At 49.9% G+C, this 63,303-nt stretch overlaps 4 protein-coding genes across 8 annotated transcripts in view; 2 read left to right on the forward strand and 2 right to left on the reverse strand.

Moving 5' to 3' along the window:
• The window catches only part of IL12RB2 (interleukin 12 receptor subunit beta 2), a 16,097-nt gene extending 963 nt beyond the window's left edge, over positions 1–15,134 (forward strand). Inside the window, exons 2-16 of one of the 2 annotated variants that reach the window (XM_042819562.1) lie at positions 754–850; positions 1,323–1,649; positions 2,014–2,128; positions 2,730–2,908; positions 3,165–3,301; positions 3,842–3,986; positions 6,661–6,740; positions 9,108–9,327; positions 9,818–10,018; positions 10,822–10,923; positions 11,010–11,165; positions 11,974–12,111; positions 12,466–12,550; positions 13,364–13,463; positions 13,761–15,134. In XM_042819562.1, coding sequence (XP_042675496.1) covers positions 754–850; positions 1,323–1,649; positions 2,014–2,128; positions 2,730–2,908; positions 3,165–3,301; positions 3,842–3,986; positions 6,661–6,740; positions 9,108–9,327; positions 9,818–10,018; positions 10,822–10,923; positions 11,010–11,165; positions 11,974–12,111; positions 12,466–12,550; positions 13,364–13,463; positions 13,761–14,252 — 2,574 coding nt within the window. In that variant the 3' untranslated portion in view covers positions 14,253–15,134. Of the gene's footprint in view, positions 1–753; positions 851–1,322; positions 1,650–2,013; positions 2,129–2,729; positions 2,909–3,164; positions 3,302–3,841; positions 3,987–6,660; positions 6,741–9,107; positions 9,328–9,817; positions 10,019–10,821; positions 10,924–11,009; positions 11,166–11,973; positions 12,112–12,465; positions 12,551–13,363; positions 13,464–13,757 lie in introns of both variants that reach the window. The other variant, XM_042819561.1, reaches the window with a different exon arrangement.
• A 5,559-nt stretch (positions 15,135–20,693) lies between these two features.
• SERBP1 (SERPINE1 mRNA binding protein 1) lies at positions 20,694–36,678 on the reverse strand. Of its 2 annotated transcripts, XM_042819563.1 has the most exons (10): positions 36,205–36,678; positions 33,282–33,438; positions 32,125–32,262; positions 31,913–32,008; positions 31,271–31,345; positions 28,763–28,940; positions 25,776–25,823; positions 23,239–23,412; positions 22,267–22,305; positions 20,694–21,117 (listed from the first exon to the last, which is right to left on the reverse strand). In XM_042819563.1, exons 1-10 carry the CDS (start codon positions 36,584–36,586, stop codon positions 21,061–21,063), a joined length of 1,344 nt encoding a protein of 447 aa, XP_042675497.1. In that variant the 5' UTR covers positions 36,587–36,678; the 3' UTR covers positions 20,694–21,060. The 2 variants fall into 2 exon arrangements, with proteins under 2 accessions (XP_042675497.1, XP_042675498.1); XM_042819564.1 differs by lacking the exon at positions 25,776–25,823 and having other exon boundaries at positions 31,913–31,984; positions 36,205–36,676.
• A 5,187-nt stretch (positions 36,679–41,865) lies between these two features.
• Positions 41,866–43,379, forward strand: GADD45A (growth arrest and DNA damage inducible alpha). The gene is made up of 4 exons (XM_042819775.1): positions 41,866–41,952; positions 42,046–42,147; positions 42,240–42,453; positions 42,608–43,379. The coding sequence occupies exons 1-4, from the start codon at positions 41,909–41,911 to the stop codon at positions 42,719–42,721; spliced, it is 474 nt and encodes a 157-aa protein (XP_042675709.1). The 5' UTR covers positions 41,866–41,908; the 3' UTR covers positions 42,722–43,379.
• Positions 43,380–45,310: 1,931 nt separating this feature from the next.
• On the reverse strand, positions 45,311–58,023 carry GNG12 (G protein subunit gamma 12). Of its 3 annotated transcripts, none has more exons than XM_042819790.1 (5): positions 57,906–58,023; positions 57,347–57,405; positions 56,595–56,713; positions 47,893–48,009; positions 45,311–47,242 (listed from the first exon to the last, which is right to left on the reverse strand). In XM_042819790.1, the coding sequence occupies exons 4-5, from the start codon at positions 47,986–47,988 to the stop codon at positions 47,117–47,119; spliced, it is 222 nt and encodes a 73-aa protein (XP_042675724.1). In that variant the 5' UTR covers positions 47,989–48,009; positions 56,595–56,713; positions 57,347–57,405; positions 57,906–58,023; the 3' UTR covers positions 45,311–47,116. The 3 variants fall into 3 exon arrangements, with proteins under 3 accessions (XP_042675724.1, XP_042675722.1, XP_042675723.1); XM_042819788.1 differs by having other exon boundaries at positions 56,614–56,713; positions 57,906–58,018; XM_042819789.1 differs by lacking the exon at positions 57,906–58,023 and adding an exon at positions 57,822–57,842 and having other exon boundaries at positions 56,614–56,713.
• Positions 58,024–63,303: the final 5,280 nt, after the last annotated feature.

The raw sequence follows: 63,303 nt of genomic DNA on the forward strand, positions 1-63,303 counted from the left end.
CAGAAACCCCGGGTAGGCAGCAGCAGTGGGCAGACAGCAGGCTGGGCGTGCAGGCAGCCTGAGCTGTGTGCCCTGGGCTACACCAGCACCTCTGCAGGCTGCCTGGCTGGCAGGAGCACATTGGGGAGCTCAGGCTGCAAAAGAGGTGCAGGACTTCAGGGCTGTGACAGCTGCTGGAATGCAGCAAGTAAAAAAGGCATCTTGGGGAGAAATAGCATGTGTTCTTCTCCCTTGAGAAGAAAATGAAGAGGCTTGAGAATTGCTGCTTCTATATACTGATTGTTCAAACGTCCTTGGTACAGCGTGTCCTTTCTGCTTCAGCTTCTGCTAAATTTTAGCTGTCACAAGGAGTTGAAGAAGTTTACTTTAAAATTGCAAGTGTGCAGTGCAGGAGGTGCAAAAGCAGAAATGAATGAGAAAAACCTTTGTCCTTTGCATGGGGGGTATTGAGGGTCTGTTCTGGTTCTCTTTTGCAGCAAGGCTTTTGGTTCTGGGCTTGCAGAGCATCTTTGAGAGGGAAAGGAGGAAGTATGCCTCTCCTTGAAGCACCATGTCCAAGTGTCTGTGACTCTGAGCTGTGTGCCAGTCTGCAGGGAGAGCCAGTGTAACATCCAGCTGCTGCTTAGGATTGCATCTGGTGCCACAGCTCAGCAGCGTTAGCAAGGAGAGTTAATTAATCAATCAGAAAGGACTGATGAAGGAAGGATTTTGAATTTTCTGAAGTTCTGAAATGATTTCTTTCCCACTTTTTAGGAACTGGTAAATGGTGATCGTTTCTGTGTAGGGAGCAAAATGCAATTTGCATGGATTGTAGCTGCCACAATTTGTTTGTTGATGTCCATCACAGCAGGTAAGATTTCATTTTTATGTATATAGCAATTAGCACTTAAAAGAAGCACTGGGTAATAAGTGTTTTCATTCAGACACACCAGTAAACATCTTTCTTATTAGAGAGAGCAAAATCTGATGCTCAGTTAGGTTTACTTTCCTTAAGAGCCCATTGGTGCACTGCTACCATTGAGTGTCTTCCCATTCTTCACGGCAACATTCATTAAACAGCAGTGAAAAAAAGCAGTTTAGATGAGTAGATTTTGCCCTGGGGGCTTTTTGGTGTGATCACTGGGAGTTAGGCTTTGGTTTCTGATCTCCATTTAATCCAACCAGTGAAGACTGGACAGTAATACATTGTGAGTTACAACTCAGAGACAAGAATCCTTATCCTTACGTGATAAACTTGGCACGACTGTCTTCCCAGAGGTAGCAAGTTTTATGAGATAAGCAATATATCCATTTGAAAGGTTTGTTCTCCCGTTCTGTTGCAGAAGCATGCAGTAAAGGAAATGTGTCTGCCAGCAAACTTCCCCACGGTGTTGCAGAAATATGTGAAAAAGGAAACATGACTGCTAACACTGCTGCTCACGTCCAGCCTGGAACCAACATTACCCTCTCATGCCAGCTAAAGCAACTGAAATACAGCGAGCAGTGCAAGATTGCTCTTTTCTTTAACAGTTCTGAACTGACTAGCAATTATGGCACTTCAGTAAGCAACACATTTCCAGTCAATACGTATGGCAAACACATGTTTACCTGCAAAATAGATTGTGAATACAAGAAAAAACTCATTTGTGGAATTGATATAGAGTCTGGAAGTAAGGAGAGTTTCACTGTTCCTTGTTCTTTCGGGTGTTCTGGGGTGCCTCTGAAGCAGAGGTTAGGAGCTCAGAGGGGTGGCCTCTCCTAGAGAAGGTGCTGTGTTGTATTGCTTTGATATCTGAAATGCTGCTGGCTGGAACCATGCAACACAACAGAGCCTTTCTCACCCTGAGTCCCAGCCCCCCATGGGGATGTGGGCATCTGGAGGGCTCTGTGTGATGTCTGTCTTGCTGCACCTGCTGTCTCTCACCTCTGACAAACCTCCCCTGCTGCTTTATATGTAGTGGCAACATTTGCATGTCAGCAGCTTGCTGCTCTCAACGTTTTAAAGGAAGAGGCTGATCAGAATATCTGCTTAAGATCCTCCAGATCAGCCAAGAAATGTGTCATGTATCCAGGATGGGACGGATGGCAACCTTACCTGCACCTGGGACAAAGGAAGGTTTACACACATGAACACTACGTATGTGATACAGTAAGTGACACGGGAAGTGAGTTCTTTAAAGCCTGTAATCGCATCTTAGGGGGTCTTTACGTTAGTTTTAGGTTGTTTGTTACAGGTTTACCCTTTATCAACTCACACAAGAGCTGCTTTCTGAATACAAGGCTGCCATGATCACCAAAGACCTTTTCTGGTTACAGCTGTGTGCTGCACAGCAGTAGTTTAGTTACTTCTGGATTAAGCACACTAAGAGAATACGCCACTTCATGGCTCCTTCATTGTAAAAGGAAGTTTAATAGTAGAAGTAGCCTTAAATTGGCTGCTGTTTGCCCATCGTGGGTCTTCTCTACGTAGAGATGTTGTGATTAGCAATGCCAGCACCAGGAAACCTCAGTCCTGATCCTCTCACTGTGTCTCACGGTTCAGCGAAGGAGATGGAGAGAGAACTTTTCCAAACTGTGTTATTTTTGCTTCCTCTTAAGGAACCAACAGTGCTGTAGCTCTCTCTGGCTTTGCTGAGCTTTCCCTGAAATAGACTGCAGGCCTCTGCAGCAAGCCTTGAGCAAGGAACAGACGGATTTATCTGTCACAGTGTACAAAAGGGTATTAACCAAGGGCTTTCCTTCTGTTCTAGGCTATCAGATGGGACTGACACCTCGTGCTTTTCAGAAGAAAGTCTGAGTAACAAGTTTGGCTGGCTGGTCCTGAGTACAAAGTTGAATTTTGAAGCTACTTACAGACTTGTGGTTGTCGCCTCCAACAAGCTAGGAAGTGCTTTTTCTCAGCCACTTAAGTTCATGCTAATAGATGTAGGTAAGTGCCTTGCTTACCTTCTTTCAGTCAGCACTGGCTGTTTAGAGAAAGTGCAAACTGAGCACTCTGTCTTTGCTGTTCAAATCTGTCAGAGGAGGTATCCATCCACCCATCCATCCATCCATCCATCCATCCATCCATCCATCCATCCATCCATCCATCTCAATCACCCGTTCTATTTACCTAGCCCTCCTTTACTTGCTGTGATGCACATCTGAGTGCTGCTTCTTTGTTTTGTTTCTGTTTTTGCTGCCAGTGAAACCACATCCTCCAAACTTTTTAGTGGAATTTGAAAACTCTGCAACAAATTGCACCTTGTTCTGGCACAGTGAAGTCCGAGGGCAGCACTGCAGAGTGAGATACCGTCCAGTTAGCAGTTCCACCTGGAACATGGTAATCCTCTTCTGAAGAATAAATTAAACTATGATCCTTGGATGCTCCTTTATAATTGTTATTTCTCTCTCAGGTCTGCTCTGTAGCATCTTAATTAAGAAAAACTATTGCCCGCTCCTCTAAGCCTCTATTGCTGGTCTGATACTGCAGGTATCAGATAAGACACCTGATAAGATAACTGATAATGAAGGTGCAACACTTAGCATGAAAAAAAGAAACACAAAACAACCTGCCATATATCAAGTATAAAGCACAACAAATCAGAGCTTATTTTGGCACACCACTACTAAAATGTGGTCATTTCTGCTCATTGTAGCTCAAGGCTTTGGGTGCACATTTTCCAAATGCTTGTGTCTTCTTTAATGCTGGTTGGAATCCTTAGCTTGTATTTTAAGTGCTAAAATGAAGGAACTGCTTGAAGTTGAGTAAAATGCATGAACATAGAACTCCTTATTAACTCCTATAATAATATATAGGAGTTAATATAAACTCCTGTTTCCCTGTGAGCTTAATGTTACATGTCCTTTATCTTCACTGAAGGTTGAAAATTTAGAGAGTGAAAAATGCAGCCTTCACGGTCTGGAGCCTCATACAGAGTATGAATTTCAAGTGAGCTGTAAAATTCATCCTGAGAGGGGACTGTGGAGTAACTGGAGTGCATTCCGATCCCAGACTCCAGAAGCAGGTAATATGATTTGTTATACCAAGCCTATGTAGCTAATGAATCCTAGAATGGCCTGGGTTGCACAGGAGCACAACGCTCATCAGTTCCAACCCCCTGCAGTGTGCAGGTCGCCAACCAGCAGCCCAGGCTGCCCAGAGCCACATCCAGCCTGGCCTTGGATGCCTGCAGGGATGGGGCATCCACAGCCTCCTTGGGCAGCCTGTGCCAGTGCCTCACCACCCTCTGGGGGAACTCAGAACACTGTTTGCTTTTTGCTCCTGGTGAGAATCTGTAAATCCAGAAACAAAGCCAGCAGGGAAGTAAACTTCTATAACAGAACAGGTCTTTTTTGTGAACGGAAAACAATCAGTTCACGTTTCTGATGAAGCAGGAATTTCAGGAGGTCATTGAGAAGTTCTGAAGGATGTATTCTTTCCACATGATTGAAGGTTGGAGGAAATTTCTGTGCCTTGCGCAGGGGGTTTGCAGCCTGTCACACTGCTGCACATCTGGAAAAGCCAGAGAAATTTGTGCTGCTTAACTGGGAAAAGGAAAACGTTTCGTATTGGTTTCTATCAAAGCATTTGCAGAATTACTGCAGCAATCCCACACAAAAGGCAGCACGGCTGGCAGGGGACACTCAGTCACTGAGGAACATCACGTTTGGGACACGCTGGGTTCATGAGCCTGCTGGACACTTTGCTGAGGAGCTGGGCCCAGAAAACTGCTTCTTCTGGTTCAGTTCAGTTACAGGTTGTGACAAAATGGTTTAAATCTGCTGATTCATCTTTTCCTGAGTAAAGAAAATATTTTGTTTAGAGAATTGGCAGCTAGCTCTCTCCTCTAAACAGTGCAGTCACTGGAGATCTCTGCAGCCTTAATGGGTGAGGACTTGGCATTTCACAGCGCTACCCCATCACGAATGAGAACATGAGAGCACAGCATTTCTGCTTGGTGGGACTGCACAGCAGAGTCCAGGGGACGCAGCACAGACACGAGCTCAATTCTCCTCTTTTACACCAATTCTAACACCAGAAGCCTTCTGTCAGATGCAGGTCCTCATCTGCACACCCAACTCCTGCATGTTCTTATGGAAGAAGAAAGCTTCTCAAGAAGAATCTCAGTGCAGATGCGTTGCCTTCTTTGGCATCCCCCCCTTTCATCTCGTGGTTGGCTTTCATTGCTCTTTTCTTGTGAATTACTATAAGCTCTCCAGGCTCCTCCATCTATTACTCATGCTGTTTACCACTTCTGCCAGCAACAGTTTCTGTAAGAAGCATTGATTGATGCAAAAGGTGCGAACTTCTTCCCTCCCCCACCTTCCTCTCAACAGTTTTCTTAACCTTTTCAATGCACTCAGCGTTGCTATGGTGTCTGTGGTCATCACCCCTCTTTCCCCAGCCAGTGCTGCAGAGTAAGATTCTCCTCAACTGCTCAGGGAATGTTTCTGGTGAGGGAGGTGAGGCTGCAGACGATGAGCCAAACGTACATAATTCTTTCTCTTCTTCAAAATAGCTGAAGTTTTCACACTCCTTTGGCCTTCGGCGAATTCAAGACTGCACCTTTTATACTTAGAAGGGTTTTTTTTTCCCCATGTTTTCCAGGCCACAAAACTTGCTTTCTGCAGACACTTCAGTGACGCGAGCCTTTCTTTTCCACCTGATTTCTGTGGTCCATGTGTGAAAAGAGCCCTAAAATCTGGGCTGCCGTTCAACAGAGACAACCTGTTTGTTTTCTTCCCTCCTGCTTTGAACTTGCCCCCTGCTCACAGTGAGTGCATTCTGCTTGCATTTCTTCTGTGCATCCCATGGTTTCATAGAATCATAAAATCGAGGTTGGAAACAACCTGCAAGATCAAGGTTTGTTTTCTGTTGTTTTCTTTCTTTTTTTTCTATTTCCACTCACTATTATAAGCAGGGCAAATAGTCCTTAACATTGCTGGCACTGAGGATTTTTTCTGTCTTTGCATTTAAGAAATAGCAGGCAGCCTCAGCCCCAGTCTAAATAGGGCTGTGCATCAGTTGCCTGCTGTTAGGTTATTAGAAACACTGCTTTGATTTTGATGAGTTGATTGTGCTCAAGGACCTTGAGGAGCCAAGCTTTGTCACACTGCCTTTCTTCGTATCTCTTTATCCAACTCCGAATTGTTGGAGCATGTTGTTTATTAGCTTTTGCAGTCAAAAACAGTAGGGTTCAGTGAGTATCATTTTAAACATCGAGGGATTTCAGGAAGCATCTTCCTTGCACCTTCATTCACCTCAACTTTTGTGCAAAGATGAGAGCTAATACTGTCCCTTTGATTTATAGGCTTTCTTGGAAGTCAGTGGTTCCTGAGTGCAAGATAAAGGCTCAGGCAGACCAGAACCCCTCTTACTGAGATGGTTTCTTCTTTGTGACTATGGCCATTGGGCAGTCAGCACTGCAGCTGAACTCCAGCTGTAATAGCAAATATAAGCTCAAAATACAAAACGATGCTTTTAGGACTACAGCACTTGCATGATTTCTGAGGTTCCAAATCACAGAATCACAGAATTGTAGGGGTTGGAAGGGACCTCCTGAGATCATCGAGTCCAACCCCTCTGCCAAAGCAGATTCCCTACAGCAGGTCGCACAGGTCAGCATTTTGTGGACTATTTGATGTCTTGTTTGCTGCAAAACACCATCATTAATTCTGTTTCTTTTCTTTCCCAACCAGTGCCTACTGGGCTCTTAGATGTCTGGTACAAAAAGCAGGATATAGACTCTCAAATGCAGAACATTTCTCTTTTTTGGAAGGTAAGTTAAGGGAAACTTAGCCTATGCAGAAATAATGAGCAGCTTTGGAGGGGGAACCATATGTAATGTGTTTGCAGGAAAGGACTTGAACCAGGGCACAGCAGTGCTTTGTCCAGAGATATGCAATTACTCAGAATAACTCTACTACCCAAGACCTTCCTCATTTTCTACCTTATTGTATACAGTCAGAACACAAATCATTGGAGGAAAGGGGGATGCTGTGCCCCAGGTGATCAGTAGGCAGCTTCACATGCGTGCCTTGGACTATGAACTCCTTTTAGAGGAGCTTCTGTTCTGAGATGAAGAGCAGGGTGATGAAGAACGGGGGAGATAGAGGAGCTGAGTCATTGTAACTGGCTCTCCCTTAAGGTAACCAAATTCTGTACAGCTTTAAAAAGGCTGGATATAGCCTGGGTAATTTCAGCTGCTCTGTCCACATTGGTGCTTTGCCCATGGTCAGCTGAATCCCTTGTTATACTGCAGAAGCAGACAGAAAACGTCTCTGTACAGGTGTGAAGCAGGAGATGGGCACACACAGAATAGTTGGCCAATGATACAGCTGTAGATCTGAAACTGGACAAGCTCAGAGCAAGTGTTTCCATACAGAAAGGGCAGAGCTTTCAGAAAGCTGGTGAATGAGGCCCTACAAGAAAGTGACTTTTTCCTTATCAAAAAACCATAGAATGGATTGGGTTGGAAGGGACCCCAAGGATCATCAAGTTCCAACCCCCCACGACACTCAGGGCCACCAACCTCCCCATTTCACAGCAGCCCAGGCTGCCCAGGGCCCCATCCAACCTGGCCTTCAACACCTCCAGGGATGGACGGGGCATCACAGCCTCTCTGGGCAGCTGTTCCAGCACCTCACCGCTCTCACAGCAAAGAACTTCCCCCTGACATCCAACCTACATCTTCCCTCCTTCAACTTCAAACCATTTCCCCATATCCAACCTAAATCTCCCCTCTTTAAGTTTGGAGCCATTTCCCCTTGTCCTATCAGCACAGACCCTGCTGCAGTGAAAGTAAGTTCGTTTTTAGGCAGCAAGGAGCTGAAGAGCTTCACTAGACTGGAATTACACGGGAAAAATCAGAAATAAGAAATAGATATGCAACCTCTAGAAGGAATCTCAGCTAAAATGTATGCTCTTGTCACTACCATTAGGGAATTAATTCACTTCAGTTACAATTTTGCTTTAAAACAAACAAACCCAGCAATCAAATATGAAGACATCTGACGCTACATAGAAGAAGGTAATAGATTTAATGAGGGAGAGACTGCAAGGGTCCTTCTTTCTGAGAGCTGCAGCTGGTAGTGGGAAACTCCATTTAGCAGCTGAACACTACGAAATGGAAAACATCTTTGTGCAAGCACCAAGTTGTTGGAAAGCCATGTTTCTTTCCACTTTTAAGAGAGGAGAAAGTAAAAACCGATTGTTTGTTACCAAAGAACATTAGCTGCTATTTGCTATTGTCCAGCAAGTGATGCAGTCGCTGTAAGGAATTTCTTTACTATGATGGGAACAAAAAGGGAGGAATAAAATACCTTCAAATGAAAGTTCCTCTCTTAAGTTGGGTAGCATGAGCATTCGAACTAGGGAGGAGCTTTGAAGCCACCATCTGCCACGAGCCTGTATATTAAAGGGCTGATAGTGGCAGACCGATGGTAGCACAGAGCTGGTAGCAAATCTGGTGATCTTTCTGACTTTTTAATGATGATCACCAGCTCCTAGGAGGCACTGAAACCTTACTTTGGACTTAATCTTTCCTGGAAAGGAAAAAAAAATGTGTTGATTCATTCATGCCAGGAAATAACAAGTGTCCCAACCGCCTTCACGGCAGGTTCTGAAATGAGGCTTTGCCTCCTTCATCGCCTCACGTGGAAAAGGCTCTGCAGTTGTTGCTCGTTGGGAATCTCACAATGAATGGGCAAAAACAAAACCATCCGCAGGCAGATGTTTGTGAGCTCCTCCTTGCTCAGGAGGGTCTGTAAGTGTAACAGAAATCTCTCTTCTGAGAGAAGGTCCGGTTCTAAGCAGGTGGAGGATTTGGTTCCCGGTGGCCAAATCAGCTGAACAAACCACTCACTGTCAGTGGCTGAAGAGAAGCCTTTTGTTTTCCTGCACTTTACCCCCCCACGTGGAATGCTGCTACTGCAGCTATGTGACACACGTTTGTCCTGCAGAGGGGCAGCAAACTGGAATATCTGGCTGTCTGAGCACAGGAAGCCAAACCAGTGCCTCCTTCCCTGAGCAGCCTTAAAACATCAGTTTGCTACCATCAGAATTTTCTGCAGGACAATCCATGTAATCCATACAATTCCAGGCTTTTGCCTTGACTAGAAACATAGCAAGCACATCTTCTTTGCAGGCTCTGCAGAAGTCGGAGGCAAGAGGAAAAATCCTGCATTACACAGTGACCTTTGAAGCACTAAGCCATGGGGAGCCCAAAGCAACAGAAACAAATGCGACCACACAAACCAGTTACACCAAAGCTGCTCCAAAGATGGACTACAAGATAACAGTCACTGCTGATAACTCGAGGGGAAGCTCACCTCCTGCATCCATCCTGACCAACCTGAGCATCCAAGGTAAAGCCTTCCACTGTTCTCAGCCACTGGAAATCACCTCAGCTCTGCTTTGCAGTGCTCACAGCTACGTGCCACAGAAGCATTCAGATTCTGCCACTTGGTGCTCCTTCGTGTTGATCTGCACACATCTCCAGGGATCCGCAGTGACCGCAGTTCAGATCCACTCACAAACGTGGTCAAGGACTGCAGTGTGGTTTCCTGATGAGCCAAGTTGCCCTCAATCAGCACTGCCATAACTTTAACCCCTCCTGCTGACAGTGCAAGCCACCCAGGCGCCTGACAAAGCAGACATCTAACTATGACAAAAAAGAAGAGTAATGGCTTCTTTTCATTTGTTTTGTACGAGGGAAGGCAGAACTGAAGGGAGCATGATGGTAAGGGGTGAAACGTGGTAAAAACCAGGTATCAAACTTACCACGTCACCTTAAGGCTGAGGCAAATCTGTGCTGACGGTGTGGTTTCTGTTTGGCTGTTCTCTCTCCCATGACAGATTTGCCCTCTCCTCGGAACGTCTCTGCTGTGGCGATGGGAAATAACAGCATCTTGGTCAGCTGGAAACCTCCCATTAAATCCACTGCATCCATCAATGGCTATGTTGTGGAATGGATAAACACCCACAGGAAGAACAGCCTGGAGCCCCATCCAAGCTGGATAAGACTTGTTGCATCCAACCTGTCTATAGTGATACCAGGTGAGCAGCACAGAGAAGCAGGATATTGTTGATGTACTATTTTAATTGTGAAAGCCTTTTAAGGAACAAGTCAGACTCTAATTGTTACTAATTCAGCATAAGAGACTGTCATGTTTAAAGCCTTTTACATGGGAGGAAAAAAAACGAGTGGTTTGGCAGTCCCTCAAATGAGATTTGCCTGGTAAGTGCAATGCCTCAGAAAAAAATAAATAAAATCAGTCCTTCTGAAATGCAGTAAGACAAAGATCAGAGATTTAAGAATAGAATCATAGGACGGCTTGTGTTGGAAGGGACCTCAAGGATCAAGAGCATTCCCATCTCCTAGTTTTCATAGAATCCCAGCATGGCCTGGGTTGCAAAGGAGCACAACGCTCATCAGTGCCAACCCCTGCTGTGTGCAGGTCACCAACCAGCAGCCCAGGCTGCCCAGAGCCACATCCAGCCTGGCCTTGGATGCCTCCCATTGTTGGTCACTGACCCAAACGGAACTACAGCAGCAATATTCTTTATCCTAGATGGCTTCAAAGTTGCAATTAGAGTGCTGCTGCTATTCCAGTTAGTCCTTCCTACCTTGTCTTGGTGCTGTGCCTCCCAGGGTTTTAAATCCCTGCTCTCAAGCAAGCAGGAAAAAAAATAACACATTCATGCCATTACTTTGTACCTTTTTCAAGAAAGGAAAACATTAATTACTGTCGCTCTTCCATAACCCACGTTAAGGCCTGGGGATAGATCTGAGCAGGTGAATATTTTAGCCCTAACTGTGAATATTTTAGTGGGATAATTATTTCTGTTTCTTCATGCAGAGCACATAGAAGATAACGTGTGCTATCACATTAGTGTGTTTGCGCTGTATCAGGACAGAGCTGGGCAAGCCAAATCAGTGAGGGGATACTCGAGAGAAAAAGGTAACACAGTGATTCTCTTTCACATCTTTTAAAGCCAGCTTAAACTGCTCAGCATTAAAAGTTGTGTGTTATGTTATGTTTTGTAGCACCATCAGCTGGGCCACAAGTGTCCACAAAGCCACAGACAAACGGCCTCTTGGTTTGGTGGGAAGAAATCCCTTCCCACCAGCAGATGGGCTGCATCACACAGTACAATATATACCTGCAAAAAAAGAACAGTAACGTGGATCCTTACGTCTATGGTAGGAACCTGGTAAAAACAACGTGATGTGCAAGTGCTGTTTATTGAGGGGAGAGGGGTGGTGAAGAAAGAGGCTGCAGGAAGGAGCCCCAGGCAGCTCACCTGGCAGCAAGATCCAGTTCTCTGCTACAGCTGCTCACGAACAGGGCTGCATTTTCATACTCATATGTTAAGGTAGACAATTCTCAGTTATTCTGAATGAAAAAAAATTCTCCCCCACTTTTTTTTTTTTTTCTTTTTGTTATTTTCATGAGTCAGAGCGCTGTAATTATCGGCAGGGTGCGAATAACAGACTTGCTAAGAGCTGTATTCAACAAACAAAATCAGCACGGTGAGACACAGCAGGTAACAGGCACTGCCTTCCTGCACTTGGATGCCCTCCCTGTGCACGGCCTTTTTCTCCACGTGTGTAACTGCCCTCCAGGACAAGAAACGCTTTTTCTTCTCTCATTCAGGAGCTGCACGGCAGCTTTTAATGGATGTTTTGTAGTTCCACCGTGCAAACCTCATTTTAGATTTAGACACTGATTTACCAAACTACAATAGTCCAAGGACAGGGCAGCCAGTGCTGTGCAGCATCTGTTCTACTGTGTGCAGTGGGACAGGTCTCAGAACAGCCCCAATGGCCTGAGCTCTCCTATAGCCCCTCCTATAGCCCTTCCAAGGACTCACTGACATAGACAAGGAGGTTACTTACAGCAATAGAGAACTTCTGCATGTTCCGGCTTCTGGAAACACAATTCTTAGAGCTAAATGCAGTAAGAACACATGCTAGGATTTTTATTTGCTTTTCCCTTTTTTTCTTTCAGCCATTTGTAATACAACATCCCAGCATTCGTTTTACATCACAGATCTACAGAGTGGGGAGTGTTATGTCCTGTGGATGACAGCACTGACAGATGCTGGAGAAAGCCCCTGGGGAAACAGCGAGCTGGTCTGCTTGGAAAGTAAGGAGCCTGCTGGGGGAGAGGGACCAACAGAGTCCTGTGTGTGGTCCCTGCTTCTGCACTGCCCAGGGGCTGCAAAAACAAATTTGTGCCCTGTGTCAGTGGGAGGTTCAGTTCTAGAAGGTCAGCAATCACGTATTTTGGATTATGCACTGCCTACCTCAACAGTTGCAGACATTCTAATGTTATAAAGTACTGTTGTGCTCAAATGTCAGCGCTTCATTCAGTTCCCTGATTTAAAACCTCAAACTTCTGGTATTCTTTACAAGCTCAAGCTATGAGTGCTGTCCAGATTGAGCTAGAGTAAACTTTTCCTCATTAAAACAAGGTTAAAATGTCCGTTCCTTGTTCCAGGTGCAGTGGACTGGATTATTGTGCTCACCTGCAGCTTCTTCATACTCTCAGCCTGCATTTGCTCCCTGCGTCCTGCAAGAAAACTGTGAGTGGATCGATGCATTGCATTCCAGTAACGCGTGGGAGTTTTGCTAGAGGGCATATTAACGAGCTCTGGGGACATCTTGGGGAACAGGGAGGATTGTTTTGAACAAAGGTTTTGGATAATGAGAGTGGTAACAACACCACACTGTGTGAGATAGCTATAGATAGCTATAGTTCACATCATGAGTTTGTAACAGAGATCTTAAGGCCAGCTTCCACTGAACCCGAGCTGGTACAAACCTTGGTCACTTCCTGAGAAGGAAGTCAGAGCCTGTGACAAAAAGCCCTTTTTCTTTAAAGCAACATAAACACGTCCCCAACCCGATTTTCCAGGGCTGAGTTCATGGCCGTGCTGAGCACGCTCTGCTGTTAGTCATGCACACCTAATGAGGGCTGGCTGCAGGACGATGCTGTGCTGCACTGGTTTTTGCTAAGTCAGTACTTGCTCAGTGTTACCTCACTGCTGGCTTTGCACCTGGAAATATTAGCATCTGGAACAGCCAAAACCAAACACGCTGGAGACTACAGACCAGTGGGCAACAATATGTGCTCATAAGTGGAGTCCTGGCCAGAAGCATTTGAAAAAGTGGAAACTCCATGCTGCGCAGTTTCCAATCAGCCAAAATTGCTGCGTCCTCAGAAACTTGGGCAGGCTCTGCCAGTCCCACCCAGCCTGAGTTTCTGCTATTCTGTAGTAACGCAGACTCATCACGCAGAACCTTCAGTAATTGCACTCACAAACAGCACATTCCAGCTCAGCAGAACTCGCAGGTATTGGCATTTGTGCTTTTAACTTCACTTGTTCCACCCGCAGATCACTCTTGCTCTTTTCTGCCGCTGTACCTCAGTGGTACAACAAAGCCATTCCAGATCCAGCTAACGCTACATGGGCTAAGAACGACAAGTCTAGGAAGGTAAATCAGACCTTTTTTTTTTCCTTCTAACCCCATCATCTTCAGCAGAAAAAGCAGTCAGAGCTACGCAAATCAGTCGCCTCTTAACAGAGCAAGTCCTGCACTTTCTGGCACGGAAGCAGCTCCGTTCTGTATTGTGTTACACGTAGTGTGCATCACACACACACTGCAGAACTGTGCAGGGCCATTTGCTGCTTAGCAGTGGTGGAGATGCCTGCATTTCGGGGCTGGGTGGGAGGGCACAAGGCACCGAGTGCAGGATTAATGAGCGCTGCTGTACGCGTGCCCCCCCAGCAGGGTGAGCTGAGCGTGCCTTCCAGTCTGCTCTTACACAACACCAGCAGTTTTGAAGAGCCTGAAACAACAGAAGTAGAGGAAAGCTTTGTGCAGACAGACAGGCTCATCTTCAGCAGCAGCAGCAATCGTGACTGGCAACTGAAAAGCAGCTTTGAGAAGCAGGAGTCGGAGTACAGGCCTCTACCCAGCACCACAGATGGAGACGGTTACGAGCATCAGCTTCCCGACTTGTACAAGAAGATGGTGCTGGAAGTGACAGAGCAAACACAACCCGTTTCTGAGTACATTGCTACTCCAATTACTGACAGAGCTACAGCCTACCTGCCCTCAGCCATCTCACCTCTTGTCACAGACACTACTGAAGAAGACCCTGAACTTGAGTATAATCCCATCTCTGTCTTCCCAACAACTTTTTTGCCACCAGAATTTTCCTACGGAGGGAAACTGAATTTGGATACGGTGAGACTGAACTGCAGCTCTTTCACAAGGTAGGCTGTCAGGGTGGCACATCAGCCTGGCCCGGATGTTTGCACTTTAGCCAAGTCCTGCAATGTGTTTCGTTGCAGTTAGGACAGCAACTTGCACGTCACACCTTCAGGTAACACAACCCAACTCACAAACCTTTCCAGGTTCTAAGTCATGCCTTACTTCACAGCGCAGCAGCTCTTCACCCAGAGCACGCTCAAGGTAGAATTAAAGACAAAAGTCCAAATTGCTGGGGCTGTCGGCAGGCTTCTCGAGATTAATTGCTCAGGCTGCCTGCAGAGAGCTAGAGCTGCCTCAGGTTCCTGCCCCCCTGCCTGAACACAAGGCTGGTTTGAACTCCACCAGACAAGCTAAAAATCATCCAAAATATTGCTCGTCCAGGAACAGCAAGGATGTATTTCAGTAAGGTCAGACCTCAGCAGCTGACCAGGTCATGGTTGCACTGCGCTCCAGCTGCACACAGCAGGTCAGAAATGCGACATCTGAGAATCTTTTGCCAAGCCGACATGCTCAGTATCCAGCAGACAGCATTCCTCACTACTGCCTTCATACAGACACACCTTTCAGCCCCACTGACAATGGTGCTACAGCCCCACGAGGGCACTGAAGGATCCCTAACTTGATTGAACTTTTCAGCCCTGCTGCAAAACCAGTCAGAGCAAACCTGCCTTCAGGGCTCAGCACAGAAGGGATCCTCACCAGAAATAAAGAAGCAGGCACCATGTGCACACAGTAAGTCAGATGGGCTGCTGAGAATTTTAATGATTTATTGAAGTATTCTAATTACAGGCTTGAAGTATGTGTTACACATTTAATGACTTTGTTTACTACGTGCGTATATTATTTATAAATAGAATGTTGGAAACCTGAAATTTGGTTGTTGTTGTTTTCTCTGGTCAAGCTCAAGTGCTAGGCTGCAGGCAGGCACAGAATAAAGCACCTTTAATGACAAAGCTGGAGGTTTGTGGCTGGAGAAGGTCGTCCAGATTTGAGCTCATCTGGAGCAGAACGCTTTGCCTCCTCCCATGAGGATTCAGGTGGCTGCTCCCACCCACAGCTGGCTGGCTGAACAAGCTGTTAAGCAGTGGCATAGACCCAGGACAAAAGCCTTGCATGACACTCAGTGCACCTGTACTAACAGAGCCATGAGGTGACCCTTAGCTGCAAGCATCACCCTTCTAAACTGCAACACAAACATACCTGCATCTCGAGGCTGCTACTTCGAGACCACATCCTTTCCCACTGCATTTCACTTGAAATAAAAAAGTAAACCAAAGCATTGGGGAGAGCTCTACTTGCTGTTTTCTACAGGGGTTCCACAAACTCCTGTGATCCAAATCCAAACATTCGGCACGATACCACTGTGATTTTTTAACACCTGAACACACTGCCTTCTAGCTTGGTGCCAAAACACAAAGGCTTATTAACACCACTACGTTATGGCGTTCTCTGCCTGTGTACTGCAGCAGTAGCTCTGCAGCAGGGCATCCACAAAAAGGCAGTGCATGTGCCCAGCACCTGTATTGTGCCAGAGAACAAGCACAAGTGCTGCCCTGGAAAGTGGCTTGATGGTAAGAAACTGAGGAGTAAGGAAACGCTGAACAAAATTCCTGCTCACGGAGCTTCCCAAAGCAAAGCAAAGTGCTTGGGAGAGCCCAAGAAGTAACACCGCAGGTACTAGCAACAGGACAAGCTGCACCAGCATGCTGCCCTCCAGCACCTTGTGCTGCTTCAGGGCTCCTCTACAGCACTGAGACCGATTTTGAAGTGCTCCTGGCAGTGTTCGCCTGTCTGCCTGTGCTCAGTGTGTGCTGCTGCTTGCTGCTGCCTCTCAGCACTGCTCCGGCACCCAGCACTGTGCTCACCTGCAGCAGGATGCAGCCAAGCCCCTTTGCAGACACGGCAAGGGATTGCTCTCACTATGGGCCATTCTTCCCAACAATGACCTCAGCAATCCTCTGTGGATGGGAATACTTACCTTTGCTGTCCAACCATATGACACGGGCTCACCATGCTCATGGCAGGCGTTGTGCATTTGATTTCCAGAGGTAGCAACAGATGCTCACAGCCAGGCCTCTTGTCCAGGAGCAGCACGCACACATCTCTGTCAGGACAGCCCCCCAAGTCTGCCCCACTGCAGCACCAACACAAGGCATATGCTTCTCCGGCTCCCACCCACAATTTCCATAGGGGTGCCAGAACAGGATTTGTTGATGTGCAGACTTGCAAATCAGATACAAGGAAGCTTCACAGCAGCTCCTGCAGTGCAGCCCATGTCACAGAATTACCAGAGGGTCAGCTCTGAGCTGTATTTCAGAACGGCGTTTCCTCTTTGGTACTTGCTCATTGCTCACTGCCACCTCCCTGCTGGCCAGGAGCTCTGGGCTCAGCTGCTCACGGCCACACTCACACAGCACAGCAGAGGGAAGATGCATTTCCATAGGAAAAATGGCCCAGAAGCAATCTGCAGATCAGCTGCCTCCACTTGGCATCTTCATCCCAAACCAGCAAATGTGCATTGTCATCCATCACTAAACAAAACGGCTGCACGCAGGCAGCAATGGCTGTTCCATCCAGCCCTGCACTGCTGCCACCCCCCAGCAGGCTGCAGCCCGTGTCACACACCCTCATCACCGAGCCGGACCTTCAGCCGCTGCTTTTTCAGAGAACAGAAGCAATGCTTCTACTTGCTCTCCATGCAAGACAGCAGGAATCTATTTCCTCACCTCTAACTCAGTGCTGTGGCTCAGAGCCAAGACCAAGCAGCCTGCTCAGCAGGATCTACAGATCCCTTCTCACACTGTTATGCTGAACTCCTGCCCGCAGAACGGAGCAGCCTCATCTCACGCCTATCTGTCCACAGCTGAGCACCAGCACTGCCCAGCTCCACTCCTGCAGCGTGCCCAGCATCACCAGCTCACAGGGCCACAGCCCAACAGCCACCAGAGCAGACACTGCAGGTACCAACCGTACCACCGAGCAGGAGGCAGCTTTATCAGCAAAAGCTCAGCAGAAAGGGAGAACAGCTTTGGTGCTCCACATCCTCCTCGTTCTTCGCTATCAGGTATTTTACTGTGAAGATAACAAGCAAGGTGGGCAAGGAAACCACACGCAGAAAGGCCTCCACCAAGGCAACAAAGCACAGCTGCCCAGCTCTGCACAATGCTGCTCACCTGGGAAGCACGCAGGGTTTTACCTTTTTGTTTGCACGTTACCAACTCCACAATCACACTTCTGGGGTCCGGCAGCTCATTCCAAGTCCTGATCCCCAGCCTGGTGCCCACATATCTCCCACCTGGGAAGGCTGCCTGTGTGCCAGCCAGGAGCACACTGCTAGTCCTTGGGTCACACCTCCTCAGCACCAGAGCAGCACTGCCACGCTCTCCACACTCCATTGGCAGCAACCCTTGCAAACACACTCGGGTGCCCATCGCAGCAGACTGCTACCTCCAGACAGTTGCACAAAAGCACAACAGACAACCAGAACCAAAAGAAGCTGTTTTTAAAAGCCACTATTTTATCACTCACCTCATCTGCACCCTCAGACACAGCCAGCTGATTCTCACATTTATCAATCACAAACTGAACACCAGGATTCATTTTCTTCCTTCTTAAAGTAGATAACTCGACATGGGGCTCACTGGGAAGACTTAGTCCAGTTGGAGACAAGCATTTACCAGCAGCAGGGACTGAGCCTGAGCTGCCCCCCCCTGCAGCCTCCTCAGGTGAGGCCACACACCATCAGCTTTCCCCATCAGCTTCAAGCTCCCCAGCAAAGCAGCACGATGGGCTTTTGCAGCCCCAAACGCGATACGCCAATGTCCTAGGGCACTCAGCCCCAGCTTGAGTGTACGGAAGGCCTAGCAGAGCAGAGCATGGGCTCATGAAACAAAGGCAACAAGGTCCTCCCGAGGACAGTAGAAAAGAAGCAGGTTAGCAAATGCTGCAAGTGTCAGCTTCAGGCATACGTCCTGCATTTATTAAAACAAGAGGTGAAGCTACGCAAACCAATCTCAATGGGCAAAACCGTTACAGTTCAGAGTGGTCTCAGCTCTTCCCACTGCAGACACCACCGTATATTCACACGTTCTGATGTTTCATTTTCCTCCAAAATTGCCCGTTCCCACACAGCTAACACTTGCATTTATTGATCAGTCTCCCTTCCTCCCAGCATCGATCCGTAAGATGAACTTTCATGCTCAAACCTCGCCATCGTTACATTCACAAGCCAATTTGCACCACGTGCTTTTCTCCCTCTCCAGCTTTTTCTGCTGGCCACCTGTTGAGAAACTGCTCAGATTTCAACAGGTTTAGTCCTCTGGATTTGGTGTGACAGCAAAAGCGGCAAGCAAGAGGATAGAAGTCAGATATTAGTCACTACAGAGCAAGCTCACTCATCAGAAATGAGCTGCTCAACTCAGAGGGAGATGTTTTCCCAAAGCAAAGTCTGATCCCAGCAATGGAAGTGGCACCATCACCATAGGAAGATCTGGACCACCTGGGGCAGAACCTAGATGAGACACTAATCTCAGTGGTTTCATCTCCACGGGTTCTCATGACATTTTTAAAAGAGCATGAAAATAAACCTTTATTTCAGTTAACACCCACCAATATTAAAGATATATGTTCACAGTTTTAGTTCTTGACACGAATGGACTGCAAGAGGCAAATTTACATCTATCAGAATAGCAGACAGACCAATGTTAAGTACAAGCTGTCTCGAGCACCGCACGTGACGTGCTGTTCCAGGAGCTGCTCTATTCTCTAAAGCAGAAGGGAAAGCTTCCGGCCAGCCTGGCCCCAAATGACCAACTGGACAGCCCAGAAGGCATCTGGAAAAAAGCAGAGTGACAACTGAAACAGCAGATACACAGTCTGGAGATGGGGAAGGCTTATGTTACAGAGAAAGCTTTTCTGTAAGCGTTTCTGCACGTCAAGGCAATTAGTTGTATTACTCGAGGCGTCCCAAAACTGAAACTGCAGCACATTCTACCAACTCACAGCGGGAGACGGAAGAGAAACACCCAGTGCTGGAAGGATTGCAGCCCCTGCACCGAGCACCTGCCTGCCTGCTCAGTCGGGGGAAACGAACCAAGAGCCATCGCCATCCACCAGCTGAAAACTCGCCTCCTCCTCCCAGCCCGGTGCTTCCAAGTGGCAGGTGAGAACACTAGCAAGTCTGATCTGATGGTATTAACAGTGGTTTACAACAAACACATCTGTAGAAAATAGTTGAGGGAAATCAAGCCAGCCAACGCCATGGTTAAGGAGTTCGGGGTTACATAGTCAAAGGTCTCCCATTCTTTTTGCCTGTCCTGTACAGCTTTTAAAAAAATAGGGCATTACCATTTGTTTTCTATCTACCTAGTTAAGAAACTACAAATGTTTTAAGCTGTCCAAAGTGTAAAACATTAAATAAAATGAGAATCCTGCTTCTAGTCTCCTACTAAATGCTGCAGATAAAAACCCTACGAAACCCTCCTTATTCGTCATTCTCTGAACTGCTTTTGGGTGCTGAAGTGGTGAGGTCCCCACTGGCAGGGGTTAAATTAAACCTACAAGTGACTACAGGGGTATGAAGGATTTCTTACAATCGCTCCCTGGAAAACATTCATTTGTCAACCAGCAGTCCAACCTCAAGCAGCACGCAGATGCAGGACAAGGTTTAGACTAAAGGTGAAGCGCTGGGGTTCTGCTCTGCACCTTTCTGCATCACACACAGACTGCAGTGCCCCGTTCCTCCCTCTTCAGCAGGGCTGTGGGTGCGTGCTGTGAGCACATGGGATCCCGCTGTCCTGGGGCACCGTGCCACAGCCCTGGAGGAGCACCAGAGCTGCAGCTGCCACCTCCCCCCCCAGCTCTGCACAGGAGGAGAGGTGGCTCAGCTTCAGGGCACCCTCCCACGGGAGAAACAGAGGTGATTTAAAAGCTTTTTTTTTTTTTCTTTCTTCCTTTTTGCCAACAAAGCTTCTTGTTCTGTTGAAGGAGGGAATAAAAAGGTAAGAAGGGTGAATGAAAAGTGTCACACTAATTTTAAAACCTGTTCAGACCAAAGATCCACGTATCCCTGCTGGATACACGGCTACGGAACCAGAACCCAATGTGCTTTGAGTATTTTTCAAGTATCTGGTAACAATTCTGTATAAAGCTTTTGTGTAAACGAACTACCAAGCAGATGGAAAATGACTGTTTTTCCAAGTTTGAAATTAAGCACTAAAACCAAAGTAACTCCAGGAGTTGGTATTTCAGACAGCGCTCAGTCTGCCAAATTAAAATGCCACATATCCCAGAAGAGCACGGGTCAATAAAAACCTGCTAAGCAGGAGCTAAGGGAACACAAGTAGTGTGCAAGGATTCAAATCCAGCTCGCAGTTAGGGGAAAATCTCTAAAATCCTGAATTAAAAAAACAAAACAAAACAAAAAAAAAACACAAATGAAGTGAAAGCTTTTAACTGGTACACACTGTTCACACCTATATTTCAAGTTTGGAAACGCATATTTTCAAGCAGCAATACAAAAAAGTATCCATGAAGAATGCATAATCTCTGAAAAAATTATGAAAACATCCCTGCTACCATTACATTTCTAAATACAAAACTGACTACCATATTGTTGCTTCTGTGTAGCGAGAGAAGTTCATTTTCGAAACAGATAAAATTCAGTCTTTAGGTGTGAATGGTATGAATGACAGTCTCCTCTTTTTTTTTTTTTTTTTTTTCTTTTTTTAAATTTCTTAGTTGTTTAGGATCCTTAAGCATGCAAGCCTCGGAGAGGAAGGCCCGACGAGGGCAGGGTTGGCTTATGACATCCAGTTTAGGACAGAGCTGGGAAAGCCTCTGGGTCATCTACATCAGGAGCAGAAGCACTTGACTGAAAGAGAAACATCAGAAAGTTATCACCTCCAGCAGCACCCAGCCCCCCCGTTCCCATCCCTCCCATTCCCACCCCATCCATCATCAGGCACATGACACAGCTGTGCCGTGGCACCATGGGCACAGGGCAAGGCCAAGCCCTGCACAGGGAACCTGGGTGTCACCTCAGCAGCAGGGCACAGTGGGACTCCCACCTTCTTTCTTTCTATAAGCTGTGCTGAACCCTACTTGGTACGTTCTACCCCACAGAGCTCTGAGTTTCAAAGAGGCAAGAAGCTCAGCAGTCTTCAGCAGTTCAGTACTGGAAGAAGTATTACTACAGAAGCAACTGCTCATCTTCCCCCATGACGGGCAGTAAGTTTTGGTTGGGCCCCCTTGCCCCGGGGTCTAGGCAGCTTCCTCAATGACTTCTTACAGTAACACCACCTTTGGAGGCACCAGAGGCATTAAGCACACCAGAGCTGCACACACCTAGAGCAGTGGCTTACAGCTTCTTTCCATTCTTAATCAGAGTGCACTCCACGTGGCTGCTGCTGTTGCAGCAACACACAGCCACCAGCTCTCCACAAGGGAATGACCGAAGCACTACAGAACGCTGTTACTGGTTCAGAGCACAGCTCAACCTTCCTTTAACCTCCCCTGTTCACAAATGGTTTGTTAATAAAAAATAAAGACAAGACATCGTGCCAATCTATGCCTAAGTCAGACACATCAGCAAAAAGCCTCTTCAGTCCTCACAGAGTATTTTTCCCCCCAAAAGCTCTCCACTGTGCCTAAAAAAGCACTGCAATGAAATCCAAAAAGAAGGGACTTTGGAGTAGCCTTCACTTTCTGCATGAGAAATGTGGTGGGGAAAAAGAGTAGAAAGCATCTCCAGACAGGAACTGTGGAAGTTCCTGCAAGCATCTACATGTATCAAGGAGGAAGTGAAACATAAACCATTCCAATAAGAGCTGCAGCAACATCTGCAGGTAAGACAGACACTGCAGAACTGCCCGTGCCACAAACTAGAGTTAAGAAATAATAACAGGGCCTTCTGCATTCAGCCAACACATCTGCAGGTACTGAAGCACAAAGCAGGAGGGCAGGCAGGACGGGAGGGGAGCTGCCCACTCTGGGGAAGGCAGAGGCTGCAAAGATCACCCACCTGGTTGGGCGTGTGGATCACATCAAACTCCTTAACCAACTGGAAGGAAACAGAAAGTCAGCATCAAACAAGCTGCAGATTTCAAGGTACTTCCCCACCTCTTGGCAGCATTCTTCTAGACGTCCTATTAGTGAAGCGACTCAGAGCAAAATCCACCATAATTTTTATATCAATTCCTTATCATTTTTCTTACATTGCTGCCAGGAAATAATTTTCCAGCTAATAAACCTAAGCATTTAAAAAGATGCAGTGAAAAGAGAAAGTCGGCATCCCACAAAGGGAAGAACGAGCCAGACCAGTTTACACGACAAGAAGTCACACCACAGCCCAAACTCCTCTGCTAGCAATCTGGGTATGTTTAAGGCAAAAAAGTGACCTGTATTAAGTCAAACTTTGCTACGGCTACACAACTGTGTGTCAGCTTCACACCTCTGCCCCAGGCAGTGCTTTTGCCAATTATTTCCTTAGGGCTTCAGTGCTACCGGTGGAAAAATAATTCCTGCACACTAAGAAAAAATCATGTTTTATTTCCATATGAATCCCCCCAAATCCCTCAAACTGAAGAGGCACCACGCAGCCACAAACTCGTTTTCATTCCCTCCCAGAGGTAACAGGGCAGATATTCTGTCCTTGGAGACTGACAGTACATTCAGATCTGTCCAAGGAGTCATTTTTCAGGCTTAAGTACAGCTGAAAAGAACTGTTTTTTGTTGCTTTGGTTTTATGTTCCAATAGTAACCCACTCCTCACCTCTGGTTTAGTGCCTAGTTAGAACACTGCTGAACACTCAATCCCTTTGTCCTAACAATACCCTAGTTTTAAAGCAAACCTGCAAGAACAGACCTTCCACTTGGCTTTAAATGAACAACTCCCCCCAGAACATGAGTGTACGGAAGGGAAAGTTGGAGTGCCACAAGCCCGGCTGCCTCACAGCCGACAGCTCCGGCTGCTCACCTTGTCAGACCCGCTCACCTTGTCAGTCCTGCCCCCACGGCTGGCCCTGCCTCCACGTCCTCGGCCACCCCGGCCCCCTCGACCACCGCGTCCGGGGCGGCCGAGGTCTCCAAAGTTGATCTCCAGCTGGGATGTGATGTCGTTGGCAGGCTTACGGAAGTGATGATCCATTACCGAGTCCTCAGCGTGGGCCTGAAACAAACCATTTTTTCCTAAGTAATCAGATGAGCACGGAAGCGTTCTCATCTGCAGTTGCACTCTCAGTAACGCAGCTCCTGAGCTCACCTCCAAACGCACACCTGAGCGTGAGATACAGCAGGAACCGCAGTGAATCAACTGCACCACTTCTGCAGACACCACGCAGAGAGCAAACACTGACTGCTGGCATCTTAACTTCGTTCAGGCACTGGAACTTATTGTGTATCCCCCAGACAATTCTGAGAAGCTCTGGCGTTGTGTCCCATGAACAAGTCTAAGCTTACCTGGGCCCCAACCATTCCAATACAGAACTTCGCTTTCCAGCGTTTCACTTCCTCTCGTTTCATACCTGAGGAACCTTAAAGTTCTATTCATTCATTCATTCATTCAAGTCTTGTGCAAAATGCACTCAAGAAGTCATCTTTATTTTGCTCCATGAGTGCTTTGCATGTCCTCGTTTGCTTCATTTCGTGTTAAGCACTTCAAGCACTGGAAACCAAAAGAATCCCACCTTGGTATTCAGCCATAGCAAACAGTGGAAGAGGCACAAGCACAGTTCAGTCAGAATGTAACTAAGGTAACTAACACAATTCAGGCTAAAAGAGAACCCACCTCACAAATTCCACTGAGGAACGACTTCTACCAGCACTGCCATGACAAAACAATCTCTCACAGCTTGCTGGTGCATTCAGTGAGAAATCTCAAGACTTAACGCCCTGCATCCTACTGTGCAGAACAGACCAAGTATTTCAAGTCATTATACACCAAACATAACAAGCAACAGATGTTTTTGTTTCCCCTACTCAGCATAATTAATTTTCTACTTAAGCAACCCATTTTAGGCACCTACGATGATGTGCAGAATGTAGAATTGACCACAGTGGATCAGACCAGTGCTGTCTCTTAAAAAGCCCAACCATGGTACTTTGGAAACATGACCATCCATGACTCTCTAACACCCCAATTCTGGCTGAGCAACTGTTTGCTTTCTTCCCTACGTGTAGGAGCCACATGCAAGCTTAGGCATTCTGACCGTAAGTTACTTTTCTTGTGGTGTAGTTGCACAATATACTGACTTTCTGACTTTCAAAGGCACCATACTGTGCAATTAAGTGCAACACCTCCTAATTATCTGTTGTGCATCCTTCACAGAGCAGCCAATGGATACAAAGAGGGCTGAAGTCAAAGGGCAGAAAGTTGCTTCTGGGGATGCCTCGAGTCAATCACAAGCACCAGAATGCACAGAGCCACCAAGAGTGCTCCCCCCACCCTAATGACCCCTTCCAGGCCCAGCTGGACGTGTGGCCTCCACAGCACCCACAGCTTAATTAGGCACACTGAGAAGTATTGCCCCATGCTGGTTTACTCCAAACGTGTTTCACTGGGATGTGTTCCGTGCAGCAGCTGCTCCCTAAGAGACTTCTGGTTTACTGATCTGAAGCTCTCTCATCCCTCAGATCTCTTCTATGTGTTCCTGAAGGTGGCTTCAGCAGATATTTTTGGACAAGAGTCATTCCAGGTCTCTAGCTGACAGCACAAGCAGAACGACAATACTAAAGCAGAAGTACACCAGTGATTCCAATAGGAAGCAGCGCCTCCCGTTATGGTTTAGATTCCTTTCCTACTGATGGTGTTTCACCTACTGTTTCAATCATTGCAGAGTACAGAGATGTTTCCAACTTTCTGGCAGCCAAGAGACTCTCTTCCAAGAGGCAGAAGCAGTTCTGTGCATCTGCTTCCCTGCGCTGCTACTGCTTAAAAAAGAAACTCTACAGTCTACCAAAATACTGCATTTTTCCCAACTGAACCACTAAAGCCAGCAAGTAGCAAGTTCTGTGCATAACCTGAGGATTTCTTTACCCAAAATAACTCTAGCTAATTTAAAACACCAATAGAAGACTTGGCACATTCTCCTCCTGTGGTAGAAGACATAGCACACAGATTGTCGGCTCCGAATCATCTTTGGAAGCACTTCATTTGTATGTACTGGCAACTCTTGAGAGCGCTCTGATCTAAGATAGCTGCTTGAAGGCACTGCTACACTTGTGGATCTTGGGAAAGGCTGTCCAAAGCTTTAAGAACAAGTCACTAACGGGAAGTGAGCCAAAGCAGACAGCAAGATGCAGAAAAACAGCAACAGAAAATAAGAGACTCATGATGGAAGTGTTTATGGGATGATCAAGAAGGAGAAAAGGCACTAATTATAGAGGGCCCTACACTGTGCAGTGAGACAACAGGCACAGACAGAAAAGCTCCGTATTCTCTGCGTTTGTTGTTCCTTTATGTCAAAGCCCTTCATTTCAGAAGGGGCTCAGGTCAAAAACATGTATCACCAGTTAGATAGAAAGGATCAGTACCTCATTTGACTCCAGCAGACTCCCCTGCATTTCTGTCATCGCCTTTGTCTGATGAAAGTTGCGTGTCCACACCAAAGTGACAAAGGGAACAAGGGGAGAAAACAAAAGGAAGAAATGAGACTCAACTACATATAGAAACAACACGTAATAAGGTCACATGAACTTGCTGGATACAGATGGCACTGAGCACACGAAGCAGCAAAAGGATGGGAGCAGAAGTCGTGCAAGCATCCAGAAGGAGCAGAGGATGGATTTATCCCAGGAGGCAAAGAGAAAGGATTGGAAGAAAGAAGTCGTTTAATATGAGCTGCTGGGAACTCCACATGCAGACTGATCTGCATCTCACTGTACTGAGCACACAGACCTGTACAGATAGATGGCACAGCTTGAGGGTGGTTTCAAGTAATTACTCTCAATGAAAAGAGTTTCTGCAGAGTCTGGATTCGAGTGATTCCTACACACTTTGTAAAGATGATTGACTGTGTTCCAATACTTGCTTCTCAGTCTTCCATTGTGATCTCCTCTCTAAGAAAGTGATGAGAGAGCAAGAAAAGTTTAAAGGCACAAGGAAGAGGCACAGCACAACAGATATGATGAGCAGGAACTCATTCACTGGTGGATGAAACTCTCCCGGAGCTGCTCTGAACAACTGGAACAAGTCTTAAGATTTCTTCACAACTCAACTTCCCATTATGTGTTCAGCAGGACTTGAAGTACCCAATCACAAAGTCAGTTGCAGGGAAGGAAAAGGATCTCTTTTGGCATAACCCAGCCTTCTGGAAAGATTCCCATCAGATGAGGGCTGCCAATACACATGGATTTCATATTAAACCAGCAAGAATCCGAGACAGTATGAAGAGTTCGTTGTACAGCACATGGGACAGATGGGAAAGACCTGGGAAAGAGATACAGCCAAGCACTTCAGTCTTCTGTGAAGAACACGAGGAGGAGGAGAGCCTTGTGAAGGAGATAGGGCAGATGAGCAGCACTGGGTCCTCACACTCCTCCTTTACCAAAGGTTCCTAAGACACCCCCAGGAGTTCTGAGAAGGTGGCCCTTGTGACACTTTAACTTCTCAGAAAAATCTGCACATGCACATTGTCATTATTCAGCCCTAAGGGTTAGGAAGATGTGGGTCTGAAACCCAGAATTTACCTATAACCAAGTCACTTCCACACACCACCACTCTCATTACCCAGCACAGAAACCTTCCACCAGCCTCGTGACTCAGAAGAATGTCCAAGACAACAGAGAGAACAGCAGGTGGTGAGCAGCTCTGCTCACAACTCCTAGTTATTCTACCTTCTCTACCTGTTCACAAAGGAACTGCAGAGAAAGCTTGCCCAACACCTGTGTTTTAGGAACAGTTCTGCTGTAAAACTTAGGAAAAGAAAAGCACTTGCTCAAGAGACCAGCGCACGATGAAAAAACAAACGAGACATTTGCTGGACAAGTTTAGAAGAGTCTGTTAACAGCAGTTTTGTTCATATCTCCCTTCTGTGCTCATACAGCAGGGAATGGTTACCTCAGAAGTATCTGATTTGTTTACTTCAAGAGCAATCAGCTAAACACAGCTCAGAAAGAGCAATCCGCTCACGTCAGCAGTTCCATGAGAGAATTCTGATGTAAGAAAGAAGTTTAGAAAGTAGAATAAACTACTGCTTCACTTTTCAGAAGGAAAATAAGAACAAAGAGCTTTCCAGCTTCTTAATTACTCAGGAACACAACCATACGTTCAGATATCTCTGGGGAAGAAATATTCCATCTGCCACTGACACCCAGTCACGTATCCTTGCTCCGTGGAGGTTGGAGTGGGGAGGAAGATGTCCAGACATGCTCAACGACTACAGGTGTGTTACATCTACATATCTTGCTTGGTACATCTCTTCAACATTACTCCTCTAAGCAATTCTTAGTCTAACTTCAGTTCTGTTTCCTATGCAAGCTAGGGAAAGTAGCAGAGTAGAAAATTTCAAACACTGAGCAGCTTAAGGAAAATAAAAAGCACAAATCTACTTCACACAGCAGAAAAATAAAGATATTGTGTCTTAAACTCATTCCAAGCTCAGTGGATTAGAAATGGAGCTCTCATGGTAAGGGATGAGCAGTGCTCCCCAGCTGTACAGCACCTCCCATCTCACAAGAGATAAAAGGACAAGGTGTGAAAAGCAGGAACACACATCAGAGATCAAACAGCACATTGCACACTACTGCACTTCAAAAGGAGTCAGAACCATCTGCTGCACAGGGCTGAAGGCCTCTGATTAACAGTGTTAAAACCAAAGATTTAATGGTCCAGTCAGTTTCTGAAACTGAATCCAGGTGCTAGTGCCCAGCCTTAGGTAACAAAGCTCTCTGCACTGTTCTCCTCCCTAAAGTGGGACAATGTGTTTCTCTCTGCCACACTCACCCCTTTAAAAGAAGTTGGTGTTATTACAAAGTATTTGAGAAATTACAATTTTCAAGTGATTCTAGGGAACTGTGTGGACACATACAAGCTCAATTCACCTGCTTTCTGAAAAACATCAGAGGCATTGGATGGGTAACTCTACAGAATTACAAGTTACCAGGTTGCAACTTCCGACCAGGTGTAGGCATAACCCACCTTTTTTCAGTTCTACACAGAATTTAGCAAAACCAGCACAGTGATACAGTAACTCCTACTTTAAAAAACATGGAAAATACGTTCAGGTTCCCACCAAGAGACAATCCTTAAAGCTCCCTGCCCAGCTGCAGTATTCCAGTCTTCTCTCTCCATGGTCAGGTTACAACACAGCACATGTCAGCGTAAGAAAACTAACCGCAGGAAGAACAGCAACTGACACTACTGTACAGCTGCAGTTTTCTGTAAGAGAAGTTGTTCTGGCTTTATGAACTTGGACAGAAAGGTCAGCTTGCCAAAGAACAGAGCTCACACTCCAAGAAGTGCATATCATTAGAAAAACCTATACAATCTGGACACTAGCAAATATCAAAAATCACTTTACCTCCTCGCTCTTTGACTTGTGAAGAACAAATCCTTTTTTCCATTGCCCATCAGCACCCTCATTTGGTTTACGGATGTTGAACTCAACCTTTGCACGATCCTTACTTTGAATAGCTTTCCATTCGTCCAGGGTCATTTCCTTAGGACCTTCCTCCTTAACTTCTTCAACCTCATTTTCCCTGTAGTAAATTCATGGATATTACTTACGATCATGGCTTAGAACCCATCCCCTATACACAGTGAATTCAAAAGCAGCTCTAATCAGCACCAGATTATAATAAACATAATATACACACACACACACACACACACACACTGCAATACTATTATTTTGTTTCAGATTTACGTATTAAAAACTCAATTCCAACACTCAACAAGCACACACGAAAATTTATCTCCTTTAGTTAAATGAAAACTGCTAAAAATCACAGCCAGACACTTTTTAAAACATAAATGGCGACCACAGCAATGTTTTAAAATTAACACTGATCCTTGCTGCCTGTTCTCACTAGTCATGGCAATTGTCCTTGCAAATATAAAAGCCTACTCTTCCATGAGACCTGTTTGGAGCTGTTCTCCCCTCCTCCAAGAGACCTGCCTCCCTGTGTGCCCAGCTGGGCAGTGAGATGGCACTCACCCTTACCGTAATCCTCAAGATTCTGTTGTTGATTTGCACAGCCTGCTTCTTCTACTTGATTAAAAGCAGCTATTAGCATACCAGGTAACCAAACAATTTCTACTTCTGGCCTACTTGAAAAAACAACTGCATAAAAATGCAGTTCCTTGGTAGATGCATCACCTATTGTAAAGTCCTGGCACCCCAGCTTCTGCCAGAGAGCTATTTTTAAGTAAAATACACAACCACTATGTTCAGTAACAGATCATGTTCCAGCTACTCAGGCAGTCAATCCTCCAGCCATTCTTTGGTGTGTTTATGCAACTCTATTTGATTTATGAGCTACTCTGACATTATAAAAAAGCAGTGCCACGTATGTGCAGCAAAAACATCGTGAATGCATCAACTCAAAAGAAAAGGTCTTTCCTGCAGACACCAGTTGATGTAATAATGCAGAAGGTTTATGTCAAAATCGGTGTATTTCATTTTACTCAACGTAGGAGAAAATGACTTTGTGATAGCTGCAGAGCCATGCTTACTGCTCACTGCAAAGCCACTGCCCCCTGGCATTCTCCTTATTCTGTAAAGCATCCTACAGCTCCACTGAAACATTTGGAGATCCAAACAGCCAACTTGGAAGCAAAGACATGTAAGGATGCTTCCCTGGAAAGATGACTGATGGACTGCAACAAGAGTGGTATATTCAAAGCAGAATACATCTTCTGAAGACTTCCAGAAGAAAACCACCCACACAGACAGCCTGCAGAATGCTGCAGATACTGACCCACCCTTGTGCAGATCAGTGACCTGGTCAAGCAGCAGGCACCACTTCTAATAAAGAGCCAGGAAATACTGCACACCACAAAATCTCATAGTCATACAGTGGCATGGGTTGAAACAGACTCTGAAGAAGACCCAGTTCCAACACCCCTGATGTGGGCACAGAGATCTGCACTACTCTTTTTTCCCCTCCAACAGGAGCTATGTGCATTTTCTGACCACTGCTACAGCTCTAATTCCTTAAAACTGCTCAGGCTCTTTCTGTTCACAAGGCAACCTTAACCACAGGCATCTACAACCTTGCAGGAGTGATGGCACTTAGCAAGCAGTTAAAGCACATCCCTGCCTTACTCTCCACTCAGTCACTGTTTCACCTGTAACCAAAGCTACTAGTGAGAAAATGGAGCCACAGAGGATTCCACATTAGAAATCTTTGGCAAACGAGCATTTTAAAGAGATGCTTTCTACTGTTTGCCATTTTCTTTTGATTCCATCAGAGAACATGCACTCATTAAGATACCGCATTTTCATAAAACCTGCATCCCTCCAAATCAACTCCAAGTAACAGCTGTGGGAATTCTTCCACTCACTGACTAGTTGCTTTATTTCCCCTTACCAGCGTCCCAGAGAAAATAGAAGCAATGGGGCTAACTTCTTTGAGAACTGCACACATGCACAAAAGTGGAAAGAGTGAGAGACAACCTTTCTTCTGCAGGCCAGCCACACAGCCTCAGCAGTTCTGAGAAACTAAGTGCCTCCCATTGGCAGAACATTCCGTCCCCTGGTTGTTCTGGGTAGTTACGAGCGTGGTTGCTTTTGGATTTGGTACTTACAGTTGTAATCCTGAGATTACACACACTACACCATGTTAGTAATAACTAAACGTGAAAGCGACCTAAGAGCTTGCAATACACTAACTAATAGCTTCAAACCTGACATCTAGAAGTTATCTTTAAAGAGCCCTTCAGCAGCATCGTCACTGATTTGGTATCCACTGAAGGACATACAAAGTGAATATGGCAAAACAGAAGTAGAAAAACTGTCAGGGAGTAAAAGCAAAGCAGTGACACCTTTGAGGCAACCAGAGAACTCGACAGAAGGGGACACACTCACTTGTTTTCAGAATCAGCAGGCGGATGTTCCTCTCCCTCTGGCGTTTCCTCAGTTACAGCAGACTGATCCAATTCGCTGTAATTACAGTTGGGTTTTGTTTGTTTTGCTGTTTAAGTTCATGCCTATTTAAAACTATGCAAGATGAATGCCTAAGTTCTATAGCACGTTTACACAGCGTACTGTTCTTTAAAAAGAACTACTTCACTAAGAATTGGTGCTCCCCCTGCCTTTTAAAACTGAGCTTTCCTTCTTCCCAACACTGAGTCACATCCATTCTGAATGTCTCCCAGCAAAGCTTGAGACAAAACACATCTGGATATTAAAAATGCTGCATTCAATGTGATATTTGGGAAAAAAGCCTGCTTAGTTTGATCAACGTTAAACCTGTTTAATTTTTAGTAAAATAAGGATTGTTCAAAGAACAGCAGAAAACAGTTCCCCGTTTTAAACTTCCCCACAATTCTAGTTTTAGAAATGGAAGCCATCTCATCTATCTGTAATTCACTACGTTCTGAAGTCATTGGCTTCTTTCACAGCATACCACAAGTCCCCAAAATTTAAAGGAGAAAAAGCCACCAAATCTCTACTCTGTGAGAGCTAGGATTTCACACTGGTAGATCTGAGCAATCAGTGATTACTAACGTGAGTTCGTCTTTGACGGTTCCCCAGTTGTGCGATCCACTGCCACCTCGCTTGTCCTCGTGCTTCAGGCCGCTGAAATGCGAATGTGAAACAGAACTAACAAAACTGAGTTAACATTATAGTGTCCAGATACAGAAATTCAAAGACATTTTGAGCCATATATTAATAGTAAAGAATAGCTGAGGAAGCTCTAGGAAAAGCTAAAGACTTACGATCTATCGCTGCCACTATGTCTGTCAAATTCACGTTTGCCACGAGAGTCAAACCCATCTCCTCTGCCCATCCCACGGCCACGGCCACGGCCTCTTCCAAGTCCACCACGTCCACGCATCGGTCGGTCCAGGATGGGTCTACAAGAAAAGGTCACACTTCAGTATTCAGGCCCCCAAGCTTTCAACACAGCTTTCAAGTTTTTCTTATCATGAGCGTGGCTCGCTTTTCCTCTCATTATCTTGACCACAAGGGAGGCCAAACACTGGCACAGGCTTCTGAGCAAGGTGCTTAGCACCCACTCCTCTCAGCACTCCACGAGCACCAGAACAACGCCCCAGTTAAAGTTCTGTTTTTGGCTAGCCCTGCAGCCACACACCTGGATTCCAGGATCTCTGCCGGTCTCTCCCTTCCAACTGAACTAATTCTAACTATTTGCAGTCTAATTTCAATGCTGAACTATAGGACTGGAGCAAAACCATACGTAATGCTGCTCTCTCCAGATTTCAGGAACTGAACAAATGCTTTGTTTGCATCTCCTGCCCACCATTCCCAAATTCAGCCTTTCTGCTGCATTATGTCACTTGCTGATGCTACAATCTCACATTCAGCTGCCTTACTTTTAAAAGTATTTCAACACTGACCATTAAAACGCTAACATTTGAAGATTGTTTCCAAAACTCTTGAATTCTCTCCCCAATGTGACACTTGGTTCCCTTTAGCCACGAGCTGGCTTCATTACTTCCACATCTGAAGCCACTGGAGCCAAGGAAGCACAAACACCTCCATGGACAAACCCTCACTGGCTTGAGGTTAACTGTACAAGTGAAGCAACAGCTGTAACAGCAAACGGATCTCATCCTGCAGGCAAGAGCTACACTTCAGTTCCTCTTCTGACCTCTGTGTTGTGGATGCTCAAAAATACACCCAGGATCTTCCTGATTTACACCACGCTTTTCGTCAAACTAACAAACTGCTCACATTGTGTGATTCCTGGTAAAAACTTGAGCCACGTTTGTAAACGAAATCACACAACGGGAAAGTACTCTATGCTGACACAGGTGAGTCTCTGCTTGGCTTTTAAGCTTAGGAGCAGAAGAAAGGACAGCTCCACTCCAGGGTGTCACCACATTCCGCATCACGCAAGGCACATTCTTACTTATCAACAGAGAATTCTCCTCCTTCGCCCTTCTCATCGACAGGTTTATCAAATCGGCGCTCACGAGGAGGTCGTCTCTCAGGTCTCCTGTCAATGGGTTTGCCTTCGCCCTGCTGCTGCTGCTGCTGATCAGGCCTCCTGCCAATGCGCCTTATCCCTGCAACAGGAGCAAAACACACCAACGGAATGCAGAGCTGCTCCGGGACAGATACTGCTGGCAGCACTGTCAAACAAAGATGAACGTGAGCTGGAATTCAGGCTTTTCTTCTAACTTTGTGACCACACAATCTTAGAAACAATACCTTTATAAGAAGGTCACTGCAGACCATTTGATTCTAATTGACGTTTTTATGCAGCCTTTCAATCAAGCTGCATTTTGTCCAAGCACGTGCTCTTACACTGCTGTGGGAAACAAGACCTGTCAGAGCGCACAAACACCGCAGATCCATGTTCAAACGATCGGCTTTCAAAGAAGGATCAAGATAAGCAAGTTCTGTGTTCTTTCTCCAAAGGGCATTTTTCAGGTAGAACATGTGCTTTCTATTTGATGTGCACCGAAACAAGGCCAGCAGCTCCCCCAGAACCAAGCCCCCACGACAGCCACCCTGTTTCATCCTACCACGCTCTGCCTGGAAGCATTTAATCAGACTCAGCACCTGGGGTTGTGCTGTTCACAAAGCCCACCCCCAGCCCGATGGCACCCACACCCCACGAGCCAGGCAGCACAGCAGGCACAGCTCAGTGCCTCGGGATGACTCGACGTGCTGCTGCTCACAGCCCCGCGTGCTGGCGGACAAAGGCTCAGCCAGCAGTGAGCTGCGCACAGCCCGAGAGCTGCGCTGCTGCAACCGACGGCGATCCTGCCTCCATTTCTACACCTTCTGAAATCGCCCAGAAGAACCACTCCCCGTACTGTCTTCCCCACTATGACATCTGAAGGGTCTTAAGTACTTCTTCCCATTCATCTTTACTACTTCTTAGGAAGACCCGTGCAAACTCCTTCATGTGCAGTGACGCCACCATCTTCCCAAAACACACAGGGAACAAAACCCTCAGCAAACCACCATCCCCAGGGCTGCCTCCAAAACGAAGCTGCTACTTGAAAAAGCCAGCTTTTAATATTCCCAAAGACAGCAGTTCCTGCCAAACAAGCAGTGCTGCACCTGGGTGGGGCCCAGAAGTTACAGCTGTAATGATATCCACGCCAACACACCCAGACTAACAATGCCTCCTTACCTGACATGCTGTGCTGAGAGCACATGCTCGCATGACAGACACTGCTTGCTCAGTAAGGCTCGCTCCCTGCAGAAACACAGCAGCCTCAACCCCTACTCGCCCCCAGGAGAGCCACTTGGTTGCAGCGACACAGCAGACCCGGCCATGCCATGCTGAGGCACGCTGAAGGGCTGCAACACACGATCCAATGTCAAGTGTAGCAACTTGTGCTCAGCATGGGGCTCCCAGGAGCCAAACTGACAACACACGGCATTATACTGCAGAACCCACAACCAGTAACACACCAAACAACTGCACCTTGCAGAGCACTGCTGCAACAGCAGGCCGGGGTGTCTGTTTCATTGCTATAATAAGCCACAAAAGACTCCTTGTCACAACAAAGCACTGCACGTTCTTGAAAGTCAACGCGAGAACCGGGAGGGGACTGTTCCCAAGCTGTCCCCCACGGACCCAGGCCCTGTGTGCTGGCCAAGCACGCTGCCACATCTCATTGCATGGGCTCCCACTGCCAGCCCACAGCTGACCCACACCCATGGGGGATACGAGCTCCAGGAACCACCACTCAGGACAAGGTACCACACTCTGCCTCAGGAAAATAATCCCTGGCATCACACTGGGAAACACAAAACATCCACAGGCAAAAAGCTCTGCAATAGCTCCCAGGTGCTGCCTGGTGTTTTCTTGCTATTCGGCAGGAGCACCTTCTAGTATCATATATTAACTTCTTTCTTAAAGCCCAGTGTAACCCAAACCCCCACACGGGGTGCTGCACGGCCACCTGCGTGCACAAAGCTGCTGCTTGTCACACAGCTCTCTGTCACACCGACCCCTCTGTCACAGCTTATTCGTTCAGCCTGTATGCACTTTCAACAGCCAGAAGGCCCCGGTGAGTTGGCTCCGGGGTCGCACAGACATGACGGAAGATGCAAGTTATTAACCAAGCATGCGTTGTTCCTACCGACTCAGTTATCACAGCTGCACAAAAATGAGTGACTTCTGCTGAGAGCGTGACACACACCTGCACCCACCGACCGTCCGGAGCTCACGTGCAGGTTTTCCTAATTCCTGCTGCTTCCATCACAGAACCCCAGGATCCCAGCATGGCGGGGCTGGAAGGGCCCTCACCCCACGGCTGAGTGCCCCCAACAGCTCCGGCTGTCCAGGACCCATCGGTGGCTTCACGCACCTCCAGGGTTGGGACAGCAGCTCTGGTCAGCGGTGCCAGGGCCTCACTGCCTTCAGAGAACGAACTTCCCCCTTACATCTAGAACTAAATCTCCCCTCTTTGAGCCGAAAGCCATTCCCCCCCGTCCCATCGCCACCTGCCCGTGCAGAAGTCGCTCACGAATTTACCAGCTCCTGCAGTACCAAAGGACCCCCGACCCCTTCCCTCGCCTACGCCAAACCCACCCACGGGGACACCCGGGACACCCCACGCGCTCCTCCATTTTGGGGCCGCGGCCACGTGCGGTTCCGCGGGACTCTCCGTGGCCGCCCCCCCGCGCCACGCGGCCCCGCTCCCGCCACGTGCGCGACGCGGGCCGGGGGCCGCTCCCTCCTTCCCTCCCTTCCTCCCTCCCTTCTTCGCCGCCCGCTTCCCTCCCTCCCTCCCTCCCTCCCTCCCGGCCGGGCCCGTCGCTTCCCGCCGCCGCCTTTGTGCGTTCCCGAGGAACCCGCCGGCGCTCACCCTCCTTCCGCAGCGGCGCTCCGGGCTGCCCGCCGCCCTCCTCCCGGCGTTCTCCCCCGGCGGACGCGGCGAAGGGCGGCAGCGGGTTCTTGCGCTCCTTCTGGGACTCCCTGCGCAGCTGCTTGGCCGCGCTGCCCGCTCCGCCGCCCGATCCCGCCTGGCCCGGCCCTCCGCCGCCGGCACCGCCCGAGGAGTTGCTCTGCGCCCCCGCCGGGCCTCCTCGGGCCCCGCCGCCCCCCTGGGCCCCGCCGCCGCCGCCGCTCTCTTTCCGCCGACTCTCGGCCGCCCGCAGCACCTCGAAGGGGTCGGACTCGTCATCAAAGAGCTGGTCGAAGCGGTTGGTGACGACGCAGCCGAAGCCCTCCTGCAGGTGTCCGGGCATGATGGGCCCCCGTCGGCGGGATCCTGCTCCGATGCTGCCGGGCCCCCCCGCGCCCTGCTCGCTGCCGCACAAGATGGCCGGCCGCGAAGAGACCCGCTTCTCTTCCGGCGCCGGGCACATCCGGGCACCTCACCCCGCGCGAGGCGCGCCGGGACTTGGAGGCGGCCCGCGCCCAACGCCGCGCGCGCGGGCGGCGACCTACAACTCCCGGCATGCTCCGCGCCGCCATTGTGTGGGGCCGCGGGCGGGCGGGCGGGGGCCGCCATGGCTGCGGCGTGGGCGGGCGGCGCGGCTCCGGGCTGGGCGGGAGCGCGGCGAGCAGTGCGCGCGAAAACAAACCCACCTCCACCCGAGTAAACGCACAGGCGCTCTGAAACATCGTGCCCTTAAAATGCTCCAAGCCACAAATCCGAGTTAAGGAATCAATCGAGCTGGCCGCGACAGCTTGTGCTCGGCTACACGGTGCTTCAGAGCAGCGCGCCCAAGCGGAGCCGTGATCCCGCCGCGATCCCCCTCAGCGCTGCCGTGCGGGGCTGAGATGTGCCGTGGAAGTCACCGTTACCTCGAGCTCCAAGGCGGAATACTTCCTAGCTGGAATACTTCCATTACGGCTCGTACTCAAATAATTACCACGTACACACCCTTAGAAGACGATATCGAGTGGGCCACAAATATTTGCAGTACTCATTAGCCCTGCTGATAGCCAATGGAAATGATAAATGTGCTGAGAATTAAAACGTACTTCACTGGCGCGTATTTGACATTTCTTGCTGAAATATCACTAAATACGCGTCAGACCCTCCTGGCACACGCTGCTGTAATTACAGCAGTAATTGTGAGGATATTTCTGATGTTTGCCCTAAGCCTGAGCGCTTAGACCACAATTCAACAATTGCTTCAGAAAATCATTTTAAGTCATTTATTTCCAGTTCCTGAGCATGCACGGCTCGTGGAACCCAAACAGCATGGGGCTGCGTGCAGTGCTCCACAGCAGCGGTGCTTGGCAGAGGTCTCTGGGAAGCCTCCCTCGAAGCGATGGATCTCCCACATAGGAGCACACGTGTGCAGGGCAGCTCTGCTCTGCAGCCCTTCCTCAGCTGTGCATCACCCCCAGCAGTTGGGAGCTTTTTGCTGTTGCTCCATGGGGCTGAAATGGCTGCTCTATGCATGCCTGCAACACACAGCTCTGCGATTTCTGAGCGCTGCCAGCAGCTGTCAGCTTACTAAGCAAGAAGAGGAAACATAGCAGGCTTGAGGTGTTGGTTTAGGTCCTCACTCCACTCCTCAGGTGTATTTTTCCTAATTTCTAACTAAAGAAGCACACAGTGCTGGTTCTCTCCCGATGTGTGTGCCACCTCGCTGCTAGAGCACGCAGCAGACCCACCGGGAGGCAGCTGCTCAGGTGCTCTTTGAGAGCACACTGACTTCTTGCACATGGAACGCGACATTTGCTTCTGAATTAAGTACAGCCATGGCTTTGGAGCAGTGAGAGAAGCTCCACCTTGTCATGGCACACTGCAAAGCAGCTTCAGCAACTTTCTGCTCAGCTTTCTGGCAGCTGTTCTCAGTGGATTCCCAATGTGCTGCCTGGAGATAGCACTCAGAGCATGGTGCTCAGGGCTGCAATTAGATGCAGGGAATGCAGCAGCAGCAGCAGCCAGAACACAGTGTGCTTTGTGCTGAGCTCTTTGCACTGAGCGTTCCTGGTGCGTGGGCTCCTGAGGGGAAGCAGTTCTGGAGCTGAGCAGTGCTGGCAGTGGGGCAGCAGCAGTGGGCAGACGTCCTGCAGGACTCCTGCTTACCCTGCTCGTTTCAGCGTGGGTTTTCCAGAGCGGGAAACCCTGCAGTGCCGTTAACAGGAGGGCTGTAAACACGTGAGCAACAGCGCTGCTTCCTCAGAAGGCATGTGCATTGGAAAGCAAAAAAGCACAGCACTGCTCTGCACAAGGAGATGTGCAACAGAAAAGTGAAGCAAAGCGTGCAGCCATGGAATTTGAGTTAACTCAGGCTAATTGAGCCCTGCCTGTTTCTTCTTCCCCTGAATCCCAAGCAACTTGCAAGGTGAGTGCTGCTCCTTCCCAGCAGTGGGACAGCAGGTATTTCCAGCTGACAGAGGCAGCGCCAGAGCCTCGGGAGGCAGACGGTTGGTCCTGAGCTCTGCCCTTACCAAACCCCTCTGCAGCATCCATCTGCTCTCAGTGGGCTCTGCTGGAAAAAGGAAAAGAGAAGAAATAAAGCATTTTCCCCCCAGAAGGACTGGGGGAGCGGGCACAGCAGCGGCGCTGCAAAGGCTGCGATGAGTGAAGCGCATGCAGTGCTGCCAGCAGTGCTGCTCTGTGCCACCACACCCTGTGGAGATGTATCTGTGGCCCAGCTGGCTGCAAAAGAGCAAACACATCTCCTTTTAATTCATTCATTCATTTTTGCGGCCCATGCCATGGCTTTTCAGCTGGATCAGCTCTCTGGCTCGGTGTTGCTCCCTGAGTCTTTTGGGGTGCTTTGCACATTTTCCCCACTGTCAGACCCACGTTCCAAGGCCGACCCTGCAGCCAGGCTCTGTGCATTCATGGAGCAGCGCGGTGGTGCTGTGTCCCTGGATGATGCTGGGGCTGCAGAAGACCTCGGCGTGCTGAACGTGCTGGCAGCAGGCGTGCTCAGACCACGTGTGCTGGGGTGCGCAGGCAGCAGCAGCCGGCAGGGGAACGCGGGCAGGCGAGATCAAACGGCCTGAAAGCAGGTCACGGCATCACTCTGCTGCAGACAGCGTGGCAACTGCTCATTAGGGTGATTACAGGCAGAGGAGCTGCCCCGGCTCTCTGCTAATGAGCAGCATGGGCTGCCTGACCGGTGCGGCACAAGCAAAGCCTGCGGCTCTTGGTGCACGTTCAGCTCCCGCGGTTTTCTTGTGCTGCTGTTCTCCCCTGTCCATGTTCCTGTCTCATCCCCCGCTCCTGTTCTCCCCAGCCCTGTCCCGAGCAGTGCAGCACAGCCCCGGCCCATTGCTGGAATCTGACATGACTGTGCAGAGCATCCCATGCCTTCCTCTGCCTTCCTCTGTCTGCTCTGAGAATCAGAAATAATGCATAGAATGAGAAGCTGGATTCGGTATGATCGATGTATTTACATTCTTTTGTATTCCCTCTTCTTCACAACATAATGCTATACACCGTATATAATTATTGGCAGTTGAAACTGGATTATCTTTAAGGTCCGCTCCAACCCAAGCCACGCTATAATTCTATGACTGTGTAAATATTCGATGTATATATAATTTATATTATATATATAAAGGTATCTCTATAAACATCTCCACACGGGCAGCAGCTCCCAGGCGTACTGCTGTCCCATCACCCAGCTGGGACAGACCCAATGTGCAACTGGCACATTGAAAATCAGAGCCCACGGCCTGACCCGGGTGCTGCCTGGGCAATGCATGGCAGCCTGAAAAGAAAGGAAAGAAGGTGACAAGGGATTCAGAGTGCAAGGATTCAGCCTGCGCAGCTCTGTGGATGCTCACACCCCCAGGACTCTCCGGGGGCCCCCCAGGACATTTTTGCCGGCTGAGGCAGGCAGGACGCAGCTCGCACTGCTGCATTCTTCTGCTTGTTCTGTTCCCTCTCATTTCCCTTAGGACCGGGGCTGAGCCTGGGGCCATGCTGCCAGCACCAGGTGGGGGTGAGGGATGCTGGGAGCTGCGTGCTCATCTTGGAGCAGGGGAGGCATAGGGGGATCCCTCTCATACTCGCTGATCCCTGCAGGGAGCTGCAGCAGGAAAATGAAGGGGCTGCCTGCAGTGTGTGAGTGGCTGTTTGCTTCGCAGGGAGCAACCACTGCCTCTGCAGCCGGGCGGATGAGGAGGGCAGCGGGGCTCGCTGGGGACAGGGCTGCAGGGGGCACACGGGGTGTGGGACCCGGGCAGGAGGATGCTTTAACTGGAATGTGAACGTGGGGGTGAGCAATGAGGAACTGGCAGCAAACGAGCCTGATTTCCTCACCCTGGTATTTGGCATCACTGGGGCATCAGCCCCACAAACGTTGGCAGCAAGGACTGAAATGCAGTTCTGAGACATTAACAATGCATTCAAAAATAATTCAGCAATTAATATTTTCTGATTGAAAATGGCTTCGCCCCAACAGCCCCAGTGGGGCCAACACGGGCACATCGTGCACGTCCCACGCAGGAGCTCCCAGCTGCACCGTGTCCCAGCGCAGCACCCAGTGCGGCTCTGCACGCAGACAGCACTCCGTCCTGCAGCTCTGCACAGCACCGCGCGCCCTCGGCAGGCACTGCTGCTCTGTGTGAGGGCAAACTGCTCCTGGGTGGGAAATGGGGAAAGAGCCCCGAAGCCCCAACAAATAAAGTCCTACAGCTGCCAGCGAGGAGCGAGAGGGGCTGCTACCAGGGCGCAGTCAGTAAGGCAGCCCTGCTGCTCGCAGGCACGCCCAGATGATTGGAGCTCAGAGCGGCCCCGGCTCCAACTGTAATCCCATCCCTACACTGGGGCTGCGATTCCGGCTGCTAATGAGGCGAAGTTAATTGGGATCCGCGCACAATGCGCCCACCTGTTGTGCCGGGCCGCACCATCTGCCGCCCACCTGAGGCCTCGCCGATGCCCGGGGCTGGGCCGCGTCCCCTGGTCGGGGCGCCGGGAGCCGCCCACGAAGCGGCGCGCCCTTCGGCCTCTGTCCCCGCAATTCAGCCCCACGGAGCGCACCGGGACCCGTCCCCGAGGAAGCCCCCCGCTCGTGGCTTACCGCGAAGGAGCGCGTGGCCCCCACGCACGTGGCCGCGAGCATTGCCCGGGGCCGCTCCCTCCCACCCGGGAGCGAAGTTCTCCCGTCCCCGCGCCGTGACTCAGCGCCCGCATCAATCATTGACCCCGCGCACGCTGCGCGGCCACGCGGGGCAGCACCGCGCGGGGAAAGGAGAGGCGGCCGGCCACGCCCCTTTCCGTCAGGCCACGCCCCCTAAGACGCAGACCACACCCCTTTCCTCGAGCCACGCCCTCTCGTTTCCCCCCGCAGCCAATCAGCGGCCGCCGCCCCGCCGGTTCCCGTGGCAGCGCTGCCCGGTGGCGGAGTTCGGCGCCGGGCGGCGAGAAGCCGAGAGCTCATTTGCATGAACCAATAGAACGCGCGTATGCAAATGTAGGCAGTGCGGGTTGGCTGGGAGCGGGCCGGATAACGACGGTGGGGGCGCCTTTGTCCCGCAGAGGCGGCGGCGAGAAGGGAGCGGAGAGGCGGCAGCGGCCGGGAGCGGCTGGGGAGCGGAGCGGGGCCGGGCCGTGCGGTGGCAGCGCTCCTGTTCCGCGCGGCCGCACTATGACTTTGGAGGAGCTGCCTGGCGACCAGCGCACCGCCGGCAGGTAGGGAGCGGGGGGGGGGTTGCGAGCAACTTGGGTGGCGAGGAGAGGGGACGGCCGAACGCCCGGGTGCTGATGAGCTGCGTGCGTGTGCAGGATGGAGCAGGCGGGGGACGCGCTGGAGGAGGTGCTGAGCAAGGCGCTGAGCCAGCGGAGCCTCACCCTGGGTGTCTACGAGGCGGCCAAGCTGCTCAACGTGTGAGTGAACCGCTCTCGGTGTCCCCCACCCAGTGCCCGGTCCCCCTCCGATCCCCCCCAGTGCTGACTCCGCTGCCTCCTCCCCCCCCCAGTGACCCCGACAACGTGGTTTTGTGCCTCTTGGCCGCCGACGAGGAAGAAGAAGGAGACGCGGCGCTGCAAATCCACTTCACCTTAATCCAAGCTTTCTGCTGCGAGAACGACATCAACATCCTGCGGGTCAGCAACCCGGCCCGCTTGGCCCAGTTGTTGCTTCCCGACGGCGGTCCTGAACCACCCACTGATCTCCATTGCGTCTTGGTCACGGTGAGTCCATCGGTGATGACTCAATGCCAACGTCCCGGGGAGGTTCCTGAGGCCGAGCCGTCGGCAAAAACCTCGGCAATCTCCCCGGGACCAAATTTGCTGTTATTTAAGTGGATTTCTTGCTCAACCAGCGTTTTTCCCACCTTTTATCCAGAATCCCCACGCCTCCCAATGGAAGGATCCAGCGCTGAGTCAGCTGATGTGCTTCTGCCGGGAGAGTCGCTACATGGATCAGTGGGTGCCGGTGATCAACCTCCCCGAGCGGTGACTGCGTCCCAAACATCACCAAATCATTTTTTCAACCCGTTGCTCAGGAATTGATCGACCTCCACCCCGATAAAAGGAAGAACAGGAGGGAGGGGAGGGAAACAAAATAACAAACAAAAAAAAAACAACAAAAAAACAAACAAAAAAATTTGGGAAGAAAAAACAAACAAACAAACAAAGGATTTAATAATAATTAAGCTGTTATCACGTTGACCGCCGAGGTATTGGAGAGGAGCACGGAAGCGGAGCTGGAAGAGCCAACCCCCATCCCCGGAGTGGGGACACCGCGATGCCGACCGGCCCTTGGGCTGGTTTTTCTTTTTCGAGTGCAACTTCACAGTTTCTGGTTGAAATCTCTTTAAAAGGAGCTCCAAAAAGGTTGAATCGGAACGCTTCGCAAACGATTTTATTGTATTTTTTGGGATGTTGATTCTCAAGTTTTTAATGCTAAGATATATAATAAGTTATTTTATGATATTGATGGAAAAAAAAATTATTTATACTCTGAGGTTTGAGAACCGGACTACCCTCGAGCAGTTGGTCCACAGCCGCACGTCTTTTAGCTGCTGCTGAAAGCAGCCACGGTGATGTAATTGTTGGAAATGGGACGGCGCTTTGTTTTTTTGGGGTTTGTTTTTTGAAATAAAGTTTTGACTCTGCTCCTCGCTGCTGGGTTTTGCTTTGCCGCGCGCAGTCCCCGGGCTCAGCTCCTGTTGCGCTGCTCCTGTAATGGCACCTGGGCTCCCTCCCAGCCCCTCCCAACCCAGCAAATGGAACAGCAGCTGCCGTGCTGCAGGAAATGTGATTTATTTTTCTTGAGCGCCGCCGCTTTGCAGAGTAGTTCAAACATGAGGAAGCGTTTCAGCTGCCCTAACAGCTCCCACGGAGCCTGGGGCTTGTTCCAAGTCGGGGAAACCCCACTGCTTTGTGTAGGAACCCCTTTCCCAACGCTCCCTTTGCAGCCCCGGTGCCTGAGCTCTGCACCGCGCAGCCGTTTCCCCCCCCCCCGGCTTTGCTCCCTGTGCCTCTCGGAGCCGGGCAGGGGGGAGCAGCAGGGCCCACGAGCAGCTGCATGCGTTGTTGTTGCTGCACACAAAGCGGGCAGCGATCCCTCCCCTGCCCCCAAAGACCAGCCCCCCCCTTCCAGTCCCTGCTTCTGCTGTGGGGAGCTGTGAGCATCGCCCACTCCGTGCCCCCAGTTTCTGCATCCCCGCTGCAGCCCAGCCCGGGGCTGCCCAACGCGGGAGCTTCCCAAACATGTTATTTTTAGCTCTGTGATTACAGCCTGTGGCCAGCGTCAGCATTTCTAAAGCGAACGCGGCCCCGGCGCTGATCCCGTGCCGCCTCCTCCCTTTGCATTCAAAATGCCTCATTCTGGCGCACGGTGCTTTGGGAGCGCAGATGTCACGGACCCAGCAAAGCCCGAGCGCAGCTGACCCCAAACACGTGCCAGCGCAGCTCGCTTCTTTCATCCCACAGTGGGCCCCACAGGCTGCTGCTCACCCAGGGGCTGCGGCAGAGCGTGCTTTAGGCCTGGCTCCCACAAGCCCAGCGCGCAGCGAGGGCAGCCTGCAGCACCCCATCCATCTCTGTGTACGGATGGTACACACGGACGTGTGAAGCTAAAAGCCTTTCGCTTGGGAACAGCCTCCCTTCCCAGGCTGCGAACCAACACGGGACCTTTGACTCAAAACCAAAGTATGTCGAGATGAGAACAACAAGTCCGAGTGCAGTCAGTTTTGGCAAAGCAAACCAGCAAAATGGAAAGGGAAAAATCGAACAAACTCCCCCTCCTCCCTCACAACAGAACCATGGCTTCACCAAGGGTCTGCAGAACACCCAAACTCTTTTTTTCCCCTTTGAATCAAGCAGCAGCAAAATCACGCTTGCAGAGAAGCAGAGCTGCACACCAAGCTGGTTCCTGGGATGGTGGGGAAGGGAGACCCAACGCACACAGCAGCAGTGCCAGCCACGAAGCAGGCTCAGGTGGGGGCACCAAAGCAGTTCCCACCCTGCCCCCAAGGATCCCATGGTTTCATTTCTCCTTTTCCATTCTTCTGTAGAGACCACGTTCCTGTACCACTGAGAATCCAGTTCCTGTGCTTTTGCTGCTGCATTTATAGTGAAAGAGCAAAGGTGCACACAGAAAAGTAGCTGCTGGGGCCCATACATGACCCTATACACTGCATGTAGCAACACACAGCTGACCTGCAAAGCTGTGTGATGACGCCAGCATCTGCATCTCACTGTCACTCTCAGATGCTCTGTCTGAGCTGAGAAACAAGGGAAGAGAACTGCTCGGCGTTTTCAATCACACAAAGGCACACTGTGCCCACACACAACCCTTTTGCTCTTTGAAGTACAAGCGGCAGTGAAGGAGATGCTGATGTGAATCTTTGCCCCGGTGCTTCGAGGATGTCAGCACTGCGTGAGAATGTGGAAAAATGCACTCAGTGTGCAGAGAATCAGACGCAGCAGTGAGAAGGTCTGAAGGAAAGGATTTCCCTTTACCCCGTTGCACACACAGCCCCACTGCAGCGGGGGGAGCGCCCAGAAGTTCCACGCGAGCAGAAAGTGAGCAGCCAGGAGCTCCGTGCCAGGACTTCTTTATTAGAAAGTACAAAGGTAAGCATCCTGTGTGCTGGGGGGGATGGCAGTACGAGTGGGAAGGACGAGAGGCGGCAGAGCTCCAGCCTACAGGAGCAGCAGGACCTCGTGTCCGGGCTCACAAACAGCACAGGGACACAGCTGGACCTGAGGCTGGCTCTGCACATACAACCCTGCATCACAGAACCATTCTGGTTGGAAAAGACCTCCATCAACCAGTCCAGCTGCCAAACCAGAACCTCAGGCTACCTCTGGTGGAGCGAGGAGCTCTAACAGCACTGATGGCTCCTGGAAGGAGCAATATTTGGGCTATAGCACGAGCCCCTGCGCCTCTGCATGCCCCTGCTGGCCTCCCCAGCTCGGCTACTGACAGTGTCTAACTAAATGTGTTATAAAATGAGACTCAAAGATAGTAAAAAAGAAAAAGTAAGCATGGATCTACGTTATTGTTTGGAAATCATCGCTAGAAAAATAGTCTAATTATAAAAATAATTTGAATGTAAGCACAGAGGAAGCAGTACAGTTTTCTTATTGCCAGCCTCGCGTTCAGATTTTTGAGCTGTTTGTTAAAGAGCCTCGTTAAACAAATATATAATTTCTCAATATATTATCAACAGTGCGTATATAATTTAATATAGAAATGACAAATAGGCAACGTAAGACAGTAAATTACAAGTGGTTAATAAGTCCTGTAAGCACCGTCGCAGGAACGCGCAGCGATGGCCGCTCACAACTCCAGCCCTGGACCACAGCTACAGAGAAAGGCAGAATCGTTACAAGTCCCCTGGAAGTTTGCTGCTCATACGCAATGTTTGTATAAATATCCTGTTAAAGTTTATATATTTATATATTTATATACACACACGCAAGGACTTTTTTATGATGTATATATATCAAATGACTTCCTTGATGGAAAGGCTCCCTGTTACACCTGCACAACCACAATCTGGATGCAGTTTGGCATTTTTTCCCCTTCAAGAGGGGGATTTGGGAAAGAGCCAAATTCTGAGTGCCTGCACAAATCACAAATGAGACCTCGAGTGGCAGAACCACACCTCTAACTCCACCACAAAGACAGCAACTATGAGCCTGTCGCCTCTGATTCTTTGGACAGCTTTTCTTTTTTGTAATAACAACACAGATTTTTGATGAGAGAAATGAGAAAACCAGGATTCAAACTGAAAGCTGCTTTTTCAACTCCTCTTGAAGGTTAGGAAGTAAACCCTCGGCTACCTGACTCTCCACACATTAGGTTTTACACGACAAAAGCCCTGCCAAGAGGAATGAGCACACCGAGGGCCTCAGCAGGAGCCTGGAGCTCTCCAGCAGCCACTACCATCATTTCTCAAGGTAGCTGTTGCTCGATAATGCACTTCTAAGTGTGCACGTGCACAAATGCACATCTGAACGCTGCAGAGGGAGGCCCTGCTCTGCGTGCACTTGATTTCAACAAGAGTGACACCGCCGATGTTTCATAATGGGGATTCCAACTCTTAGCCCGGCTGTGTTCTGCAGCAAAGCCGGGCAGCTTTGGTCTGTGTGTGTGAGGCCGCAGCAGGAGCGCAATCAGAGCCACGGCTCTGCAAAGGGACCCCGCTCCTCTGGCCAAGGGAAAAGTGACTGAGCGTGAAATCTCGCTTCCTACCGGAGACTGGGAGCAGAAGAAATGCTTCAGAAAGCCTAAGAGATCGTTTCTACACGTGAGAAGAGGACAGTGAATACCGGGTACCTTACAGGTTGTTTGCCTACACATCTGCCTGCAGGGAGCTGCGGAGGCACTGCTGTGCCCCTATAACAAAATGCACGTCTTCTTGTCCTTGAATGGGTTTTCAGAAGCAGGAATGCCCATCAGCAATGGATCTTTCTTGGCGTGTTCTTCGCAATAGAGCATTAGGTCTGCTGATGCCTTCGACACCTGCAGAAGACAGAAGATACCATGGCCACTATTTCCCCATAACCAGCAATAGGAGCGGATGTGACCCTGCGTGAAGGGAGGGATGCTGGGCCATCAGCACCTCATAGGCCCACACCCTGTTTCCTGCAAGAGACAGAGCCCTGTGCCTCGCCCTGGGGCCAGCCCTGTCCACACAGGGGAGCTCCTCCAGCTGCTCTGGCACTGCTCTGTGACACGAGGCAATAGGATGGCTCTGCTTATACGAGGCTTCTACAGAAGACCAAAAACAAACAGGAAGGGCTCAAAATTGTGCAGCAGGTTTGTAATAAGGAACTTATTGTCTGTAACGCTGGGGACAATAAACAGAAGTGTCCTCAGATGACTTAACGCTTTCTAGAACACTAAATACGGTCTTTCCTTGCATAACCCTGCACCAAGAAAGAGTACCTTGCTGTGTGTGTTCCTGAGTTTGCACTGCTGGCACCTCCAGGGATGGGGCACCCTTCACAGGGTGTGCAATCAAGAACGACTTACTACCATGCAGCTTTTCCAGGCTGAAATGTAAACACCGAGTTCCAAGATGAGGGAAAATCCGCCCCGTGTCCCCTTTGCACATGTCCTGTCTGGGGAAACCAGGAGGAAAGAGGGGCTGGGGAAGGCCGTGCTCTCACCTTTATTCTTTCTATTGAGGCTTCTATTCTCAGCTGCTGGACAGTCCTGCGGGCCTGAGCTATGCTGTTGGTGGTGCTGGCTGTTTTACCCGACATTTTCAGCGAGCCGGCGATGCTCTGTTGGGAAAAACAACCGGTTATTTTTCCAAAGGCTGCTTCTCTACAAAGACACAACAAGCTGCAAGAAACATTATTGTATTTTTCTTATTTTACACAACAGGACTGTCAGCTGAGCAGCACCAAACACCCTCAGAAAAACTGCACTGAGCTCCAGCGTACCGCGGCGCTTCTGCCGTCCCCCCTCCCCAGCCGCCCCAGGTCTGTGGCAGCTTTACAACATCCCAGGGAAAAAAAACAACAGCCAAAGTTCACAGAAATACTCCCAGCTGCTGTCTGCTCCCATATGGCCATATATGGAGGCATAGCAGGAAAAAAAAAAAAGCACAGCCCCGGGACTTGGCTGCTCTGGGTAAGGAGGCAAAGCAGGGACCCCGCTGCGGGCGGCGTTTGGCTGCTATCCAGCAGGACAGGAGGATGCTGCTGCTGTCACTGCTCACAGCTGCCAGCCCTGCACAGCTTGAGCCCAGCCAGGCAGGGCCACGGAGTGCTGAGACTCTGCGGCAGAGGAGCTCAATGGGGGTGGTGCAGCCCTTCCTGCCCCCAACGCTGCACCGAGGGACTGGGACAGCATTTTGGGGAACGATGGTAACCAGGTCCTGGCCAAAATGTATCGCGGAGCCCCCTGTAAGTACAGCTGGGAGCAGGCAGCCAGCAGCTCAGAGCTGCTTTCAGGCAGCGCTGCCCTGTCAGACCCGTCTGTGCAGCAGCACGCGAGCACTAGCAATGCACAGACTCCAGTGTTTGTTTTATACAGATCCTCCAGAATAATTGGCTCCGTGGTGCTGTGCTTAAATCATTTACAGCACTACAGGGGCTCGAGCCGAAGGCAGCTGAATGTGACCTTCCTGGGGCCGCACACAGCCTCTCCTCGCAGGCCTCTGTTGCCCACACGCTGGCCAGGGCAGCAGTGCTGTTTTTCCTCCCGCTGCTCTGTGTGCTGAGAACAGCATTTCTGTGCACCGAGGCCCTGGTTTGGCACAGCCCACATTTCCAAACTTCCCGTCCCTCCTGCGGGGCCCTGCTGTGTTAATGCCCAGCTTGCCCTTAACAGCAGCGCTTTCTGCCAACGAGGATGTGATGCCATCAGCACCCAGCACCCTCCACACCAACATCTTCCAGCATTTTCCCCTATTAACAACTCACTGCACCATGCAGCAATGCTCCTGCCTACCCTAATACGCCTGTGAGCTGCGTGCTGAGGACGTGGGACTTGGTCCCACTCCTGCCTGCCTCAATCACAGCAAAAAGCCAAGAACTCCCACAGGAGGTGCTGCCTCAGTGAAGTTCAGTGAGCCCCTTCCTACCCAACTCAGCCACGTTCTGAAGCAGGAGGGGCTGCAACCTGCACCAACAGTCCTGGCAGGCAGCACACTGCCCGGGGCATCACTTATGTGCGAAAAATGAGTCCGTAGTGCAGCTGGGACAACATTGGCTGGCTTGGAGAAAATATAATTTCAACCCCATATCCATTAAAAATGTCTTTAAATTATTAACAAAGCTAAGGCGATTAACTTTTTCTTAAGCATCTTATGATCTACTGGTGAGAAACCCTGCGAGTGCTGTCCTAACAGGTATTTCGTGCTTGGCCACTTGCAGCTGACTCCTGCTGCTCCTCAAAACCCCCCGCGGTGACTCACAAGCAGAGAGAGCTGCTGTTCTCCCTGCTGAACCCCCGAAGCCCAGTGACCACAGGCTGGGGCTGCATGCAGCATCCAGCAGCTGAGAAACTGCTTTGCTGGGCAGGGAGCAGGCAGCAGCAGGATGCAGGAGGCTGTCCCGTCCAGCAGCCTGTTACTGCAAATGGGCAAGCCATGCCTCCTGCTCACACGCAGGTAGGAGGGATCTAATAATTGGTACTGGGCAGCATTAGAAACTGACTTCCTGGAAGAGATATTGAAAACAGTCACGAATCTCTCTGATGTGCACACAGCCACGTGGCCACCGAGCAGGCAGCTCCTGGGCTCCCCAGCCTGCTTTGCAGGTGTGTGGCTGGGAGGAGACAGGCATGAGACAGAACTGGTTCAAATGCTGCTTGTGCTCCAAGTGACCCAATCCAGGGTAAATGTGGAAGGTCTCTGAGTTCAGAGTCTTTAAACTCGTGCCAGTGCAAAGATCACAGCACCAAGCAGTGCTTGGCAGCATGCAGGGCTCCTGGTTGCTGCATTTGCAGCACAAACCACGCACACTCCTCTAAATACTTCCATCCCAGGTTCCTGTGTGCAGTTAGCTGGACGAAAGCTGGAACAAAGCTCCTGAAATTGGAGCACAGGACACCTTGGTGACTGCAGGGAGGGGAGGCAGCAGCTGGGCTGTGCAGCCCTACCTGTGCCTGCTGCCCACGCTGCCAGTCCCCAAGCAAAAACTCCCAAAGGTGTGGGAACACGGCTCCTGGAGGAGGCTGCATCCCATGCAGCAGTGTTGAAGTTGCTCCTGGTGTCTGCAAAGTTGCAGTAATTGCATGAGGCTACAGATCACAACCAGCCCCTCCTCAGCGGTGCACGCAGGCTGAAAGCTGCTGGAGGAGGAGGGAAGGCAGGGTGCTCTGCACGACAGCAACTCGCCCTGCAGCACTGCAAGCCTGTTCCAGCCTGAACCCAAGGCATGCAGGGAGGCAGCAGGTGGCAGAGCTGGATGGTGAGTCAGCTTGGGCAGCAGGGCGGGCACAGCGCTCCGGGATCAGCTCTGCAGCTAAGTGTGTGTGCTGCAGTTGTGAGGAGGGATGCATGGGAGTGCAAAACGCTGCGCACGAACAGCACGACAAATCCAGTCACCGATTCAGATAGGCTCCATGTAACACCATACTGCAGACAAGTTGCTGTTAATCACAGAGATGCAGTACCCCACAGCGTCCTGCATCACTGATACTGGCGTCACTCAAATATTAAAGTGCATTTTGATGGCGTGGTTGGTGATTCAACCTGCAAATTACTCAAGAGAAGTGGGAAAGCTGACGGACATAAGCACATTTGTCTGGAAATAGTCACCATCTGTTTGCAAAGGTTCACATTCAGATCATTTGCTGGATTGCTGGGAAAGAGAGAGTACCACAAAGAAAAGGTAACAAATCTGAGACCATCTGCTGCTTTGGAACCTGCTCTGCAAAGAATACAGCATGAAATCGGAAGACCCTTCTCCTTCTGGAGGTGCCATTTCCATCAGGAGGGAAGCACAGTGCAGGAGCAGAGCACTGCCCCCACCCAGCTCTCCCTGCCTCCCGCAACACCAAACGTGTCAAAACAGCCCTTCAGGATCTGCCAGGGATGGCCCAGGAGGCCGGGATCACACAACAGGTTAAACCAGACCATGCACAGCTATCACTGTACCTCCACCAGGCAGACCCAAGAGCGAGCAACTGCTCCACTCGGTTCCAGTGCTGCCAGGTTGGGATGTGCAGCAGCAGCAGAACTCCATCGCACCCACACGTGGCTTCTCTGGAAACATGTCAGCTCTCACCAGTTTTCTTTTCCTCTGCTCCAGAGCTGTTTCCTTTTACGTCAGGCTAACTAAGTTGTGCAGCCTGCGGGCCAGTTAGTAGCCCAGCTTTTCTGCTACAGAATAACCATGCAGAGGATGGCCGTGGCTCAGAGCTGCCCGCTGCCCAACACTCACATTTTAGAGAAAAAAAAGAAGCTTCCAGCAGGGCCTCTCATTCATGCTGCTGGATCTGATAAGCAGCACACCTGCTGCACTGATAACAAGCTCTGCTGGCACACTGCAAAGTCAACACAGAAACATCATCGTTTTGGAATAGAAAGGTGCTGCTTCGTATGGATACAGACACAGCACTGATCTACTACAACCTGAGCCCTAACTCAGACCACAGCCTCCACAGCTTTCCTTTCTTCTCCTGAAAAACCATGAAGTGGAAAGAAAAAGCAAACAAGCAAGCAAGACCTTGATTTTCTCCCAAAGTAATGGCTGCATCCCTGAGAAGTACGATAGTTCAACATCTGCCAATTGCTCTGATTTCAGTATTTCCTTTTCTAAACACACACACACAAAATTGAACATCAATCACTGTGGAATTAAAATAGAATACGTTCCCCCCTCATTTTGTTGCAGTGGGGGCAGGCTGGCTTTGCCCTGCCTTTGTCTCCTATGGCCATGACTCCTTTTGGCACTGGAGTGGGTGGAGCCTCCCCAGAACCCTGTCCTGTCCTCAAGCAGTGACCTCGTTAGGGAAGTTGCAGGGCTTATTTTCCCAATTGACTTGCTTTGGTAATAAATCAGATCCCTAAAAAACAAAAACATGACATTAGAAAATTAAATTGCCACCTTTCCTCATCTCCAAACAAACAGAAGCAGCATTGCTTTAATGGTCCTCCTAAGATTACCAAATCTCTTCTGCACGGAGCTTCGTATACAAGTAGGTCATCTCCCAACACTGTTTTCCCTCTGAGTTCCTGGCAACTACCCTGATAAACGAGCTGCTGCAAACATCTCATCTGTCTGTATCCATGCTCAAACTGGGTGATCTCCTCTGGGGTGCATTTGCCTGAAGGTACGTGTAACAGATTGCAGGAAGGGCAGCACAGGCCGCTCTGCAACCACCCAAGCAAGGACACAAGGTGCTCGCGGTGGCATCTCTTGCAGCCTCGTGGCAGTGCCCACACATGGCTGAGGACCCACTGTGCTTGCTGCTGCAAGGATGTGCATGAGGTGACAGCCCTGGTCCCCGAAGTGCCCACGAGTGGCCATGCAGAACCAGGACCCAGCAGGACCAGGGTTAGGGATGAGGGAAACCTGCCGCACTGAAGCCACGGTGCAACTCCCCGCTGTCTGACTCACAAGCTAAAAAGAGACCAAATTATCAGTCCCATCAACAGCCTTTTCCCAGCAGTGCTACCCAAGACCAAAGCATTTCCACAGAAGTGCTCTGAAAACATGCACAGCTATGTCTGAAAACAGATGGGGTTTATTTTTTCCAGCTATGGCTGCTCTAATAAAAGAAGTGAGCTCCCGTGCCCGTGCTCCACACCCGCTGGGGAAGGTTTGCCTGCAGCTCGCCCTCTGCACAGGGCTCACCACAGCACAGCATTTACTGCGCCATGGGGACGAGCTTCTCTTTGCTTCCAGCCTCCAGCACACCACACAGCTTTGATTTTCCCCTTCATAATAAAAGGGCCTGCAGGAGCAGAAGGGTGCAGCAGCTTCCACTGCAGGAATCAGCAGGGCTCCGGCCTCCGGCAGGCAGAGCCCACCTCCAAAGCAAGCACCATGGCATGCCCTGCTGTGCGCTCACGGTCACCTTGTGCCCTGTCCATCCACTGTCCCTACCCTTGCTCTGGGTTTTATCGCTTCTCCACTCCTCCATTGTGAAAGGGTGAAATCAGCTGCTGCAGGAAAACATTTTTCAGTACGTGCCTTGCTCCAGAGGGGCACGGCCAGGCACTCCGTGTACAGAAATGCTGAAAATTCTTCTCGGCACGCAGCAGAGGGAAGGATCGAGCAGGGACGTGGGGAAGCCCAGCACAGCAGGAGGGTTTCACCAGGCTCAGGCAGCAGCTCACAGCTTCCAACGGCACCCGCTGCTCCCCCTTTGTCACATAAACCCTTCCTTTCAGTAGTCAAAAAACATATTTTTGTTTGAAGGTTGTCAGCAGTGGAAAGAATTATTATGGGAAAGGTGCAAACGACAGCAGGCACGAGAAGGCTGCGTGCCCTCTCCAGACACTCGCAGCAGCACACGCAGGCCAAGACTCCTGCATTAGCAGCAGAGTCAACAAACGAGTGGAGCCAAACAGGCCAGTGGGAAGGCTTAGCTCATCTTTTGGGGAAAACACCTTTTTCCGTGGAAAACTGAGGACTTTGGTTTGTTTAAATAACGACCTTTAAAAAAAAAAGAAAAAAGAACAAGGATGCTCACCAGCCACTCTTGGCCGTGGGAAGGTTTAGCTACAAAAAACACACGAACCATCCAGAGCACATGTCACACAGAGCATATGCTCGTGTTTTTAACAAATAAGAACAGAAATAGCCACAGCCAGGCAAAGCTGACCCCATTCCCTACAAGAACCTGTTTTTAAGACTTTGCCCTACTTCTTTCCACAGGCTGCAAGGAAGGAGGTTAAAATACAGCAGGCGCTCACAACAACGGCCTCAGCAGGTACGTGGCAGGCACTGCAGCTGGGCTCCAGCTGGGATAATTAAAGACCAATCTATCTTCTTTACTCTTTTGGATCTAGGAGTGCTGGGCCACCTGCTGAGTGAGATGTAATTAAAGCAGCACTGCTGGAGCTCGGCCGGGCATGGCAGCTCTGTGCTGCACAGCTGCTCTGTTCTGCACAGCTCGGGCTTCATGCGTTATTCGAAGGCAGCTCTAGGCTACAGCAGCTGCAAAAGGGTTCAGCCTGGCGCCCTGTTAGTATTTCTTTCAAAACAAGATACCTTTTAAGTTGAATATCTCAAAACTGTAGGTGAATAAAGCAGCCCAGAGCCGGGGTCAGTGTGAACCTGACATTTAAGCTGATCTGCACGTGCAAGCTTCCAGCATGTCTCCTTTTTACAGCGACAAAAGCCATGTGTGGGGCTGATAGAGGCCATGTGCTGGGAGCTGGAACACAGAAACATTTTCCTTTTATACTCACTGGGATGGAGGAACTATTAGACAGGTCTAGGAGCAGGTGTGGGCGCAGTTCTCTGGCGTGCCAATCACAAGTGCTTGGCCAAAGGCAGCACTTCTGCTCCAAGAATGATTGCAAAGTGGCACGGTGGGATCATTGTTTATGTTTTTGGTGATTCCACAGCAAACACTGCAGGCTTACAAGTGAAACTATGCCCTGTCCTGCAGTCTCCCCAGGCATTTCACAAAGCCTGAAGCTGGTTCCTTCTTGCACGTCACCACTGACCACAAAGGCTCCACCAGCCCAAGCAAACCACCCTAACCCTGCTCCTCCCCAGCTTTGCCCTCAAGACCTTTCTGCAGCGACCCTACCAGCAGCATCCTTTCACCCCACCAGGGCTTTCCTCCCACCTCTGAGGGCAGCGATTTTGCTTACTCCTCTGTGACAGCTGAGATAGCTGCCGTGCACTGCCGCATGCCCTGCTGCCTGCCTTGCAGTGCCAAGGATTCACCAGTTTCTGCAGGCTCCCTGAGTGCTGCGAGCGCTTCAGCACGTGTGGTTTGCCCAGGCACCTGCGTGGGAGCAAGGAAGCTGCAGGCTGGGCTGGGACTTGAATGCTGCACTTGGTTTTCCTGTGGGAAGTCACGGCTGCTCCACGCTGGGTTTGTTCCGACTTGCAGAACCCAAAGCAACGTGAGTGCATGCCAAGAATTAAACACTGTGGCTGGGCACTGAAATAACCTTAAAGCAAGCGCTGCAAAAGCTAACCGTGGCAATATTCCTACCATAGGGACCTCTCTGTCCTAAGGGTAACGTTAATCAGAAAGCAGACGAATAAGGATATAACCAGCACCCCCCACCAGCCGGCTGCCCTGCTGGGCAGAAGGAGGCAGCACACAGCCTGCAATGGCCCAGCTGCACGGACGGACAGCCAGCGCTGCACGGGGCCGCACTGACACCCAGTGGAAGGCAGGGTGAGATGCCTGGCGAGGGAACACGTGGCTGTGTGCCTTCCTTCTGCTAAACGCAGTGGGAAATGAGATCTGGCAAGCAGGGAAATGCCTGAATTCCACCCTACAGTCGCAGTGCAAGCGTTCGATATAGACTAGAAACAATTGGGTTTTGTTAAAAGAAAGGAAGACAGATTGTACAAAGAAAAGGTAAGAAATTGATCACCTGCAGCAAGTAGCACATAGTGCTCCCCATGAAGATGGGGATTTACCCCACAAATTGCAATGCAGTGCCCCAGAAGACCCAACATCTTTTTTTTTTTTCTTGCTGGGCACAGAAGGTTCTGTTCTGTGCAGGCTGTCTTTTTGTATAGTCTGCACAAGTGCCTATTGAAATGTGAGCCACAGAACACACAGAGCAGAGAGGTCCCTAAAACAGGGAACACAGTGCTTTGGTGCTCGCTTCTTCACATGAGCTATACTTGAGACTGTTCTCAACTGAAAATCCTCAAAATGTTCTTTTCTTTATTTTTTTTATAACTGCAAACAATACTGCCAGTCTCTCCATTAGCCCATCTTTCTGAAATGCATAAAAATCCCCAACAAAAATCCAATCTGTCCTTCTGGGTACCCCGGTAAGGACGTGCTCCTTTACCACCAGCTCTGTTTCACCAGGACAGCTCTGCTGGCTGAGCCTGCACTACAGCTATGTTTCATTTCAAAGCCAGCCTCCAAACACATGATTCTGTCAAACCCAATTTACTTGCAGGGAAATGAATAGCGGAAAAACCTGCTTTCATTTTACTCTGTATTTTCACTGACTGGATTTTTTCTATCTTTAGTATAAATGAAAGCCAAAAGCTGACTTCTACATCAAGGTTACTTTGAAAAACATCTGAGCAGTGTTGTTTTAAAACCTTCAGGTTGATACTGTCAATAAAGGCAATCTGCATGCCCTACCAACCTGGGGTACCTCTTCTCCCAGGAAGCGACCTGCTCTTCTACACAGCACTCCCCAGCTTGCTTAAAAGAGAAAAAGGCACAAACTACAGAAAGACTCAGGGTGTACCAAAATCTGTTGATCTTACTGCATGTAAAGCAGGAGCAGTCAGCAATCAAAGCACCAGACTGGGAGTCACAAGACGTTGCTCGGCCTCAGGTTCCGTGGCCTTCAGCGAATTCCTTTGTCTGAAAAAGATAAAATTGTGAGTGCTGGGAGGAAATCTCTGCTAAGAGCTCCCTGGTTCCTGGGTCAGAGCCACTACAGGGCTGCAAAGCTGAGGAGGCTCAGGCAGGACCTTGTTGCTCTCTGCAACTCTCCGAAAGGAGGTTGTAGCGAGGTGGGGGTCAGTTTCAGCAATAGGATGAGAGGAAACGGCCTCACATTGTATCAGAGATGGATACGGGGAGAATCTTTTCTCCACAGAGCGCTCAGCACTGCACAGCTGCCCAGGGGTCACCCCTGGGGGTGCTCCAAAGCCGTGGGGATGTGGCACTGAAGGACGTGGGCATGAAGTGGGCTTGAGGAGCCGAGAGAGCTTTTCCAACCTTAATGACTGTACGGCTCTATGACTATGCAGGGGTGGCTACAAGAATTTATCAGATTATTTATTTCAAGAAAAGGGAGAATATAGGAACAAGGATTTGCACTCTGTCACAGTCAGACAGTAATTACAAACATACCCCAGCAAATACAGACATTTATGGAGGCTTCCACGGTACCTCTTGCTAACTGATGTAGCCAACAAGGAACAGCCTGACTTATGTGGGAGAGGCAACTCTCTTCAAACAGCATTTCTGCCCCCAGTGCTGGAAACTCACCTACATAGGGCAGTGCTGTAACTCGTCCGCCTTGCTTTGCTTTTATTTGTGCAATGACCCTGAAACAAAGTCAGATAAAAACGTTAAGTACTTCATAGTGCAAGAAAGTCAAAGCAAAAAGGGGTGACCACTCGTGGTTTAATCCTGATCACAAAGGCTATTTCAGTTTGAGTACAGCTTCACAGAATGCTGCCTCAGGCTGCCCTCTGCCCAGCTCACTCCCTTCCCAAGGACACAGCCTTGGCTCTCCGACTGCCCCCCCCAACAGAAGCCTCCCCACACCCCATTCTCCCTTCCAGTACGATTCAAGGAACCAACACACGGCTACCAGATTTTGATATGGGTTAACAGGAAGAAATAGAATGAGATCAACATACCACGAAGCTCGTTTGGCATTAGAGTCAAATAAATACAAGAACCTCAGCTGGTCATTTTTTCCCACAGGGGGCCCTCTATGCAGCAGGCATGCACCCACCTGAGTCGGGCAGCCAGGGGTAGGAGAAGCCCCCCCCCCCCGGCCTCCCAGCGCAGCACCCAGCCAGGGGCAGCTGCCTCTCACCTGTGTTGCAACTGCAGCTGCAGGCAAATCGCGTCCCTCCCTTTCTGGGAAGGAAACAGCAAAGTCCTGGGCACGCTGCAAAGCTGTGCTCCTGGAGCCTCTACTGACATCCCAGCAGCCATGCTAAGCAGCAGGAGAAACAACCCTGAGAGCCCTGATTGGAGCCCAACCCCAGCTCACCACCGCCACATCCCTCAGTGCCACATCCCCACAGCTCTGGAGCATCCACCGCTCCCAGGGCAGCCCGTGCCAGTGCCCAGCCACGCTTTGAAGACATTTCTCCTAATATCTGACCTACACGAAGCCTGTGGGTGTGCGGGCTGAGTGCAACACACCCAGAGGCACACTCTAGGAGGTACACTCTAGGGTGTGCAGTACATGCTATAAGTCGTAAAACCAGCAATTACTGATCTAATACTCATTAGTATTCGGTGTATTAACCTCTCCTATCATTTACAGTGCAAAGTTCTACGACTGTATCTCTGCAGAGACATCACCTTGCAGGTACGCTGCAAGCCGCTGACCAGTAGTAATGCAAGGGCATTACTAAGCTGTGGAAGCAGCTGGGACACCGATAACTCATTAACCAAGGCACGGCAGGATCCAGGATCACCGCTAACACTTTTTGGATGAGAAACCAGCACTGTCTGCCAGTGGCAGGGTGCCCTGGCCCAGAGCCCTGCATGGAGCAATGGGTGGCTGGGTGCAGGGCAGGCACCCTTCAGTGCGCCGGCCTCAGCTGCAGCTGAGCTGGACACACAGGTGGGCTCTGCCAATAAATGCCACATTGGAAACGGCACCCAGACCTCAATAGCTGCTGTTAGAACCCCTGTGCAGAGTGGAAGAACGAGTTACATTAAAGCAGGCACAGCCCAGCTGCAGGCGGTCCCTGCTTATCCCTGCTCTGAATTCGTGCTTCTCACACACAGCAAGGAAATAAAACAAGCAGCATGCAACCCTCCTGCACATACCTGTGACGGCCGTACCGTGCAAAATGAGTTGCTAATGAAAACCAGCTTCTGCTTGCTTACACAATGGCCAGCTCCGGTCCTACAGCCATTACAGAAAAGTAAGGAAAGTTGTAATCTACCCACCTCCACTTCCTGAGAGAGGACAAATCAAGGTCTAGAAGCACCCTGTAAATAATTAGGACTCATAAATCACAGGCCACTTTCTGCTATGGAGCCACAAGGCGCCAGTTCTCGGGCCCACAAAAGCTCCTGTTGGGAGGAAGGGCAGCCCTGTGCTGGGAGGCTGGGAGCCCAGACGGCCCTGGGCTCAGCAGCAGCCACAGGCTGGGATATAAAAAGTGAAGAGAGAGGAGGAGTCTTCTTTCCACTCCAAAAGCTGCTCTGAAAGGAGGAAGTTCTGGGAGTGCTCCCGCAGGAGCAGCACTGCTGGGGATGAAGCCCCTGGGTTTCGCAGCAGCGCAAGGCAGGCTCAGCAGGACCATGCAGCCCACCAGCCCACCCGCCTGCTCAGCCCAACCCCCGACTTCTTCTTGGCTCTGCAAACCTCCCTGCTGCACTCAGCAGCACTGAGAGGCACACACGTCTCCTGACAAACTGAACTGGAGATTCTTTGCTTTGCTACTCGGAAATGAGCATCTCCTGGACGCCTGCCCCACCGCTGCACGGCTGCAGACCCAGCCCTCACGCTGCCCTGCACTCCCCAGGCCTTCCCATGCAGCTCTGTTTGCAGGAACAGCGTCCTGCAGCTCAGGGGAGCAGGGAGAGAAACGCTGTGGTTTTTACGTGAACCGATGTGCTGCTGCCTGACATTTCAGGACGTGCATTTTTCTTCCTTCTAAGGTTTAATTCTCATGCTGCTAGATACCAGCGAGGATTTTACGAGCTCAGTAATAAACTGAATTTACACACAAACAAAATCTTTCCCACTCCTGCGATGCACCGGCCTGTCTAAACCACGCTGGTCTGAAGCTGATGCTCTGTTGTAAAGCAGAGGAGAAGCATGTAGCTCTGTCCTGTCTGACTCCTCATTTCCTATCAAATAATAATTATTCACAAAACAAGCATGTGAGTAGCAACAACAGCTCTGATCAGGCAAGGTTCCATACCCAAAGCACTGGCTCTCTGTCCCTCCACAGCCAGCAGAGGCAGACATGCCAGCAGCATCCCACCGTGCCAGCAGCAGCCTTGGGCAGCACAGGGAGAGCTACACAGCACCTTTCTCCAGAGCTTCACTTTCCTAATGCAAACTAGAGCCAGCCACCCCGGGACAGAACTCCTCACACACCGCTGTAAGATGGCAGTGAGTGTAAATGCCTTCTGTATCTGCCCGCTTTCATTTTTGAAAACAGAAAGGAAATTTTCTCCTGGAAACACTTCTGGCCATTCCCTGCAATGATTAATGACATCGCAAAGAACCTTTTTCTCTTTTATTAACTTAAAAGGTATACACAGACACATCACATATCTTAGAACTATAGGCTGCACCAACTGCTGAGAAAACATAGGCAGAAAGACCTAACAAAACAGGACAGAAATCCAAACATGTCCAATTAGGGACAGACAGCCCAGGAAAAGCCTTTCTGCAGACGGACTTCCTACACTATAATTGCTTTTAAGTTGAAGCTCACATTGATAAACAATTAAAACGTCTGTTTCTGCCAAATACACCCATGTTATACGTACATATATCTGTACATCAGCACGTGCTCGTCACACACAAGCGCGATGATGCTATGAAAGCTCTGCTGGGACACAGAGCACAGAAGTAGTGATGCTTTTGGGATGACCGTGGGCCAAAGGATTTCTTTTTTCACAGCCAGAGTCTGTACTCAATAATGCAGATACTACTGACGGAGGAACCAAGTGTGGCAGTGCTGCCCACCTCCAGCTGGCTGCTGGTGCCGTCCCGAGACACAGGAGGGAGGAAAGCCCAGGGAAGGCAGCACCAAAACATGCCAGAAGCACAGGAGATGCGTGGCCCCAAAGCACATCACACAGATGGCCAATGCTGCATCCACTTCTACACCCTTCTGTCAGGGCAGAGCCATTGCTTGTGAGGCTCTCCCACCCACCCAGCAGTGCTGCCGCAGCTATTCCTGCTCTGCAAGCCAGGCTCGCAACAACAGGTTTCCCTGATCCTCAGCCCACATATTCCCTCTCTGGTGATATCCACTGGTTCCTGATGAGAAGAACTCTCAGGCTGACGTGTGCCCACCCTGATGAGCCCCTACTCAGGGCTGCACCCATGGCCACGGTGAGCAGCAGCCTGCACCCTGCTGCAAAACCCCGTCCCACGCTGCCCACCTCATTGCACCCTGTCCATCCCATCCCATCCCACCCCACCCCACCCCATCTCGCACCATCCCAGGAGATGTTTTGTTCTCCTCATCCTGAAGCAACCAAAACCCACTGATTTCTTCCCCATACTCAATTCTACATGGACCCTACTCTCCAAGCACCCCACTGATACCACGACACTTAACGCTCAGTTCCCACGCATGGGTAAAGCACCTTTGGAACTGTGATGGTGTAAATGGCTCAGTTCTCATCCCAGCAAGGAGAAAAGGCCGTTCCACCCACCAACACCCCAGCAGCCACAGGCACACAGCCTGCCCTCCATCATTCAGCACATCCAGGCGCTCCGATTCTTGCTCAAACTCCATCACATGCCAAGATGCTGACATGGACACAGGAAGCCGAACATAAACACGCCGCCTGCTTTACTGAACATTCAAAGAAACAAAGCTAAAAATATGGATTTGTTGGAGTCTCTGGACAGAGGGAAAATAGAGAGTTCTACCAGAGCTCCGAGGGCTTCTGCCATCACCTCTGCTCTTTGCAGTATTCTCAAACAACATACAGAGTGAAAACTTCTCCTTCATGACTTTCGGATTTTCTCTTCTCCCTCCCTTCCATAGTCCTCAACAGCTTATTGTGGAGAATAGAAATAAGGGGATTCCAGAGGGGACCGCAGTGCTGAGTGCAGTACAAACCCTCAGGTTTGGAAAAACTGGGTCTCATTGTGCAACATGACAAAATGCAGAAACCAGCTGCATGACTCCAGCAGTGATTAACTCGGAGCAAATCCCGAGAGCCATCAAACATCTGCAGCTTCAATTTCCCAAGAAATGGCGAGTCTGCAACTACTTTCCAGATCTGGGGGAACTTGCTTTCTGCTTTCATTAAAGCCAATGAAAGCTTTACTACTGATTCTATCTCAGAAAGATAAGGGCTTTTCTATGCAAGGCCAGGAGAGCCAAGGGCCCCACTCATTTCTGCATTGTTGGTAAGCACAGATGACCATTTAATTTGCAGAAACACAATCCTTCTAAGAACGCAGCTAAATCATTTGGCCAATATTATCACAGCAAGCTGATTACATACTGTTTAGCAAGTACCTCTTTTTTCTGCCCCAAGAAGATGCTCGTGCCATAACCCTTGCTCCAGCTCAGGGATGAATTGAGAAGGCAGGCAGTGATGATTTCTGGGGCCGCACCGAGTGCTTCTAGAGCAATTAGAGCTGGCTTTTGTAACGGAGCCTAATCAGAAGATGCTGCATCAGGACCAGGGCAGGAAGCTCATTCCCACTTGGAAGAGCTACGGCGTGAGGCAGCTCCCTGGTGGGCTCAGTGCTCCCAGAGCTATTGTGGGCCTGCATTTCCCACAGCTCCATTCTATAGAGCAGCTTCTCATGACCTGGGCTGAAATATTCCGAGCATTGTGAGGAACACAGACTGAGAAATGCACCTTCAGTGCTCATGAAAGTAAAACTGCTACATCGCTACAGAGGCACGTATTTGAAACAAAGTACCTGAAACACAACACAACTCCATGCTTGCTTTTACATACAGGTGGAGAGATGGTTCCTCTCTTAACCCACAGCTTTGTTAGCAGGTAAATCATAGAATCATCGAACGGCCTGGGTTGAAAAAGACAATGATCATCTCGTTCCAACCCCCTGCTGTGTCCATGGTCACCAACCACACATAAAGGCGTTGCTGTGCCATGACACGAGCCGGCTCCACGGCACAACTCCAGCCTCACCAGCTGCTGTCCATTGGAATTCATTCGCCACTTTGGCACTGGATTAAAGATCCCCTAAATTACCGCCATACATCCAACGCAAGGCTGAAATACGGGATGGGGAAGTCATTAACTGCATCCTAATCCCTTAATCGCGCGCGGTGCTACCGGAGCAGCACAGCATCCTAGCGCCGTCCCATTACTTACTCGCCTCATTTTACTCCTAAACGAATTCTCAACCCAGACAGAAGCCAACAAGCAACTCACGACCACCCGGCAGCCCTCAACCGGCGGAGATGCCGGCTACGAAGCGCCTTGCGCTCAGCGCCGGCCGGAGAGGCGCCCAGTCCGCCTCGCGCCGCCGTCCCGGCGCAGGATCCTCCGCGGCCTCGCGCAGCCGCCGC

The sequence above is a fragment of the Centrocercus urophasianus genome, unplaced genomic scaffold, assembly GCF_019232065.1.
Source record: "Centrocercus urophasianus isolate 14NV4802_14NV808 unplaced genomic scaffold, USGS_Curo_1.0 seq_18, whole genome shotgun sequence".
Lineage (NCBI taxonomy): Eukaryota > Metazoa > Chordata > Aves > Galliformes > Phasianidae > Centrocercus > Centrocercus urophasianus.

What these genes read in the sequence shown, in the direction of transcription:
- SERBP1 (XM_042819563.1), bottom strand. Translation starts at nt 36,586, where the DNA reads ATGCCCGGACACCTGCAGGAGGGCTTCGGCTGCGTCGTCACCAACCGC. An exon ending in CATAGTGGCAGCGATAGATC is followed by an intron (nt 32,009 to 32,124) that starts GTAAGTCTTTAG and finishes CAGTTTTGTTAG; the next exon opens with TTCTGTTTCACATTCGCATT. An exon ending in GTGGGGGCAGGACTGACAAG is followed by an intron (nt 22,306 to 23,238) that starts GTGAGCGGGTCT and finishes GTTTCCTTCCAG; the next exon opens with TTGGTTAAGGAGTTTGATGT.
- GADD45A (XM_042819775.1), top strand. Translation starts at nt 41,909, where the DNA reads ATGACTTTGGAGGAGCTGCCTGGCGACCAGCGCACCGCCGGCAG. An exon ending in GCGGCCAAGCTGCTCAACGT is followed by an intron (nt 42,148 to 42,239) that starts GTGAGTGAACCG and finishes TCCCCCCCCCAG; the next exon opens with TGACCCCGACAACGTGGTTT. An exon ending in TCCATTGCGTCTTGGTCACG is followed by an intron (nt 42,454 to 42,607) that starts GTGAGTCCATCG and finishes CCTTTTATCCAG; the next exon opens with AATCCCCACGCCTCCCAATG.
- GNG12 (XM_042819790.1), bottom strand. Translation starts at nt 47,988, where the DNA reads ATGTCGGGTAAAACAGCCAGCACCACCAACAGCATAGCTCAGGCCCGC. An exon ending in CCTCAATAGAAAGAATAAAG is followed by an intron (nt 47,243 to 47,892) that starts GTGAGAGCACGG and finishes TGTCTTCTGCAG; the next exon opens with GTGTCGAAGGCATCAGCAGA.